The sequence below is a fragment of the Cylas formicarius genome, unplaced genomic scaffold (genome assembly GCF_029955315.1).
Source record: "Cylas formicarius isolate icCylForm1 unplaced genomic scaffold, icCylForm1.1 PGA_scaffold_5__7_contigs__length_24384050, whole genome shotgun sequence".
NCBI classification, from domain to species: Eukaryota; Metazoa; Arthropoda; class Insecta; order Coleoptera; family Brentidae; genus Cylas; species Cylas formicarius.
The window spans coordinates 11,010,405-11,070,328 of NW_026844341.1; the positions used below are offsets into that span (position 1 = coordinate 11,010,405).

The window sequence follows — 59,924 nt, forward strand, 5'->3', positions numbered from 1 at the left end:
TCGGCTCATTCCTGTGATTAATGATTACTTAAGAATTTTCGGACTTCTCAATGGTAATGCGGAGGAGCTCCATCTTGCTGAAACCACGTTCTGCAAAAAATTGAAAGATCTAAATATCTAAAGTGTTTTATTCCACATAACAAATTAAGTGGGCAACGGTTTTGATTTTGCACCTCCCATACCCAGAATCGATTAACTGTTTGTTGAATAATGCATGTTACGACAATTAACTGCACCATTACTGAAAAACAAAAAATATGGATAGGCCTCTATTGCTTCATTTATACCGGTGCAGAGTTTACCCTCTGTTTACAATCACAGTCTAGAAGTTCTTGGTGTAGTTCCATATGGAAGGAAGGAAGGATGATATTTGTGTTTTCTAGTGGTGCGATTAGCAGCAGATTACTGACCTTGGCGATTAATATTTCCAATTCTTTTTTCTCATTTGTTTTTCACATTCAGTAGTACCACTAACATCAAACGGTTGGTATACGTCTATTAGTGTATTTCGTGTAAAATCTTACTGCTTACTACTATTTACGAAAGTTCTGGATTCCTCCTGCATCGGTTGTTGTCGAGTCGAACTTGCTAACTTTTCGCCAGCCATCCTGTTGGCTCCTTCGAAAACAACAAACGACGGAAGAAATCCGGAAGTTTTGTAAATAGCATTACAGTAACCTGTGCAAGTTTCTTTGAAAAATTGATCTCACTGCTTACTACTTCATTTATAAACAACCGATGCAGGAAGAATACCGCAAATTTTGCAAATATTGTTACAGTACTCTGTGGAAGTTTCTTTGAAAAATTGTTCTTACTGTTTACTACTTGATTTATAAACAACCGATGCAGGAAGAATACCTCAAAATTTGTAAATATTGTTACAGTACTCTGTGGAAGTTTCTTTGAAAAACTGATTTCACTGCTTACTACTTGGTTTGTAAACAACCGATGCAGGAAGATTACCGCAAATTTTGTAAATAATGTTACAGTAGCTCGTGAAAGTTTCTTTGAAAAGTTGATCTTACTGTTTACTATTTGATTTATAAACAACCGATGGAGGAAGAATACCGCAAATTTTGTAAATATTGTTACAGTACTCTATGGAAGTTTCTTTGAAAAATTGACCTTACTGTTTACTACTTGATTTATAAACAACCGATACAGGGAGAGTACCGCAAATTTTGTAAATATTGGTACAGTACTCTGTGGAAGTTTCTTTGAAAAACTGATTTCACTGCTTACTACTTGGTTTGTAAACAACCGATGCAGGAAGAATACCGCAAATTTTGTAAATAATGTTACAGTAGCGCGTGAAAGTTTCTTTGAAAAATTGATCTTACTGTTTACTACTTGATTTATAAACAACCGATGGAGGAAGAATCCCGTAAATTTTGTGAATAGTGTTAGAGGAGTCTGTGAAAATTTCTTTAACCAATTCTATACATAGTGGTCTATGATTTATGTGGTATAGGGTAAATAAGTTGTAGATGCTTTTTTAAGATGTTGTCAATGTTGCCATTTATAAAATCTAGAAAAAATTGATTTGGTCAACTTAAGACCTGCTGGTGGTACTTACGGATTCATAAAAGATATTCTTTTGAATGCTGCATATAAAATTAACCTAAATTTACCTATATTTTTGGGGAAATAATAATTAAATACAATTGTAATAATAATCATTAATTAATGTAAATCGAGTGTGTTTAAAACAAGCAACATTTTGCTAATTCGTATTCGGATTATACCTATCTATTATCGACTGTCGACACTTTGTGGTGTTCCCTTACCGCACACCTTGAATTTTGACGTTTGTCAGTTCTTACAGTTATATCAGTGTTTTCGTGTTGTTTTTCCAAGAATGTACACAAAAATTAACGGTTTTAGTAAAAGTATAATATGCAAGACGTTTGGTAAACCATTTAGGTCACTCATTTATTAAACACTCGCTCCGCTTATGCCAAATAAACTCGTCACTCAAATGCCATTAACCACACTTATTGCATAATATACTATTACTTTATCTTTGACTCACCCTCTACAGGAACGTTGTTGACAACTAAAGAAAAACTTTTTCGGTTTTTCTTGACCGGTTGCCTGCATTATTTATGCCTGTAACATACTCCAAGCAGATAATTTTGTGCTTCCCTTGGTGTCCCACATTATCGTCGGTTCAATTATCATCATCCCTGTAATTTTCTTTCGTCTCAGCTATACTTAGGTACGTTTTTTCACTTTTAAGTTAAAGGCGGCAGCATGGTACACCGATCCTGAGATTTATTCAGCCTCCAGAGCCCCATAATGACTGGGTATTCTTCTAAAATTTCTGTTCGATTGCATTAATCTGCGTAAAATGAGTGGTATTTTAATAGAATCTGCAAAAAAAGTAGCCGAGCATGTGACAATAACATTGTTAATATTTTAGTCTTATAATTTTGAGCAGAATGGTTCAAATAATTTTGATATGATCTACAATCCTAAAGAGGTATTTTAAGATAATCTTTTCCATAGACTTGTCAATCATCATTAGAGAAGCCTACAAATCCAAATAACAAAAAAAAACAAGCTAGTAAGTGTTAATTGATTGTTTTATCCCATTTAAAAGTTTCCAGCGTAATACTTAAACCGTGGGTATTTGGTGTATTTGTTCGGATACTATCGGGATAATCTAGAATAACCGAAGAAAACCGGGCATGACATACTACAATACTGATATTTGCCGGAAATTTAAAAAATAGGCAAGAAAAAAAATGAAACTTCTAAGATTCAAAACGGCAAAGTCTCTTGGTACTTAAACATTGCTGAATATATTAATATAAATCCTTCGCTAGTAAAAAAGTAAATTCGGAAAATATACAGTGTGTTAAAAGTTTAGTGCACTTAAAATATTTGCAGTGTACAGGGTTGGATAAAAAATACAAAAACTTCACATGGGTAAAAAAAATTCAGCAAAATATCGGTGAAAACTCAGTAGCGGTTAACATTCTTTGGTTGCTTATAGATTTCTATGAATTCTCGGATTTTTGTTTAGTAGAAGAATTAATTACATGCAAGAATTTTACTTTTACATATTTTTTGAGCCTATTTGGTATTTTTCGTGCTGTTTCTCCAATATATTCTTTGTATTCTTCCTGACATCTCAAACGATATTTAGCACTTAAAAATTTAATAAAATTTATTTTTAACTAGTCAAAACACTGCTAATTATAATATCTATATATATATATATATATATATATATATATATATATATATATATATATATATATATATATATATATATATATATATATATATATATATATATATATATATATATATATATCGTTGCAATGATTCTAAAATTGGTGTTTAGCTAAAAACTTAAAAATCTTACGTAATTTCACAAATAAGATGGAATTAGAGCTAACATTTTGAATAATTTGTGATCGTATTAAAAATCAGTGGAAATAATAGTAATAATATTAATAATATTTTGCGAACACAAACTTTTTTTTTACCTTAGTAGGGCCTACTACTTTTAAGTCATAATTGTTAATTCTAAAAGACTTTTAACATTTTGCTCAATTTTTTGGGGTAAGGATAATTTTACTGCCATTTCTGTATTTTTTGTGCTACCCTGTTTGCTGACTGCTCTAATTTTTGGAAATATTAGCATTGTAGACGTGCAGTTAGTATATTGGGCCTAAATGGTAAAACAAATTTTAATAATATACAATAATTTAATCATTGCAATATGTTTAGTTTGGGTTAGTTCTTTTTTTTTTTACTTTAAAATACTCAATTACACACTGAAGGTAATATCACTGTAGACTCCAAAAATTTCGTTCGATTAATAACTTTTTATCGTTTAGAAATATCTATGCACTCAGTATGGTTCACAGCAACCTTCAAGCACGTGTAAAAAGTTTTGCAAAACCATTTGTATTACAATCAAAATTATATTTGTAATGTCATTGTTAAAAACGACGATAAAATCAAAAATATCGATTAAACACTTAAATGCAGCAATTATTCTGCGATATATTCTAAAAGGATCTGAGAATCCAAAAATATCCAAATACTCGATATTTAATTGTCTGGCAAAACGTTTACGATGTCATAATTAACTTATATAATCAGTCGGGCCGTCATCCGCATAGCAACATTAGCTGGATAATATTTTGACTTGTCGATTAGTCTTTATGTATTCTGATAATATTTAAATAAATACGAATGTCAGATTTTGCGTTCGCGTGTCACTGTGCACGTGTCTTCGAAATGGAAGACGACGTTTTGCACTTGGCTATAGCTATGATAGTGGTAGTCCATATGCTCTAATATTGTCAGTATGATTTTCCACATTCTGATCTTTTTTTTTTAAACTTTTTTCTGCACTTATCCCTGATACTAATTGTTCTCTACATTTTCTGACAGACCCTAAGTTAAAATTCAAGTTCAACGGACGATCCTAGAAATTTGAACAAAAAAATTAAACCCCGGGTTTGACAAATTATTTGAAAGGTGAGACAAATTCAAATAGTTTTGTTTAATTCTCATTAGTAAGGAGCGAAGAATATGAAAAATTTGCAAAAATATGCAAAAAAAAAATTATTGCATTTTATTGCCAAATAAAGACTCTATCCCCCTACCAACAAACAATACAATATTGTCTTAGAGAAAAACCAAAAAGACAGCGAACAAACCCAGTTCAATGAGGACTTATGTAAGTCATTCCATTGGGGCCAATATACTATTTAAAAAACTGGGCAACGCCAATTTAAGATCATTTTTGAAAAAATATTGTAAATATAATTGTGTTATTTAAATTTAAAAGTGGGTGAATATTATTTTTGGTGATGGTGGTGTTGGTGATGAAACAACCGACTTATGTGGAAGGTATACTGCAAATGCATTGTTTGGAGCCTTAGGGGAAACCAATGAATCCAAGTACATGTTACTTGTTAGGCTCATGGTATCATTAGGGTGGCTGAATGTATAACAGATCATTGGTAAATGATTTAACTGATCAAGTAAAAAAAATATTTCTTAAAGCAGTTTTACGTGTTTATAAGGAAAATTGTACACCACCACAATCAGTAATATCTGGGGACCTTGGTCAGTCGCTGCTATATTTTATGCCGAGAATTTTGACCTAGTTTAAAAAGTCATATTCTTGTGCCGCTCTAATGGCAACCAAAACTCTTTTTTATAACCGAACGGTGAATTCTATTTACAAAAACAATTTATTATTTTGTACCTATAGCACTCACCAAATTGAAGGCTATCTCTGTTCCAAAAGGCAAACGTTTTTACAGCTAATTTCACTAATTTCGAAGGAAAACTGGATGTGTATAAATTATTCTTATATCTTTATTTTAAAACTAAAATACTGTCCGATAACTTCTGTAGATATTGAGCTAACTTTTTCCATTTTTAAACACATGTTTACAGATAAAAGACACAGTTTTGTTTTGGGAAATTTTGAAATCATTTAGTTATGATTGGTTTTTATAAGTGCAAAGAGTAGTTTGTAAATTTTATGTTGTGCAAGATGATATTATCTGAATGGTATGGCTACATTATTAATTGCATTATACATTTCTTTTATAATTGCAAATAATATTTTGGCAGTGTAGGCTTTTCATATTTTATGAATGAACAACATTTATTGCGCATATTAGTATATCTTTGCAAGGATAAGTGGAGGTGGGGATTGTTCGAAAATTTCAGAAAATAAATGTCTCTAACTGGAAAAAGCCAAAGTTGGAGTTAAAAAAGGATTTTGCCAGTCGCACATTTGTTGCGAATTCTAACCTTGCTCGCGTTTTCTGAAAAAAAAAGAAACTATATCACCTCTTTTGCATATTTAGATGGTTAAATAAGAATTCGACAGCCCCCTGAAAACCGCATCTTAATATCTTTATCCAAACCTAAATTATGCACAACAGAACTTGACAATAAAAAAATGTTTCTGAAACTGGCTGCTATTAATATCTAATTATTCCCAATAATCTAATATAAGTTCTTTGTCTTTAATATTATTGCTTAACAACACCATCGAAGGGAACCAAATTGACATAATTAACCCTTTTTAAATTTTCGCCACTTATTTTTTCACTAAATTACAAATAATTAATTAGTTTTAGATAGTTAAATTAATTGAACACGGGCTAGGAAATCAGACCTTAACTAGTGGACAATTTTGCACGTATTGTAAAAAAAGTAATTAAGAAAAATAACACAAATTTTGTTTCGATAATTTTTTGTTATAACATATTAATAGCAACACGTAAAGTGGAAATCCTTTATACACTTTTTTTAATGTTAAGTTCTTTGATTCATATTAAAAGTTAGGATATTTAAAATTTGTTTACTCGCCTTACCTTCTGGATATAAAATGTCCACTTGATGAGTTAAGATGTCATGGTTTGTTATTCATGTTTGTGCCAACTGCTTTATATTTTACATTATTGGTAATTGTCAAATTAATTAAAGAATTTATGGTAAGTATTTTTTGTATTTAGTAGTTTTAGTAGACGGTTTCTTTCCCAAGACAGTTTAGGTCTTACTACCATCTAAAATTCTTGTAATGAAGGATTTAAAAAAAATTTTTTTTGGGTAATTATAGCTTTAAGATTAAAATCATTTTTTCCAAATCCAGTTAACTTATCACAAAAATTTTGGCACTAGGAAACGCGGGAGGTAGGGGGCTAAAACTCTTATTTTAAGCATTTTTTTGATTATGTCCAGGGTGTCTCTGTTATGGGCAAAAATGTAAGAGCCCCCGAAAATGGCTGTTTTCATGGGTAAATTAGCCGTAAATCAAAAATTCTATGGCAAATTTCGTTTCGAGCCACAATTGTAGTATTTACAGTATCATACAGGGTTCGCGAGATACATTTAAACTATTGAAGTTGAAGATTTTTTTTTAATTTTCGAAATTTTTTGTTGGGCTATTTTACAATTTAGATTAAAATTATCCCTATCCCAGAAATTCTGAAACTATGATTTTAAGCATTTTTTTGATTATGTCCAAGATGTTTCTGTTATGGGCAAAAAACTAAAAAACCCTATTTTTCGGGGATACATTATGACCCGGAAATAAATGTTCTGACGGTTTTCGTCTAACATTCAGGGTACGCGATTCGATATTCTAGAAAATATGCTGTTTGCCACAATCACACTAAACGCATTGACGTCAGTTGCTTCCACGGCGCTGCATAGTATTGGTGAAATGCATCAACCGGAAGACGTGGGAGATTCAGGGCCATAACTTTTACTTCGGGCATTTTTTCGATTATGGCTCGGCTAAAAATCTAAAATTGCCGCTTTCATGAGTAAACGTAAATCAAAAATGAAGGATTTTGATTTATCATAGAGTGCGCCAGGTATTTGAAAAAATCGAACTTGAAATTGTTATTACTGGTAAAAAATTTTTGTATTTAGCAAAGTTGAATATGAATTTAAAGTTTTTATTAGTTATTCGCAGAACACTCGTTCTGCGAAAGTTTCATAGTGGTCCGCAGGAGCACGACAGAAAAACAAGAAGCTTTTCAAAGACAAGGACTTTAAAATACAGAGCCGCTAGGTAAAGAGTCAATTTAACTGTAACCTAATATTGAAAACATTAATAAAACTTTACGTCTGCGGAACGCAGAGAGACAAATTGAAAAATTAAATGCAAATTTCGGCAGAAAAGGATGAGCAGGCGGAATTGAAATTTCTCGCGTCCATGAATTATTAATGACGGGCAGCATGAATTGTTATAATTTAAACAAATCCAAAGCAGTTTCGGTTTTCTTTTTTTCGCCCGGGTCAAGTTCTAGGTAAAAACTGTCCCACTTGGGCAATGTATTTTAATCAGACGATTTATATGATCGATTCAGATCGGTTAAAACGCATCATGCTTCCCCGAAAATAGAAGACCGCTGCATAACTGTGCGTGTTTAATTGCTATGTTGCACATCTTCGTAGCATTTCATCAAGGCAATTATTAGCAACAAACTTGTCCTCTAGGACCTCCCTCTTGTGAAATATTCAATGCAATTCAATTCCTTTCATAATAATAATAATAATAATAAAGATTTTTACTGAATTAAGTAAATAAACATTTTAGAGTAGCAGAAGTAGTTCACTCCAAGATTGCGCGAACATTGAGTGTTGTTACTCTAAGCCTAGTAGCCGAGATGAAATATATAGAAAAATAAAAACAAGCCAAAAAAAATTCATTGGGAAAATTATTAAATACTTTTGTCATGCAATAAGAAATTCCGTAAGTCAAGAATTTTATAGCTTTTTTAATCTTATAATGGGCTTCCAAGCAGCGCCCATAGACCACACAATATACTATTTACAAATCACCTAGACTCCTTCTACATCGGTTGTTGATGAATCGAACGTGCTGACGTATCGCCAATCATCCTGTTGACTTCTTCAGAACTTAACTGCAACTGTCAATATGGCATTCCAGATAACACTAATGAATCGCAAACTAAAGATCTAATCTACAAAATGTATATCTATGTAGAGAGGTTAATTTTGAATTCAATTCAATTCAAAATGTCTTTATTGATACTGTAGGGATACATTATACAATAAAAAAGACTTAGCGGCGGGATCCAGCATAGCTGCTCATCTGACCATCCCTAAGAAAATAATACAGGAATTATGATTTCGCAATCATACGTGATTTAAAAAAAAGAAACTCGTTTGATTATTTATATACTTAAAGAAGTAATTCTCTCGTCATTAACAAAACCTTAACAATTTATAAACGAGTTAGCAGATGGACAGGTTTTAACAGTAGCAGGGACGTCATTATAAACTTTAACAGCGTTATAAGTGAAAGATCTATGAAACGTGTGGATGTTGGACCTTTTTAAAAATTTCTTAAATAAATAAGAGGGATCTGCAGTGCTTTTAATTTACTGTACATGGCAAGGTGCAAGTAATACCTTTCAGAGAGATTCAACCACTTAGACTGCTTTATATAGCCAGTCATGGTCCTGAGGTTATAGTAATAACGTAAACAACAATTCTGAAATATTTGCATAAATCCTTTATTTTTTAAAGTAAGACACGACCAATAAACAACGTCACCATACCCCAAGTTCGATAGTATTAGACTATCACACAGTTTTAGTCGAATGTTCTTAAACATATACAACATTTTCATTTTAAAAAATGTTTTTTTTTATTTATGTTTCAACGTGGTGTTTATATGCTAAATTGAAATCCATCAAAATTCCCAAGTTTTTACAGACGTCCGCAGGTAGTAACCTAACATTATTTAAAACTATATTAAAATTATAGTTATCGTAGACACTCTCTCTATTAGGGCCAAAAAGAAGTAGCTTAGTCTTACCATTTAAGAAGTCTTCCAAATAACTCTTAAAGATGTGCAGAACTAAATGGCTAAGTTTAAAATACTCAAGCTTTTTGAGAAGTACACTGTGATCTAACATATCGAATGGATTGCTGAAGTCCAAAAGTAAGAAACACATATTTTTGCCAATGTCCTTTTGCATCAGCAAGTCATCCGTGCGACAAACACGAGAGAGCCGTAATCTTCGTATGGCCCAAACGAAAACCCGATTGAGTGAGGGGTAAAATACGGTTTATTAGCAAGTACTCATTTATTTGTTCATACAATGACGCTTTCTAATACTTTGGACAACAAAGACAATATGCTAATTGTCCGAAAGTCAGAGAGTATTTGGTCTCACAACGTGAGACTTTTTCCATAAGGAGGGAAATTCTGACAAGAAAAATGTGGATAGAACGAATGAAACAAGTTTAATATCACATCCATTTGCATTAGTTTTTATCTGACTAACCACCTTCTCCACGTAAAGTTAGACAATAATTAAAATGTGTAAACCTAAACTCTAAATCACGATTTTGTATTCAGATCCTAATACTGACCAACTGAAACAAACAGCAAACGTTGACTTGCCAAGATTTTATGGCTGGTTTCCTTCAAATTAACTAAAAATCAATGTCAACAAGACAAGCATTATGATTTTTGTTTTTTTTGAATTAGTCATAAAAAACGAGACTATCAATAAAGTCTATCAAGCAACATATCCAGATTTGGTTGTTGACGACAAGATCAGATAGAATGAACACATAGAATAAATCATTAAAAAAATGTTACTCATAATAGACGCAATCATGAAGTGTGGAAACTATCTGACTAATAAAATAAATACCCCATCCATTTCTTGCCCGTTTTTACTTATCTGATTCCAATTTGGAGTGTTTGCTCGAACAGGGCCTTCAGGAAAATTATGGTTCTTCTCAAAATTCTATTTAACTATGACTATTTTACACCAACGGGCACACTATACGCAGAGGTAAAGATTCCAAGGGTGACAGTTTTGTTACAAAAAGAACAGTGTAACTAGTATATAAAATAATCCATAAGCTTCCTAAAAGTAACACTAGCCTTATTCATGGGGCCTGTTTAGTAGAACAATTAAAACACGGTTTTTCCAGAACAGAAAATAATAGTATATGGCGCAACAAGTGCGGTAAACGGCATTTGGCTCACGAGTTTATTTGACACGAGCGGAGCGAGTGTTTAATAAACGAGTGAGTCAAAAAGTTTATCGAACGTGTTGCATACTATACTTTTTCTACGACAGTTAGTTTTTGGGTATATTTCCGCAAAACATGAATACATTCACTGACATGACTGTCAGAATTGTCAAACGTCAAAATTGAAAGCGTGGTAAATATCTCCGAAAACATCCGATTGCTCCCAAACTCGTGCGGTAAAATCCCGGAAATGTCCGAAATGTCTCGGATTCGTGGGAAACGAAACTGACGTGGTAAAGCGACGCTTTGCGCACCCTAGATCGGTGCGTAATTAGGTATTTTACAGACGGGAGTAGAAAGAAAAAACAATTACTTACTTAAATAATTTTTTCTACTCCAGTCTGTAAAATGCCTAATTATACACCTATCTGGCGTGCGGAAAGCGTCATTTTACCACGTGAATTTCTTCACTTTTCACTTCTCTTCGGATATTACCGCATGGGTTTGGAAGCAATCGCATATTTTCGGAGATTTTACCGCACGGCTTGACTTTTGACGTTTGTCAATGTATTCTTGTTATTTTGCAAAAATGTACCCAAAAATTATCAATTATATAAAAAGTATAATATGCAATACGTCTGGTAAAGTTTTTAAGTCACTCATTGATTAAACACTCGCTCCGCTCGTGCCCAATAAACTAGTGCCGTTTACCACACTTAATATATAATACTATACCACACATAATATACTAATACTACCCGGGTACCAATGCTTTGTCATTGGTTAGGGGTTGCTTTATCCGGCGTAGAAATATTTATTTATCTTTTGTTATTATTATTCATAAGGCAATAATTATAATTTGTTTTTGTCCTCATATTGATGTACTGAAAAAAGCATTTAAAAAAAGTGTTTGGTTTGCCTTCTTTATTTAATACATTATTGCGAAACTAACTACTAATGCGAGATGAAACCGGGTGGACAACTTACGGTAAGTTCGGATAATTTGCAATTATAGTTTTGAAAAATCCCGTATTTCACCTCAATTAAGGTCACCACTAATTTGCATTCAATAGCGGCATTACTATAGTAAATTCATTAAAACAATAAATATAATAATAAATATATGTGATTAATTATCAACAAAATTGTAATAAATGTTATTATTTACAATACAATTTCAGATGAACCATAGTCGTTGAAGTCTAGGGAAATAATAAAGGGCTGTACAGTGCTTTTACTAATTTCAGAAACAATAGCAACTACCTGCCACTCATTGAATAAGGCTAAGACCACTAAAACTTATAGTTCGATAATGATTTATAACTCCACACGCATTTATCTTATCATCTTGATTTCGCCTTTTCGATTTTACAACACTAGAAGGAAAAAAAAACTAAAAAAATACTTACGGATTATTTACTATAAGAAACTACAAATTTTGTGGAGTGTTTAGAAAGAGTTTCAACGTGCAACGAAAGCATGGGATAAGGATGGGGTAACGTCAAATATTATTTTTGAGTAAAACTATTTCAAAAAAAGTGTTACACTTGCTTTTTGGATATATTGTATATGTACGGATCTTCGAAAAAATGTATATCATACAAAGCGACCAAATCGAACATGGGCAAATGAAAACATTATAAAGAACTTGAGAAATTGATTCCTACTATTGATTCATTGCAAAAGGTAGCAAGTGGTTAACGCTAAGAGTTCATGTAGCCTGCGATTGCTGGATTAAAACGAAAAGACGAATGCAAGATATAAGAAGTATCATCTCACAACTGTTTAGTTTCATGTTGCAGTATGACAATCGGTACGCCAAACTTAAGCCATCTGAAATCCAAAACAGAGGATTGCAATTTTATATGCAGGTGTAGAAGATTGTATTTTTCCAGACTTTTTGCTCAAACAACACAGCCAAACTTACTTTTAATGTAATATCAAATTTTTGGTCTTAACCACCATATTAACAGTACAGAGAAGGAAAGGAAAAAACTTAGTTATATTTAAAAAAATGAATAAAACATAAAAATAACATATTATTATTTTTATCTTAATTTCCATTAAAAATTTAGGTTTCACAAAAAAAGAACACAACATCTTTTTTTATTGAAATAATTTATTGGTATTTATCAATATGGGCACGAACATAAATTTTGTTTTTATCTAATCAAACTCTTCATCTTTCACGTGGTTATTTGATCCTTGTTTACATCTCTCTGATTACCTACCGCTTTAATTAATTTAAATTAGATAGAAGAGGTCCATTATCACACAGTGGAGCGTGTGGATAAACCAAAAGGAAACCGAAAAATAAAAATTCCTTAGATCCAGTCAACACCAAATATACATTTGCCAATCATATTATAAATGAGAAACACTCCTTTGGACCGGATAATGATGTTAAATATGTGCAATAATTAAGAAAAAGAGACAAGCACACCAGTATTAAATTGTAATATTTCCTGTGTAAAGGATCAGATTAACTTCGACCGTCTCAACTTTTTTAATTGACTTTCTATTGTATTTTTGAACATATCACCCATTGCCTTTTCACATTTTTTATTTTTAATATCTGGTTACTAACATTTTCATACATTTAGTAGCCACATTTTAGATTAATCTTACTGTTAAAATATTTTACAATTTATACTTTACCTAAATTCAATTTTAATAATTCTAACATCACCGCGGCACACAATTTTTCGTTAAATATCTAAGGATCCTTCAAGACGGGGCCAGTGATAGTTGTTCCCTAATGTAATGTTCTTCCAACTTATTAACTGTTAGTTCTGCTTCAGCGTTGAGTTTAAGTTTAATATTGAAACCATTTTGCATTTTTCTGCTTGCAGTCCAAGTTTAGTGACGGAAGTTGCCTCGATTGTTTGGTGGTTTAATTTAAATTTGTTTAATATTTATTGCATTAAAATTATCTTATTTAAACTCACCGTAATGCAGCGCCTACAAGTGTTAGGAACGAAGAGAAATACTTATTATTCCAATACACACCTTACTACTTAAATAATTCAGTAATTAATTAAATTAGTAAGTCAGGTAAATAACAGTTGATTAGTTTTGGTGATTTGAAGAAACGTAATTATTAATCTAAGTATAATTTATGATACCAATTATTTGAAAGCGGCAAAGCATGTCACGTTGAAATGTTAGCAGCGGGGAAATTCAATTTTAAATATCATTTGGAATTCTGAATAATAAATTTTTGACATTTGTTTGGTTAGTTTTGGTTAGTTAATTCAAATGTTTTCCAAGCGTTTAGCTTTTTTATTCATATTTTCGGCTAGGATAAAGATATTGGATCACAATCGCATCACTCAGAGCGCGGCAGATATTCTTTTTTAAGGACTCCAACTTTATTAAATTGCGTTGAAACTTTTTGGCGAAATGGACACTTATGTAAAGAAATGCGGAGATAGAGCAGATAGCATTAATCAAAAAAGATTTGAACTTGCATCAGCTTTAAAATAATACGCTCACTTTAACTATGGTTAATTTTACAAAGTGTTTTTGAAATTTCAGAAGCTCGAAAATAATTTCCAGCATTTTTTTAAATATCTGCAAAACCACTTTAGATATTTTAATGAAATTTTGCACACACATACTATGTATCAAGAGGCATTATTTAGTGCCCTACACTTTTTTTAAAAATATATCAGTGGCGGGAGTACGGAATTTCACCTCTCTGTTTGAACAGACATTGTTGGTACGCCACTGATTTCTCTAGAAATAAAAATTATTCTTAAAATCTCCAATCTTTTCTAAAGAGTTTTTATTTCTTAATTTTTTCCAATCCGATTTACGGTTTTCGCTTAAAAAAATCATAACCTCTTCTCTGCATGGTCAGAGAAATTAGTTTTTATTTTTAAGTGAAAACTGTGCGACGGACTAAAAAAAAATAAGGGATTGAATCTGGTCATAAATGAATGCAAATGTCATTTTTTTAAAGAAAATGAGTGACTTTCTATGAACAAATAATATTTTGGTTAATTAAGTCGCCACTGCAATGGTTTAATTGAGAACTTTTTTTGTAAAAAATAAAATATCTATCTCAAATAAAATACATAAATATTAATGGCTTTCAGAAGAAAAATATTACAAAACTGTTCTTTTTACTTTTACAGATGTACTGAAATAACGTAACATCCTAACAAGATATTATAAGTATTATAATAAAACAGATTACTTAAGTAAGAAATAATAGTGTTAGTAATTCTCTGCATGCTGTCATATTAACGATATTGTTATGACCATGCAGAGAAGCGAAAACCGTGCATCGGTATGAAAAAAGTGAAGAAATTAAATTCCTTTAGAAATTTTTGCAGATTGTAAAAACAATTTTTATTTTAAGAGAAATCAGTGGCGTACCATCAATTATTTTTTTATGTATTCTAAAAAAATTGTGGTACCCCAAATATTGCCCCTTCATTAAATTATGAATTCTTTTTAAAATGGACCCAAAAATCGCGCCCTTAATTATTGACATTCAATTAGAAAACATCTAGTATACGTGGGTAAGCTATTAACATTTTCTTCAAACTTAGATAAAAATTAATTAGTAACTGGAAATTTAATAAATATAAATAATGGTTTGAAAAGGACATTTTTACTAAAATCATTATTTTTTGAATATTAAATTTACAATGTATGCCTAATTTTCTAGAATAATTCGATTCATTGTAAATTTTTCCCTGCTTGAATTTCAAAGACATCTATTTTTGGCCAGAATTCCGTCACTTTTTTCGGTCCTAATCTACGTATTTTTTCAAAATAACTAGAAAAACTCTAAATTTTAGAGAGTAATGAACTATACAAAAATTTCAAAAGTTAGAACAAAAGTAAAAAATGATGATTGTCGGCTTCAGGTTAGTTTAGGTTAAATATAATGTAAATAATAACAAAAGAAAACGGTGAAGTACACGGAAAAAAAATCTTAATTCATGAAATAATATTTGATCGAAATTTCTTGCTTAGTTCAATAGTTTTAGATTCATTACAAAACAAAATGTCTGACCAAAACTCAAAAAAGACATTGGATATTTAATTCAATCTCAATCGCAATCTCAATCAATATTTTACAATAAGTTAATATTTTATTAACTGGCTACTTTCCTTATGTCAAATTAAATAAATTCTAGTTTCATTTTATAATATAATGTCTTCGATTTCTAAATTTCAATTATTTTAAAATATAACATAATTACTTGTATATATATCTTGCTGAGCGAATTGTTTAAAGTGGAGATAAATTTCGTTATATTATGAAAACAAAGATATACTCAGTAAAGCAAATTCTCATAGGAAAAAGCCCTATTCATAACAATCAAAAAATCATAATGTCTATACCAAAATTGAAAGTGAACCTCCAAAAATACAACAACAATACTTAAATTAAGAATATCAGATCTCTAATTTGAAAAATAATCAGTGTTACGTATTTCAGCAGACCAATGGGACGCCGCCTAAGGTTAATTTTGCAAAAAGGGATTGCGTATTTCAAACTCGACTGAACTTTTTATTAGATACTAGGTAGGTATTCGACAGAGCCTTTTGGAATATTTTCGGTGAAATATACAAATATTTTTGAATACGATGGAGAAACTGCTTACCTCCTGAATAATTTCTATATCAATAATCGAAAATTTTGTCGGTAAGAATATATATACAGTAAATCGTTTAATGTTTTTTCCGATATTTTAAAACACGTATGTACATTTATATTACTATTACAATAGCCCAAAAATCACTTGGTACCTACCTACAAATTCAAGTCGACACTATTGCCAAGTCCTTCAGGTATTATTGAAGCTAAGAGTTCGGTTAATTAGTCATGTTTGTAGCATTTTTCCCCAGATTAAAATAGTTGTATCGAAAAAACAATAATTGAAAATCGCGTTTCCGATTTATTAAAATAAAATCTTTTTAAATGCTGGCTGGAGATTAAGTAATGCAACTAATTTATCTTATTTGGTTCTTTTGTTTAATTTCATTGCAAACTAGAAGAAACTAGAATTGGTTCACAGCTCTTTTACTTTTGGTTTTAAACAAAGATTTATAATTATTTATGTTGAAAAAAGGGGTGCAAATCGATTGGTAAATAAATATACTTGAGTAATGAATTAATGAGTTCGCTCATGCTGTGTAGGAATACTGTCTAGCTCAGACATTTTGATTATGTCTTCAAATTTAGCACGCGTATTTGAGCTAATAAAATGTATTGTTCTAACTATGGATGTGACATACAATAACTAAAATACGCATCTTTTTCTAGCTAAAAAAAGTGAAATATAATCTTGAACTGATTACAATTCCCTTTTCCTCTAGCTTTATTTATAAAAAAATATTGTTTTAGGGTCAAGTAAGTTTTTAATATTTAATATAACAACATATAAGAAAAAATGGAAAGCATCTGGTAACCTATTGATATTTCAAGTATCTACGGTTTTTTAGTCTTACTTTGCTCATCGAATTTCACAGTAATAAAGATTATTAACAAATTTTGTTTGTTAAAAAATCGTCATCATCGCTACTGTCTTCACTTTTATTAATTGTTTGGAACTGAAAATCCATTTTCGTCAAAAAAGTGCGCAACGACTCTTTGGCACAATGTTAAAGTCTGTCAGTATTTTAAAGCATGTTTTCTAGGGTTTTAGATTTGCGTGTTGCGCTTTAAAAACTCTTTAAATCTTCTCTCACTTTCCTCTTGACTATCCCATTTGCAACAATTTTTCTTAGAGTTGATTTCGGAATTTTGGTCATGCCGCTTGTTTGTATTGCTGCTGCTACTTCCTCTTCTGAATTTACCCTTTGAACTATCCAGTGAAAACAGCCTCGCAGTCAAATATTTCCGTGATATAGACGAACATATTGCAATTTAGATTAAACTGTTAAGACTGATACACATCACCTGATGTTAAAATAAACGATTCTACTTATTCGAAAATACCCCGCAGCATCAATGCCTAATCAAATTTAAAACGGTCCACTTACGTTTCAAATAAAAATTTCAAGTTTCAACAAATATGGGTTTTACCACGGTCCTGCGAAGGTATGTGTAAAATAATTAAAATGTCAAAGCAATAAATGCACTATATTTTTGGTCGTATTATATCTTACGATTGATTTAGGAATGAAGCCTCGTGTACTACTAATCCGGTGTATGACGACTGGACAGTCATTTAATTTAACCGATTTTGAAAATCACTTTGTGACAAGAGGACGCTATATAAACAATAAATATTTTATTTCTTTATCATAAAATATTTTTCTCGGTTTCCTCAACAAATATTTATGTTTATGTTTCCTTTTTATTTTTTTAATCCCCGTATATTCCTTTAACAGAACGCAGAACGCCCCATCAATTCTGAAAAGAGCTTCATTAAATTAACGTTTGTATTAAGAAAGATTTATTAAAAATTTTAATGTTTTCATCTGAAAATGTGATAACTTAAGTCGACTGTTGTCATTTCTAGAATGTAAATTCTGTATCTGATATTTAGAAGTCGCATGACGCTAAAATAATATACGCTAAGGGAAAAGAAAAAAAGCAAATCTATATTTAAGAATTAAATTTAAGGATATAGAATACTTATATTAACACTTTGGGTATATATAAATAGATTATTTATTATTGTTTTTCCGTGTACAAAGCTGACTTATTTTCGCAAAACTGACAGCTTCCAAAAACGACCTTGCCTCACTATTGTACATCTCGACGAGCCGCTGAAGATTCGGATTCATCACTTTCACTCTCTAACTCATGAACCCTGAAGAATATAAATATCCGCCATGAAGATGATATCGACCATAGACCTGGTGCACATCGCCGTGGGTCTTTGGGTTTTTCGTCAGTGCCGAGTGCGTATCACGAGAATGCGTCAATTTAACGTTGCGGTAAGTGGACGACACTAGTGTACATTTTTAGTGTATTTTGAAAATGTGATTTGAGTGTACGGGAAAATCTTTACTGGTATTTAGAAATGTGTTTTTGCAAATTACTCCAATTCGTTTTTTTTAATGAAATACTCAAAATTTAATAGAAATTAAGTTTTACTTTTCAAATTTTAATAAGGAACTTGTTTTGTAATTTATAAATTGCATTTCATTGTTGTCAAGAGTAATGTTTAAATTGCGATTCTGAAGCACATGGTATGAAAGAAAGTCTGTATATTAATTACTCACTTGATATTTTGTTCATTTTTTCGAAATCCCAATAATAAAACATAATTCGTTAAATTTATATTATAATATAATAAGCGAAATCAAATCTACTTTGGAATAAGGAAAGTGCTTGGGAATTATTATTTAAAAAATAGCTACAAAATATTTTTTTATTTAAGTTTTTTTTTCTAAAACTTAAATATTGGAAAGCCCGAAGTTTCATTTTTCTTTTTCTTTGCAAATTTTGTAAATTCTCCTTGGAGTCATTAAATGTTTTGCTTTCTTCTTAAAATGTTTAAAAATTTAATTCTCACCAAGTAATGATAATTTCTCTCTCTCACAGTCGCTAAAATGTTCATAGTTAATGGTCAGACACTCTAGACACCTTACTTGCACCTCATATTGGTCGTTTAATTTTATTTTATACGTTCCCATCATCAAGATATTATGACTTAGTCTTGCAACGTTGCAGTTTCGTATGATTTTCTTCAATAGTTACGCTTGACGTTTCTCATAAAAAAGGACTTTTTGCACCTCAATGTTTTAAGGAAGCAAATAACAAGAAATATTGTATCATTGCGAAGCATAGGTGAGGTTGCCGGTACAAATTTAAATGTAAACATAAAACGATTAATTTTCGTTTTACTGTTGTCTTTAAACGCGTTTATTTTACTATGCTCATTTCATCAGCCACATCTGATATGGTTATATGTCACCATTCCATTTGAATTACAAGTAATTTTTTGTATGTGTTTCGTTTTCAATTTATTAAAATGATTGATGCTGCTGCGCTGCAGGTTCTAGGTTTAAATCCTTTTTTAGATAATGAACAACTCTAGAAAAAGGAAAACATACTGATTATTAATGGTAATATACAGTAGCATGAAATGGGCTTTAAGTTCAAAACAAATTTCACAGTGCCAAATGGCCATAATGGCACTGACACTGATTTAAAATTCTAGCCAATCAAAACTGTACTTATATAGAAGACGAAGACAGCATATACAGTGTATATAAAGATGGTGGTCACAGTGGTTATATCTCTCAAAGACTGGTGATAGTATATGTTTAAAAAGAAGGTGGAATATTATTATAACATAAATTAAAAATAAATTAAATAACAATATTGTTGAGACTTTAAACGATAGCAATATGGGTATGCAAACTCTTATTCTGTTTCTTTCATCTTAACAATAGTACCTATGAAACATTGTCAGCTGGTTATTGAACGCAAGAAGTAGAATACGTAACATAACCTACCGTAGATAACCTACATTATTTACTACGGATGGAAAAATGTGATGACACTATATTCCGGGATATCATCCGTTCGCTTGTTGAACGCCGACTGGAATCCTGCAGACGTTTCGCCAAAATCTCACGTGGCATCTTCAATGCTCGCTCGCTCGCGCGAAAACACTTCGAACACTGTTCCAGTCGGAGTTCAACAAAGGAACGGATGATATCCCGGAATATAGTGTCATCATATATATATATATATATATATATATATATATATATATATATATATATATATATATATATATATATATATATATATATATATATATATATATATACATCATTCTGTGAAAATTTGAACTTTTAGTTCTTTTTTATTAATAACGATGATTGCTAATTAGAAACAGAATAGGTATGATTATATGAAAATGAATTCAAAAAAGAAGTGGTTTTTAATCTCGGAGGAGACAAGCGACCCTTAAATTTTACATTCAAAGTATGATATATATCACATAAGAAGTAAATAAATAATTACACAATGAAATATAGAAGAGAAGAGGAAAAAATACTAGCAGAAAAATAACATAATAAAAGGAAATATGCAGCATGGTCGAGGCTTAGCCTCCTCGTCTAGGTAGTGAGGTACTATTCTTACACTTAAACAAAATTTCGTTAAATACGTCAATAGTCTTGAAAATAAAATAGACTCTTATAAGGTTTTCCGGTAACTGCTATATTAAAACTATTTAGCAAAATCATGTCAGGCCATTTGACATTAAGTGCCATAAACACACTCTTTTTTAAATACATAAAAACAAAGTAACGACAGGGCGTGCGAGAAATGTAAAAAATGTTGGGTTCAAAACATCATTAAAATCTTTCTATCGACTACGCAGCTCGTACAGGTCTCGGGCCTCGCCGTTGGTAAAAGTAGTAAAAGTTTTTCCACCGTCGACACGATTTGAACTTGGCGTCTATGAATTACAGGCCGAGTAATCGCAAATCTCGCTTGTTAAGTTATTGTTGTTGTTGTACCGCTTAATTATGGTGCGCGCTTGTCGTCCATCTAACAAAACGCGTCTCATTCGATCGGAAGATACGTTCTCTGGGGAAAGTAACACTATGGCTTTCGATTTCGATGGCGACCGACACGAAATTCCCGCTTGGAAATGTATTTTTTAGCGCTTGCTCCAACGATTTTCCAAAATGGGAATAGCAAACTCAAGAAAAAAGAAAGAACCTTGTCTTCCTTCATACCAATTCAATATTGAAGCCTTCTTTTAAAAATCATTTTGTAGAATAAAAATAGCACCCCGTCCAGAGCCGAAAATCTATGAAGGAGGTCAACAACTCTTTAAAACTGCTTTAACGTTTTTATTTAAATTAAGGCTTAATTTATCATAAAGATACGCTCTTGACACATTGTAATTTATTTTGAATAGCGTCGGTTTATTGCTATGAATTTACAGTCTCGGTAGTTCGTGAGGTACAGTTGAAGTCGCAAAGCAAAGTTTATAATTGCCAATGAGGCCTAAAAACCACACAGGTTTTGGCGATTTCTTATCTTTTTTTTTTATTTCATCAGTTTAAAACCATACAAGAGAAGAAGAATCAACTTTATTATTTTAGTACTCTTAGTGGGCCACTGGCTAGTGGCGGGCAAGTGGCTAGAAGATGAGAAGTTTCCTCCCTTTAATTACAACCCGTATGTACTGTCATCGCCCACCCGCATAATATGGGGATGCCTTTATAGTTGGCAATGTCCTATTAGGATTTCTAGCCATTTTTGTTAGTACTCAGTACTGGTAAACTCTATTAATGCACACTATCTGCTAGGAGCTCCTCGATCTGTGAATCTTTTGGACACAGCAGACTAGACCGTGAACCACAAAAATATTTTCTACTCTACATGTCCAGAAAAATTATACTAATCCATCTATAAACTCCTTTTGTCACTCCTTTCATCAAGCCGTTTATCAAACTTTTTGCATAATCTCAACCATGATTTTTTCGGTTTGAGTTGACAGTGCGTGGGAATAAAATAGAATATAAGGAAAATTTATCTGGATATAAAAAAAGTTGTATGCTTACTGCCGCTATGTAAAAATAAATATAGGTTTTAACCAAGGAGACTATCCCTCAGTGTCAAAAATATCAAAAATAGTCCCAACTACCGTCCTGTGGTGCTACAAAATCATATTAAAAATATTTTCGAAAATTGCTTTAATACCAAGCTTACGAAACACCTTCAAAAATATAACCTAATATAACCAAGGAGCGTTGGTCGCCAAAGCTTTTTAACGTGCATGCGGATAGTTTTCCGAGATCTTTAAGAGCCGTAGGACTCATTCGCTGGCTATGGAAGCAGCACCATTCTATTAAAAACTGATAAAAAAAATAAAAAAAAAACGTTTGTGCAAGAAAACTGGATTATTAATTTGCCAAAAACTCACTTTGGCCAACCATGTTGATTACCTAGCAAGAAAATTCTGGAAAAACATTTATCTTACTGAAAAAAGTTATCAGATCAAGGGCCGGTTTAGGCAGCTCAGACTTGTAGAAAATATTTTGAAAAATACAAGTATATAATGTTTAAAAAAATCATAACAAAAATATCGTTGAGGGATAAGTATAGCATTAGGAATAAAATAATGTACCACCTACCGTAGACCAGATTACATGTTATTGTGTGAAAAGAAATATTTTTTGCTAAATAAACAGTAATAATATGATATAATGTTTGATTAGATTTGATTTCCAATATATGCATTTCTTAATTTGTTTTTTAACTTTAGATGTATAAAAGTGTGTTCTTATGTAGCATTATATAGTATGTTTTCTTTGGTGGCGATCCTATAAAGGCGTTGCGTATTTTGTATACGTTATTAATAAACGCTGGCTAACAAAACTTAAAAATAAATAAAAATCCGCTGCGGATTCTTTTTGACTAAAGGTAAATATACACAAAATCGTAGCAAATTTTAATAAAATTGGTTAAAGGATCTTGGAGATATTCATGAGAAAACGATATATTTTCTCATACTCTGAAAGCCCGTTGATACTAGACTTGCATACTGAGGCAAATGACTTCGAAACGTGTTTTTATTACGGCAGGAATTAAGAAATAAATCAAATTATAATGCTAGGTCCGTCCCAAACCATAAAACAAGCGTAGTTCACCTCCAAATCACGCTTTCCGAGCTTATCAAAACGGGGTCTGCCTTCGATAATGTCAGTGTCATGTTGTTATTGTTTATCTAAACGCAATAAATTGCGTTACAATCCGAAACCTATTTTTCCAATTTAAGCAAATATATAATTGCCGATTACGAATCGGAAAAAAAAGTTGCGTAAACTTAAGCGTTCTTCGTCTTGTGCAAGTTAATTAACCGGTCGAGGTCCGCACGGTGGAAATAAATTTTTTATTGACAATTTTACTTGCTAATTACCCGGTGGAGTCTTGGCACGCATTTTTTTCCACGCACCAGCCGATAGCCTCCCAAGAGCTGGTACGTCATCGTCGTAAATTTATTTAAGGTTATATCGGATAGTTTTCCAAAATATCTCGCTGGTAGATTTATTAAAGATGTTTACTCTCAAGATTTTTTAAATATAGCAAAATAATCCCGCGTCTTGCTGCTAACTTTTGTCCTAGTTTGAAAGGGCAGAAATTGGACAAGCGGAAAATTGTTTTCGCCAGGGAAACCGTCAGTGGAATAGAATATACAGGGTATTTCTAAAAACATGCGACAACACGTTTCTAAAGAACCAAAAAAAAATGGAAAAAATGTTCATATTAACGTACCCCTGCCACTGACCGTCATTTTCATCAATATTTTTTTAGTTTACTGTATATCAAAGGATCCAAAAAAGAAATGTGCGTTATATCAATCAAACAAACAACTCAAGGGTTAAAAAAGTTGTATTTCTAGAGGCTTATTCACAATAATCCACAAAAATTGCAAAGAAGTCAGCGGCGTACAATCCTTTGACACCCTTGGAGCCGGCCCTGGACTTAAAACTTTTAATCAAGAAAAAACATCGTTCTTATCGTAAAATAGATTTGTTGTAAAAATTAACACCACTTCCAGACTCTTTTCTTTATATATGACAAATCGCAATGTCTATTAGATTCATTTGAAGAACGAATTAAAGAGTTTACTTAAAACATGAATGTGGCAAATTCTCGCTTAATTTTAACAACATATCCGTTAAATTTTTGAATTTTAGTAAAGAACCAAAAGTTGTTCGGGTTCTGCTATACCTTGCCCTTTTTGCAATAAAAATTCATTTAGGCAATTTTTAGTGGAGAAGAAAAACGAAAAATCCGTATATGTATGAAATAATTATTATTGTTATTATTATTGCTATTTTAAGACTAGAAATAAAAAAAGTAATAATAAACGCATATAATATTATATAGGATGTTTCAAAAAACGTTCCGGTTATTTCTGGGTTGAATTGAATATTAGAAAATAAAGATATTCTAGATAATAAACAAGTGTACTTCAGTTAATTCCAATCTTAAAAAGGTTTTCCAAAAAATTGTTGTTGTTTCTGTGACGGTTTAAGTTGCCTAAGGAAATCTGAAAAACAAATATAAGTCTAAAATGATTTTCAACATTATTACTCAATTGCTGTTACTGTCATTATTGCCCGAAGTAGAGCGTTTTTTTCACTGCAACAAGGGTACCTTTTTCATAGTAAGATGTTAAAAAAAGATCATCATTAAATGTATCCCCATTAAAAAAAGGGGGCCAAAATAATTTTAATTTATTAAACCCTATTCAGAAATAATAAAAAGAAACCGATTTTTTGTAACATCTTATAGAGAAGCCATTTTGGATACACATGCGGAACATTTTTTGAAACACCCAGTATTACTCACGTAAATTACCTTTAGAAAAAAAGGTGGATATTAAAGATTTTCATTAAAAAATAAGCTTATCCATAAAGAAAAACTATTTTTTTTTCTCTCTATTTCCCAATGTTTATTTGCTTATTGAAATATGATAAATTTTACATATGTGGCGTGAAATTGCAATGAAATATCACAGAATATGGTTTTTAAAAGACATTTTTCCACTTCTAATACCTAAAATAGCATTTTTTTTTATTTAAAAATCTTCCCGTTCCTTTTTTTAAGTCTCGGAATTGCGTCACATTAATGCGTGCTTGCAATTTCCGCAAATTCCATCGAAAATTCCAGAAATGCCCAAAATTCTTTGAAATTTCTTTAAATACCCTAGAATATCGTAAAATGCCTTGAAATTCCTTGCCAACCTATGATTACAATGGCATTTATCAAACTTTTCGCTTAATTGATATTGAGCTTATTGTTTAATAAGTCAATTACTAAAAGCAGACAATTCCAATCATTTAAATTTGCAAAACAATAATAAGATTTGCTTAAAAAGTTTAGACCTTTCGTTTTCATCTCCACTTTTCTTCGAATTTCGAACATTCTCGAAAACGAAGCAATATAAGCCACTTTTCTTTCTAAAAGAAAAATAATTTCTCAACAACGGTTTATCAGCAAAAATCTAGTACACATCAACCCCTGCAGTCGAGCAACTCATTGGAGCCTTTCGTGCTAAATCGACAATTGAGTAGTGCACTCGGTGCCAGAATCCAATTCCTATACATTATAATTTATAATATAATTTATAATTGTTATTAAATACATTATTTTTCTATTATAAAAAATGTATTTTTAATTAAAATTTAAATTTAAAAAAACTGATGGTATGTTAACGTTTGTCACTTCTAAAGATTATGTCACACGTCCATTTGATAAACCTCTTTAGTCACCCGATTTAGTTATCTGATTATTAAGCATTTGCTGTGCTTGTGACCACTAAAACTTATGACTAAAATGACGTTTAACAAACTTGTTGCAGTGTATACTATTACGTAAATCCACATAAGCTCAGCAAAATACTCTTTAGAATCTCCTCGTAAATAAAATCGCAATTGTTTCGCTATTATTTGCTTAATTGGTCGTCAGTAAATAACACGTGTATGTTTTCCTTTTCAGACAATAGCACTAGCACTGTGCTGCCTTTCCACATGTCTGGCGGGCAAACTAGCCAAGCGTGATGGTACGTACCAAACCGTTTTTAATTTATCCCCGTCATTATATCGCGCACCTCTGAATAAATAATTGCTGTTATTGTTTTGTTTTCTGTTTCGCCGTGATTTCGGAACGGAACAAATAATAGTTGCGTAAATTTGGAGAAAACTATTTTTTTACTCTGCATTGTTAGGCAAAGTAAGCTGTTTGTTTGTCGTTGCCATTTTATTTATACATATGTTTCGAAACCAAATATAATATTGAAAAATAAATTTTTTTTTTTATTATTATAAACGGTAGGTACCTGCACCTAAATGAAATTTAGAGCATAAATATTCGTTGATAGACTGTAAAGAAATCTGCTGGTGACATAATTTCATATATTTTGCAATAATTTGTCATAAAAAAGTCACTCATCTTTACAGTTAAAATGAATTAATGAGTAAATGAATTAATATTTTGGCAAGTAATGCTCAGTAATGCGTGAGAACGAACTCTATCTCTACATTGTACACTATTCTGAATTTTGCAAACGGTACTTTTATGATCTAAAAAGCATTTTTGTCTGTTAATGTTAATTAACTAAACTAACGTTAATTTCTAATATACCTCCTTAGAAATAGGCGGCAGGCTTTTTGAAACACACTCTATAAAAAACAATAAATTATACTTATTAATAACCGCAAAATTTTTCAAGTCAACAAAAAGCTTCTTAAGGTACAGGGTGTAAAGTTATAAAATAATTATGAATATTTCCAGAAACCAAAAAATTATCAGATTCAATATAAGTAAATTTAATGATAATCTTACTTGCCTTTTAACTTAACAATTAGCGTAGATATTGGAAACCCTCCCTAGTTTTTTAAAGAAAAACTATTTTTTTTAGATAACGATGAATTTGCTATATGGCCAGCAGGAAATCTCTTATGATTATATACATGGTAGTTCATTAATACATGGTGCCAACAAACATATTAAAGTAAACTTTACTAAAAAACTTGCCCGCGATAGCCCTATAGATTCTAATGGCTCTAAGAGAAATGTTTTAAGATTATCTTTCCATTTTTTTAGTTTGAATTTGATATAGTTTAGCTTTATTATTATTTTAACATCTTGTATTTAAAAAACTTTATTATTGACAAATGTTTATATATACTTACTTTCTTGACGAAATGTTAAAGCTTTGTTATAGTAAACTGAAACACCCTTAACATATATTAATCGATGGATCACTGAGCCGAAGAGGCGAAATAAAAAAAATGACCATTGTTTTTCTCAAATTTTATTAATATTTTGTTACTTACTAGAAAACAAGTAGGGCATTCAATTTTAATTTTAATTAAACAAAAATATAATAAAATAATTTAGATTCTAACATTGAAAGTCTATTGTCTGAAAATTCTGACGCAGAATTGCAAAGTTTAGGATTTCTCCAACTTGTCCCTTCTCGTAAATAAATATGATAAAATAAGTAACTGAATGCCCTTCGATTGTATATGCAAATTTACAAATTGCTTTCGTAAGTGTGAAGTTTGCTAAAAGCAAATAAATTTTCTCGTTAAGTATGTAATCATTTTAGATTCTAGCGTTACTTCACATCAGCTATATTCATACTACAACTACTTGCAAACACTGAAAAATAAAAACAAAAAGCAAAACTAAAAACTTGTTGGTAGCACCTATAAGCAACAGCTACCTCCCGCCATCATCCGGAGGTGGATTCGGTGGTGGTAATGGCGGTGGCTTTGGCGGCGGTTTCGGAGGAGGTAGCCCTTCTTCGAGTTACGGTGCTCCACCTGCGCCATCGTCAAGCTACGGAGCCCCGTCGCAACCTTCTTCTAGCTACGGAGCACCGTCTTCTGGAGGATTCGGATCGTCCGGTGGCTTCGGAGGTGGATTTGGAGGAGGTTCTCCTTCATCCAGCTACGGAGCACCCGCAGCACCCTCATCGAGTTATGGAGCACCAGCCGCACCTTCTTCCAGCTATGGCGCTCCATCGTTCGGTAACGGTGGTGGTTTCGGAGGCGGATTTGGAGGTGGATCGCCTTCCTCTTCTTACGGAGCACCCTCAAGAGGAGGCAGAGGTCGAGGAAACGGAGGAAACGGAGGAAACGGAGGCTTGAGCCAATATTTGCCACCGTCCACTAGTTACGGAACTCCGGTAGGACCTTCGCGGCCTTCTTCTTCATACGGAGCACCATCTAAACCTAGTAGACCGTCGTCTTCTTACGGTGCACCTTCAAGACCTAGCTCAAGCTACGGGGCTCCATCGGGAGGCTTCGGGGGTGGAAGCGCACCTTCTTCCAGTTACGGAGCGCCCTCCTCACCTTCGTCTAGTTATGGAGCTCCGTCGGTGCCTTCTTCAAGCTATGGTGCACCCTCATCAGGCGGCTTCGGTGGTGGTTCACCTTCCTCAAGCTATGGCGCACCTTCTAACGGTGGATTCGGTGGCGGTGCTCCATCTTCCAGCTACGGTGCACCTTCAAATGGAGGTGGTAATGGAGGATACAGCTCGGGAGGTGGCAATGGAGGCTACAGTTCCGGAGGTGGCAATGGAGGGTACAGTTCTGGAGGTGGGAACGGAGGGTACAGTTCAGGAGGTGGTAATGGAGGATACAGTTCTGGTGGTGGCAATGGAGGATACAGTTCGGGAGGTGGAAATGGAGGATACAGCTCTGGAGGTAACGGAGGAGGTGGTCAAGGTTACGCCAGTAACGGTGGCTACTCGTATTAAAGAGGGTCGGTTAAGAAAGTACCACTAAAGGAGCATCCTTGTAAATATTTTTTTATTTATTGAATAGAAATTCACAGTGGTTGTCTTACAAAAACCGTGGCATTTTTGTACTTTCGAATAAAATTTGTATTATAAAAAATATTCGTTGTTACTTCTAACCCCTCCCAGACGTTTCTTTCAACGCTGGTTCATTAACAGACCCTAACAGAATTTCGAACCTTAAATGTCTTTAATTACACAAAGTTTCGGTCAGTTGAATTGGAAATCAGTGAATTGTTTCTTTTTCCGATATATATATTTTTTATTTTAGATGGGGTGTTGTTTTTAAATTAATCAATTTTAATTAATACAGCACCAGGCCTATTTTAAATTTTAAAATAAGGCAACAATTATGTGAGTCACGTGTTCTCTCATGTTTCGACTACTGTCATGTGATCTATGGTTATAATCTTGATTTATCGACTTTGCTAAGAGAGCCACATATTCCTAGAAGTACCATCCATCCTGTAAACGTAAGGTACAGAAAGAAACTAAGGATGTCACATCATCAGAGTGCCTTATTTTAGACATCCTTTACGTTCTACACGATTCGTTTCCACAATTTTGTCGCACGAGTTCACTAACTTAAATTTAAATGCATTTAAAAAAATGTACATGCATCATCTGACTTGAATGAAGAAGCTCTGAAGAAGCCAACAGGATGATTGGCTAAACTTCAGCAAGTTCGAGTCAGCAAAAACCGAAGCAGGAGGAATCCAGAAGTTTTGTAAAAAGTATTACAGTAGCCTGTTGAAGTTCTTTGAAAAATTAAGGATTTTAATAGAATTAAAACTGAACGGATTACATACCATATCCAGAAAAATACCCTTCAGAAACATGTGGACCAAATTTCGTTAATTTTGCTCCAAAAATAAGGTTAGTTTTAAAATATTGACCAGCATTGTTTGGTCCGTTGTTATTTGTAGCAGATTTCAATCCGAATCCTAATCCATGCCAATGACATGGTCGAGATGTTCACTGGTCAATGTTATAAAGACGACTTTGCTGATATCCGTTTATTGAAGCATACTTTTTACTCCCTACTCCCTAAAGTTTCCGCTCCTTTAATCACGGGTTTTTGATTTTGATTCAGATTCACTCCGTCATGTGTAAACTGTGTAACACTTTTATAAACCACTTCCGAGACTCATTTATAAATGAATATTAAAGTTGCTCTTTCTCCACCACCAGTGGGTTCTTGTTATTTAACAGTTTCTTTATTCAATATTTAAAGGCAGTTTTTTGTTTTTTGATGTTTTTTGATCAATCGTATAATTCGCTAGATATTCGACCATTTCCTTTTGGATACCTTGTATATTTGTAAATAGTATCGATTTCTATGGTCCTCAAACATAATTTTTATGTGGTGACATCTGCATGTGAGAGGATCAGATAAACTTAGCTGGGAATTTATGAGCGTTATGCAAATGTCCTTTTAAATATTCTCATTTTCATCCACTTTAGACACCTAATAGAACTCGTAATCACAGTTTATTTTATTTCAACAATTTTTTTAGCCCTTTATGCAAAGCATTATAGAGTTTGAACCTACATAAATGAATGAAAAGCAGTAAAAACACTAAATTTGGCATTTTAGGGCTATGGGCATCGCACTGTGCATATTTGAACAAACATTGAACTGAATTTGGGAACGCTGCTGTTGGATTTCTTAGTTCCCTATACGAGAACTTCGTAAGTCTTGTTCAGGTAGGATTAATACCTGAGTCCGAAAGAACTTACCTATCCAAACGGTAAAAAACACATTCCAGGAGATACGGGATTGATGGGACAAATTGAAAGAATATTGTTAAGGATTCATCGTATAATTTTCACAACAATAAGTCATCTAAAATTCTAGATTTTTTACATTGAGATACATTATATTACAGCAAAATTCTAAAAGATCTCGCAACAGTCTATAATGTCTTTTCTCAAACATACGTAACATACGAAATATACTCTTCATTTTTTATTTCTATACACTAACGTTTTATTTTACATCGGCATTATCCGGATATGATTGGTTACAAGTAGGATGGCGGTATTGATATGTATGAGTACGGTATCTCGGTTATTACCAAAGATAGAGTCTTGTGCTTTTTGCGAAGTTAAACCATTTTTTTGTTCCACGAAAATTGTCACTTTTAGTTTCAAAGTATTTGCAAGTGCCCGTAGTGCCCGAAAACTTATCAGGTAAAGTAGAACACAGAGAAGTGGTTATTAATTATTACTACTATAATTTGATGACGTATTAAGGAATTAACCAGAGTGAAGGTATAATTTTAAAAGTACCATCATCGAGCAAATTAGTTACAGCACTCTCCAAAATTGTATATATATAACATTCGGCTTTTACATTTCCTTAAAATATATAAAACTTTAGCTGTGTTCCAAATATGAATTTAGGAAGGATTTAGACCGAACTTACATACTTTTTAAAAACTCTGATTAGGTAGCAACCTATTGACTAAATGTCCTCACTGCGGTTTGTTTGTATAACAAAACAAGCGATTCAGCTTCGCCAAAACCTAAAGACCCTATATTTCCTAATATCCGGAATTGCAACAGTGATTTCCTAACAATACCGTTTGCATTTGGAAATAAAATTATCACTAGTATACGAAGCCACTGGACTAAACCGACTTAAAAGCTCTCTAAATTCAACGATATAATTTACCTCAAAGGATACTATTAATTGCTCTTTATACGTTTGCGCGTCACGCCAAATATCAAAAATAAAACACCCGTTTCTACGTTTACAAACACCAACAAATAATGCGAGAAACGATCTTAGTCAGATTTAACATTGATATGTAAACTGATATGTTACGATAATTTATAGTCTTTTTCTCTGATATGTATGGAATTGTGCCCCCGTCGTCATCCACGTTTAATCGTCATTATAAAGAAATAACATTTAAATAGACGTACGAAACTCTACTCCAAAGTTTCTCACTTCGGGAAAGAGGAAACATTTAATTATTGACATCGAGAAACATTCAATTGTTTAACCATAATAATTCAACTTTTCCGAATTTTTCTCACCCATTTTCCGTAAACCGCAACCTCAACATTAAGAGAAATTTTCCAAAACCGCTTTCAATAAACTCTTATTTTAGTAACAAACTTCCTAATATCTTATCAGAATCAAATAATCTAACTGAAATATTTACATATAACGAATGTACACCTTATATACAAGATGTCCAATTTGGAGCGGGATACACTGGTATACTATACCGGATATTTCAAGTTTGACTCTCGCCATTATATATTAGACCATGGCTGGCCCTATTTCCGTAAGTATTAAACATAACTTCAACACTTCAACATTGGTGAGGGCCGAATTTGAAACCCAAGTATAGCGGGACGCACTCTGGGCGGGGTAAGAAGAGCGTAATCTACTAGAAATGCTCCCCAATTGCAAAATTACCAAATTACGGAAGTACAGAAATAAGACATATGGATTGATTCAAATTTAAAATAAGATCGACAATTTCGAAACATTTGCTCAGCATTGGGCCCTTATGTTTAAGAATAAGTTTAAATATTTATATTTAATCGTACAGTTTATGTTCTATATAACCTTCCCAATGCTTTTAAAAAAACTCAATGAAATGTTCTGAAAACCGCATTAAATTAGTTTTATAGAAAATATTGATTAACATTTTTATTATTGTAATCCCCATCGAGCTGCATAATTAACAAAAAAAAAGATACGCCTATAAAGTAAATACATTTTTTAAAACAAATATTGAATATTATTATGGAACCTATAAAAATTAATTTTGAATGCCAAAAAGCACCCTGCGAAATTACATATATTACATGTTGTCACAAATCAATGAATTCGTTTATACTATACACATGTATATCAGATGGGGAAGTCATTGATAGTAGAGTATAAAATTTAAAATTTTATTTTCCTGTGTTCTTTAGACTATTCGTTGTTATTGCAGTTCGTTGAGATGAAAATAAAAGATGTTGTTTCAAGATGCGTTTCACATAAGTTTTGGCAGATAGGTAACTAAATCGGTAAAAGCCAGCAATTAGTGAAGTGAAGTCAAACGGTGACGAACAGCGAGAAAATTGCACTTGCAAAATATTTTAGATTTGATGTCCTATTTTGCTCACTTACCAAACTTGTATTGTCTACATTAGAGGAGTTGAAGGTATAGTGCTTGGAGATATAGCAACATTGAAACAAGCAAGGAGTAGCTTCCGCAGTTTGGCACTGTTGTTTACTTGTAAATTTCTTTCAGTTTATAAGACGAGGGTAGTAGCATGCCATACAAATTTGTATTGAAGAGAACAGCTATGACTATAAGCAATTCTTTGTTGGCTTTTCCACATTTCATGCATTCATTTCCTTAGAATGCTTTATGGATTCTTTCTGTGAAATCAACAGCATTTAATTGCCCATTTGGAAAATCCACAGCAGAGGTTAATATATTTCGACCATGACTGTAAGAATTTTTTCCAATGGCTGCATTTTTTTACCACTCTACTTAAAATTTTTGAAATGCTCATAAACCGGACATAACTCTATCTGGTTTATTCCAACCTCCCATGAGTGGAACATTCAGATATAACTTCGTCTCGGTAACTGGAAACTAAGGTCGTTAATCCTAAGTAGCTGATTATCCTTCTGAGTAGACCGTTCTTTTCAGTTTTTTTATTGGATGCAGTTTAACGAAATGGTTATAATAATTGATATCTTTTAACAGTTCAATATTTTAGTAATAAATTTCTATCACATTTTTGGGACTTATCATTTTATCTGCAAAAGGCTTATGTTAGCAGAAAATGGCATAATTTGTTTTTTAATCAAAATCACAAATAATACAAATAAAAAATTTCTTAATGTGATGTCACTATAACATGAGTATTGAGTTTGAATTGTTGTCATTTAACCACCAGAGAGATTCATTCTGTTATCTTAATCGCAGCCGTAGTTGTTTTAAGAAACAGATGCCGAAAGATGTAGATTCATAGCAGTTGCTATCTAGGCATTGAAAGGAATTGCATTAATTTACTCACTCTGTACGTCACCTAGTTTGACTTGGTACTATGGGGGTATCATTATCAATAGCCCAAACCCAAAATTTGCTTATATGAGACGCACCACCGACAAAATTACACACACCCTTAGCGATCCGTGCACTACTAACCCCCCTGAATATGCAACTGCCGTTATCTACAATTTGGTTTGATAGCTATCTGTCGGGTTAATATTAGAAGCCCTATTTCCGCCGCCACTGCTCGAAGATACTGAGCTTCTGAGTCGATCCACTTCCGAAGCGGGTATGTCATCGTCAGCTTCAAGCGCCGGATTAATCCTACCATTCCTCTCGTCTTTGCCCACGAGGGTGGCCGCCCCGTAAAGCTTGCCCATCGCCCCAGACGCCATCACGGACATTTGTTCCCCCTCCTCGGCGGGTTCGCCCACCCTTTGCACGTCTTCCGGTATATTTACAACGCAACGGAATATGTCGTAACCAGGAGCCAGCTTGCCAGTTTCGAACACGTGTTTCGATCCCCAGGAGACCAACACCAACGTGATCAACGACATCAGCATCGCCATAGTTCTGAACGGGAACTTTTGAGTGTCGGTTTCGACGTCGTACCCCGGAAAATGAATAAGGGCGGGCAAAAACATTAGCGGTTCGCCTCCCGCTATCCTAACCAGGAACGCTATGATGTAGGCAGCCAAACTGCCGTAGGTATTGCAATGATTTTTGAAATGGACCACCATTAGCAGTTGGGGGAAGAGGATCACGTATACTAAATCGGAACACATGGACCTAAATAGGAGAAAAAGCGTGAACTGTGTGGTTTGGTTTTTCAATGATATTGTAGTGTGTATGCTAAATAGGAAGAGATACAGAAAAATGAGATGTGAGCCCCCATTCTCTTCTTTAGTGATTGAGTTAGCCATAGTAAGCGGTAAATGTGAAAATATGGTGTCTACTGAACTCCAAGCAACCTCGCATAATATGTACAAATGGTACTAATACCAGAATACTGAATAATTTGGTGTCGCCTTCTACACTGGCTGAAACTATGAACTGCTCAGCCGAGGAGTTACTTTAGATAAAACGTTCAACTATAACCCTCTTTTAGAGAAGATGGTATAAAGCGATGGACATGCCAGAGGGTTTGTGACAAAAACCTGGGGATATAATGGCCATTAAAGATGTTCAAGTACGCCTCTGTGGTCTGCTAGTGCAGGAATATCAACGATTAGCCCAGCGCCTACAATGGCTACGGAAACCCTACTGGAGCTACACAATCTTCATATATATCTGTGACTTTTAAGAATGACTCTGAAGAAACCGTTGGACTTTCTGGGGATGCCATTAAACATGATGTCTAAGATAGTAATGACAGACTACACCTATGAAGTGAACCTGGCAAGTAGGGATGAGTGGCCTCAGTATAAGACTGACTTTCAGAACGGGACATTATTGCTAAATTGATGACTCCAATATGCATATTTAATAACTCAAAATAATTCAATCTATATTTAAAGATGCTACGCCATGGGAAGATGATGGTGATAGAGTGAGATAGATGATAAGTAGTTAATAACGGCTATGACACCTGCATGGGTGATTCGTAGTGTACCAGTCCTCGTGAAACAAACTCAATAAGTTTATTTATTATACAAATGCTATATAGTAGGAGGCAGGACATCGTTGGTACACTGGCGGACCCAAAACGGAGGTGGGTTTACATTTATGGGCGGTAGATTAACTGAAGCAATGATCTTGGCACAGACCCGAACATACTCTAAGCTGAAATATAGGTGATTGAAATCTATGCAGGGATGCTGGAAAGGAAGTAACTGGTGTGGAAAACAATTAATATATTTTCGGACAGTCAGGCAGCAAGGAATTCAAATCCTGGATAGTAGAGGAAACTCGCGCACAGATCAAATCTGAAAATTCTTTTGGTGTCTCGGTTGTGCTGTGAAGATTAAGAAGCCACAAAAGACATAGCTATGTGCAGATGCGCGGAGGTTTGAAGAATCATGTACTTAAAACTGGGGACCGAATTATAGAATAACGGACTTTGTACAAAGACTGAATGTGATGGTTGAGTGAATACTTATTTGGAAGTCACAGGGTAATTCTCCAAAAAGTTGTTTTTGTGCTACCATTTTTCTATGCAGACAAAAAAATCATGAAATACAATGGTTTTAAGTAGAATTCAAAGTCGTATTTTGAAATAATATGGTGTTTGAATTTTCGATTTATCAAAATCAACCTTGGACGATTTATATCTGGGAATCTTAAAACATGCAATCCACACACTCCATGCGGCTTTTCGAAAACAATTAAAATATCACCTCTTTTTCTTTTGCTATATTTTTAAAGTGTCGAAAATCAATACTGCTAATCAAAACTATGAATGTTGAGCGTGTTTGAGCGGTTATGTCGAGAGCATTAAAAACAAAGTTAATCGGTAACGATGGCAACGAGAATGGGAAATATTTAAAGATAATTTAAAAAGAATTGAGAAAGGGGATGAAATTGACATACTCCTATTGTTGCTGATCCGAATGTAGCCAACGGCAAAATTGACAAAGATAAGCATAAGGTTTTAAAAAAAAAAAAGTTTAATTGCAAACTGAATTCTTGAAAATGGAAAGTGTCGTTTAGACTTTTATAATTGATATTTATATTTTTACAAGATAAAATATGGACCGGAAGAGGCTCTTATATCTTGCGAAGAAATTTTTAATTGCAACAATCAATATTACTTTACGATAAAACATAAATCCTCATCAGAGGGTTTGGGTTTATACGAAACTTCAAAGTTAAAAGTAGTATAAAACTTTTGGAAGAATGTGTAACGGCCGAATTGAATGACAGTTTTATTTTTCGAAAAGTATGATGTAAAATGCATGATATTAAAAACGAGTTAATATTATTAAGTAAGCCGCTGGATTGCATCTAGAATTTGTAACCTTTTTGTACCTGATGTTTATTTAATTTCCATAAATGATGAAGTAATAAGAGACAACAGAAATCGCTAAATTTTGAGAACGAACTTAACTCTTTAAATCTAATCTATGGAGTAGATTCGATCTAAAAATGAAAATGGAAGCCATCTCTTTGGTTTTTCTGTATCTCTTCCCATTTAGCAATATTCGTAGAATTCATAATATTAGTAAAAAAAACACCCTGCTAATTGAAGATATTTGTAGGGTATCTGATCTCATCTTATATTATGTAATTGTAAATGCGTTAGTTTGGAAGGGTAGCAAATTTAAAGAGGAATTTTCTATTGACCTATTGAAGGGTCCTGCAGTGGTTATTTAATAAATAGATAAGGCAAGGGAATTAAAGAACTTTGGAATATTTTGCAGAGGTACTATGAGAATTGCATAAATCCCCCATTTCCAAGGTCTTGGTCTAGCAATTCCCAAATTTTGCAATACACAATGGTGTTTTCTTTTCCTAAACCGGAGTAAAAATTAAATAAATCCAAAATCTCTTTAAATTTTTCTCATCTTTCCCCTTATACGTTTGGTATGCAGTGTGACCTACAAGAACTGACCCGACTGTAAATCCCAATTTACTTTCCAATTTTATTTTTTTTCCTTCTTGCTCCTGCCTAAAGTCATGACAAACTGTAACTATTTAACAACAGAAAAAGAGAGAGAAGAGTGAAGTACTATTGGGGTTATTTTAAAAAATAACAGATTCTCATTCAGGAGTACTTAAAACGCAACTATACCAATTTATTTTATACCAAACTTCGACAGGCTACTGTAACACTTTTTACAAAGCTTCTGGATTCCTCCTGCGTCAGTTTTTGCTGAGTCGAAATTGCTGACGTTTCGCCAATCATCCTGTTGGCTTTTTCAGAGCTTGACTGACTTCAGATGATTGGCAAAACGTCAGCAATTTCGATTCAGCAAAAACCGACGCAGGAGGAATCCAGAAGCTTTGTAAAAAGTTCTATTATGTTCTTATTCGGGACTACCTAAAACCTAAGTATACTTCTTTCTATGAAGCTCGAATACAGTGTGTTCCAAATATCTCTAGCGCCTCGCTTATTAACCACTGCTCCACTTTTGTCTTATAGATCTTACTTAAAGGCACTGAAATGTTTTCTTTCATATACCATGGACTAAACGGGATGTAAACGATATTTCAAATACCTGCTATTGAAAAATGCTAGAAAACGGTATAGTTAGGTTATAAGTACTCCTCAATACGAACTTGTTGGTAATTTGTTATAAAAATCACTAATAGTACCTTTTTTTTCCTCTCTCCCTGTTGCTAAATAACCCCATCGACCAAGAATAACTCAAAATCGAACAATAAACAAAGGTTTTACAAGGATTCTTAAGTGGGACACGGTGTATACGTATTAGTTTTTTGCTTTTCAAAATATATGATACTGCACATGACCCTTCGGTGTGCAGAACACCAATAATTAATTTGAAATGATGTTCATTTTCATTTTCGTCACGCCCGGAGCAACTGGTATTCTAAACGAATCACCATCTGTCAGCAAAGAAAGAAAGCAAAGCAAAACTATTGTTACAATAAGATCCTCTGGTTTGATGAAACATAAGAATTGAAACTTACCATAACCCGTAGATAGACGGTATAGTAAGCGCCATGACCGTCGCTAAAAACCCCACTATCAAAATCGACACTCTCATCACCCAAACGATTTCCATTTCCGAAGCTTTCTGCCTAAATATCAACTTGTAGACGTTCCGGGCGAACATGGAACTGGCAGATAATATGCTGGAGTCAGCCGAGGACATCACGGCGGCCGACACAGCACCCAGACCGAAGAACGACACGAACTGGGGCGTCAGATACTGCAACACCATAGGCAGTATCATTCCGGTTTCATCCGATGACAACGGGAACGGTCCTTTGTAGCCGGTTTCGTTCCAAGCTGAAACAGAGTTACAAGTTTAGTAAGTAGTTCCTGGTCCACAGCGCGGTATAGACTCACCTGTTCCTTTAGCTATAGCACCGATGAGAACTGGCGGTATCGCCATCAGCACGCAACCAAAAGCAGCTACGTAGCTGAGAACCTGAGCTCTGTCCGCGGATTTACTGGACAACACCCTTTGAAAGTACACCTGCCACGGTATACCTCCAAAGATCAGCAGGAGACCGTAATCGATATAGGAAAACAGATCGACAGTCTCCACTTTCCCGATCCAGTCGACGTCCATGGAGGACAGCGATTGGACGTGCTCGTTGGTCCAGGCAAACGGTATGCACATCCATAGGCCAATGAAAATGCAGAACAGCTGGATGACGTCCGTATAAGCTACGGCGTATAGACCCCCGAATAGCGTGTAGAACACGGCTATGCAAGCGCTGAAGATCACGCTGGTACGATGATCCATATCGATAATGACGCTGAGTGTCGCCCCCAGAGCTGCCAATATTCCAGCCGCCCAGAACACCTCGCCACAAAGTGCGGGGAGGAAAAGCAAGCCACCCATTCTTTCGCCGAAACTGTCTTGCAAAGGGTCTAGCATGGTGATGTATCCTTGCTGGCGCATCTTGTTCGCGAAGAAAATGCCGCCGAAGACCAGACTCAAGGAGTAGCCGAAAGGTGCCTGGCACCAAATCAAACCCGACGTGTAGACCGCCTCGGCGGTACCATTGATGTAGCCGCCTCCCACCCACGTAGCTGAAATGAGAGAACGGCTACAATCTGAATGACAAAAATTAAGAGAGCTATTTTTGGGTACATTTTAAAAACAAAAGTTCAAATGAACATGTGTCCCAAACGTCTTAACTGTTGAGATACAGGGTAGTAATGTTTTTGAAAATAAAATATATTTTTTTAATGCCAATTTAGATATTTCAATGAAATTTAGCGCTTAGTGGCTTCTTCAGGGGTTTACTGAAACTGGCTCGCATTTTACTCTGTATCTGCTTTTATAATGTTTAAAGGGGGCGGAGCTGAATGTGGGCCATAAACACCGTCTTGGATGACTGATTCCTATATGGGTGACAGGTAAAGAGCTGAGTCGCGGTTAACGTTGTTAGGTTGTTTATAGATTTCTATAGACTCTCGGATTTTTCGTTTCTAGAAGAATTGATTACATGCTAGAATTTTAGTTTTAACGAATACCATTTTTTATGTCCGGTTTTGTGATTGTGTTCGGCAACTGCTGATGAGTTTATTCGCCTTAGTCTTAAGACTCTTTCATGTTCTGTGATCCTAGTTGATGTTTTTCGTCCGGTCTCTCCAAAACATTCTTTGCAGTTTGTGCATGGCATGCTGCAAATTTCTGGTATCTCAAACGAAATTTGGTCTTTGGCAGATCGAAAATGTTGAGAGATTTTTGGACAAGTAGTAAATCTGATTTTGACGTTATACAACAACACAATGCCAAGTGTAGGATTGCTTTCGGTTTCATTGCTATTGGAATGTTGTGGTGAAGGGTATTTTGTGATGGAACGCTTAATATCTTTAATGTGGAATTTATTAGAGAGAAGAGTAGAGGTCAGGTGATTTAATTTTGGGTTCAATGACTCGGGCTGAGATAGTTATACGGCTCTGTAAACAAGAGAGTTGATAACTGATGTTTTTGGGCCGGATGGTGATGTGAAAATCCATTAAGGTTTCGGTCTGTGTGCGTAGGTTATCTGTAAACACAATAACCCAATGTTCGACCTGATTGTCTATTGATAAGAAGATCTAAGAATGGGAGGTTGTTATTAGTTTCTTTTTCAGTGGTAAAACGTGTGTTAGGCTGAATAGAGTATAAAAAAATCTACTAGGGACTCCTGATCATGAGGCAAAACAACAAAATAACACAACCTCCCAATAGCAATGAAGCCCAAAGGAATCTCACACTTGCCATTGTTGTCCTTCCGTAAGGAACATCATTGACCACATATCAAACGTTTTAAAGAAGTATAACGTCAAAACAAGATTTACCACTTGCCGGAAAATCTCTCAACATCTTCGGTCCGTCAAAGACAAAATTCGATTTGAGATGCCAGGAGTTTACAGCATTCCATGCATATACGACAAAGAATACATTGGAGAGACAGAACGAAAAATGTCAACTAAGGTCAAAGAACATGAAAGAGCCTTTTGGACTAAGACAAATAAACTCATCGGCAGTTGCGAACACAATCACTAAACCGGACATAAAACTTTCTTAAATAAAACTAAAATTCTTGCATGTAATCAATTCTTCTACCGACGAAAAATCCGGGAGTTTATAGAAATCTTTAAGCAACCCAACAATCTTAACCGCGACTCGGGTCTTTATCTGTTACCAATATGGGAATCAGTCATTTGAGACGATATTTATGGCCCTCACTTACGTCCGCCCCCTAAAACAATATAAAAACAAGTACAGAGTAAAATGCGAGCCAGATTTAATCAAGCTCTGAAGAAGCCAACAGAATGAAGTATTATAAAAAGTATTACAGTAGCCTGTGGAAGTTCCTTTGACAAATTCAACTGTCTATTTTGACAGACACTGATTTTTCTTAAAATAAAAACCTCTTTTCTGCATGCCCATAACAGTATCGTTAATATGACGGCATGCAGACAAATATCATTATTTTTTCTTACTTAATAATAATAATATAATAATAAATATCTTTTCTTATTAAAATACATTAAAAATTGAAGTACGAATACGAAGTACGTAAACTAGAAAGTGCATTTTAGAAAATCTTTATAATTATTTCTTATCATTGTAGTAAGCTGCATATGTAACAATTATTAATTTTATTATCAACACGGTTGTTTGATAGTAGTTTTACATCAATTTTCAAATTCAGTTTTTGGCGTCTTATTGATTTGGTGTTTAAAATATCCAAGCACTGCTATTTTAAAAAAGAATGGTCGAGTTTACTAATGAGGAGTTAGCAGATACGCATTTTATGTATGCTTTGACTGATGGCAATGTGTCGGAATAGCGCTTTCCTAATAGAGTCATTCCAGATAGGCGAACATTTTCAAATGTACAGAGATTGTTTACTGAAGCAGGTTTTTGAGAACTGAAACTGTACTGTACTGCAATTATTTTGATGTAAATCCTGGACTTAGTACTATAAAAACTGCAAATATTCTGTATACCTCACACATCTTCGACAAAATTGCGCATTATCCCTTATTGGACCGAGAAATATTTACAGATGAAGCTAACTTTTGCAGAAATGCAATAAGAAATTTTCACAATAGTCATATTTAGGCCTATGAAAACCTCGATGCAGTTGTAGAATTTAAACATCAAGCTTTTTCGGTAAATTTTTACTTCAGAATGTTGGAAATTACCCTATTGGATTATTTTTCCTGCCAGAAAGGCTAAATCGCTCACATTCCCGGCGGTTTTTAGAAAAACATTACGCTATATATAAATATATTAATTAGTCACACCAATATTTGGTACATAATGATAACAAAAACTTTATACTAATTATTAATTAGTAGCCACTTCCAAACTCGAAAAAAACCACAGACGGTTTAGGGTGCAAATTAACATTTGTTTTGAGAAAATCACAAAAATGTTGTAAATTTAATACTTTTGCATTGTGAAGTCACACTTAACACGGGAAAAGCATATTTGGCCTGTAAATGAGTCAGAATTTTACTTTTTTTATTTTAGCATATTTTGATAAAAATACAAAAAAGTTTCTTTTTAAAAAATCAGTTTATTAATGTCGTGATGTCGATTGACTTATTTTTTGTTTGAAATGCAACACAAATACGTGAAATTTGTAAAATATTTGTAAAATTATGTTTGAGTTTTCAGCAGTTCCTATCAATTAAACCGACACATAATAAACAAATTCAAATTTTAAAACAGAATTATTTAATAACCATTTCTAACCAATTTTTCCATTTTTAATAATTAAAAGTAATGTTAACTTAACATTTCTTTCTCTATGAAGAAAAATACTCAATTAAAACAATACACATAATTCAGTAATAGAAAAACTTTGACTGCTCTATTTAAACTAAGCAAATTAGCCCATACCTCTGGAATAGCTTAAAGTGCTGATTTCTAGGGAATATAACCCTAAATTTTTAAATATATGTTACATTCCGGTGATTATCAGAGGTTGAATGAGGCAAACAGAATGCTACCTTGTTGCATTCCCGAGATACGGGGTGAAATAATATTTCTGTTTGACAGTAAAAAAAGTATAAATAATATAAATAGATAGTTATTTTTACACAAAATCGAGTGCGGTAAATAACATTTTTTTTAGACAAAACCTTTGGAGATATAGTCCAAACTTGGTATCTTATATCGGTCCCACATAATTCGTATCTTTTTTCTCTTTAAGATAATGTAGCACACTATGCACGTCTGGTTTAAAACAACCCTTAAAAGCTGAACCCGCCATTTTTTTTTTCATAATTGGCAACAATGTTTATTTCTTATACCATGCTCATACTTTACCTGTCATTGTAAATATTCCAACGAACAAGCCGATGTTTCTTCCCGCGAGCATGACCTCCTCTTCGGAATCATTGCCGGCTTCTTTTTTCCTGGCCGCCCAAATGCCGACGCCCAAAATCAAGATGTAAAATAGGATGATCGATATTACGCCGGCTATGTTGATCATTTTGGTGTGTTGTTACCACCTCGTGACTGAAACAAAGGAGGAAAGTTCACGTAAGGAATAATGGTATTTAATTTTACTAATGAGTGATTGTTAATTTGGTGCGTAGCTCGTAAAGTACTTTACGTATATTCACGATGAAGAAATTAAAATTAAAAGCAACGATATTTATTGAATGCTTACCGGCATTCACGACTAATATAAAAAACTCAAACTTCGTCTTGGAGCAAACAAGAAATTGCCAAACAGGGTGGACAACTTAAGCTTATATCGCCAAGTTCAGATAAATTGCAGTAACAGTTTTCTGTGTTTCCGTTTTTAAGACCTGCACACGTCCAGTCGCTCCTGAACTAGTGTCACACGACGTTACATTACAGATAGCTTATTAATTAATAAACATAATATTATTCATGATTATTATTATAGAAATAATAATAATAATATCGGTAAACAAAAAAAATTGTTTGGGTTTCTGTTCTCATGCGTAAATTCCGATTTTAGATTTTGAAAAACATTGAAATTGGGTGGATAAGTATACTTCATTTTATAAGCCAAAGATGGCAGCACTTTAATTGACCCGAAAATAAACTGTGCTATTATTAGTAAGTAGCATCAAAGTAAGTAGTAACTGGTCTATGTCAGCTGTATTTGTGTATTATTCAGTTAGAAAATGGCACGAAGACAGTGTAAATATGATGTTAATTCATTTTGATTTATTTCAACCTAAAAATCTGTAATGAGGATTAAAATTAATAATGTCGACCAAATTAAATCACAATAGTCTTAATTGTGTTAGCTTGGTATAGAAGAGAAAACCGACGTATGAAGTTTGCGGGGTTGATTCTTTGGAGGGAAGCTAGCTATCACGTCTATGACTGTTATTTTCCTATCGTTAATCCAAGTAAGGGTCGGTCTGGTGAAAATGCTGAAAAAATTTTGTATCCTGATCTTCCTTCAGCTCCGATACCATATGATAAAAAAGTTTCCTGTGCCATCACGTTCAGATAGCAATGAAGTTCAAGAGTCACAAAATTCAACATAATCCGGCATACCACTAACCAACATTGATGGCAGTGAATTCAAGACAAAATCCCAAAGTTTTGGGCCAACTTTTATCAGTCCAAGTGAATTCAGTGATTTAGTCTGAGACTTGAACCTATCCAAGAGTAAAGCGGAAATTCTAGGTTCACGACTAAAGAAATGGAACGAAAGAAAGCGCTATAAAAGTTTTTTATGTTTAAAGTTTAAAAGCAGTTCTTCTTCACAACGGAAATGAATTGCCTATTCTTCCTCTAGCGCATTCTGTATTGTTGAAAGAAAAGTTAAAATACATAGAATATCAGCGGTCAGTGATCGGTGATTTTAAAATGGTGAGTTTTCTGATAGGAATGCAAGGTGGATATGCAAAATACCCTTGTCGACTTTCCTTATGGGATAGCAGAGCAGATTCAGTGCATTATCAAATTATGCTTCATGAAGCAATTTGTGAAAGCTCTGAATCTGAATTCCAAAGCTTGAAGTTGAAGTTAAAGTTACAGGGGTATTTTCGTTGGAACAGAAATGAAACAAATAATGAAAAAAGATGACTTGAGCAAGCTTCTTAGTGCTTATGAAAAACAAGCCTGGAAGAGTTTAAAGCAGTAGTTAACGGCTTTCTTAAAAATCGTAGAGTTGACAATTATAAACAATTGATTGAAAAGCTGCTTCAAAGCTTTAAAACTATGGGCTGCAGAATATATCATTATCTCATAAACTTCATATGTTACATTCTCATTTAAACGATAACATGGGTGCCTATTTCGAGGAACAAGGAACACGTTTTCACCAAGATGTGATGGACTTTGAATGGCGTGATCAAGGGCAGTACAACGAGAATATGATACGAACATAAACGAACTATGAGAAATATTCATTTTTAGACATTTATTTCTTGTTAACTTAGAAAAATCAACTTTTTCGAAAGTATCTACGCTCGTATAAAATTTTATTTCCCAGTACCGGTAGGACCCATGGGATCGCCATTGGTACAGAAATGATCAGCGTCGAAAAAAAATTTTTTTTTGTCTGTTTGTTCATTCTTCGTTCTCCGTTCTCTTCTTTTGGTTTTTAACCCTTCACGAGATACATAGGCTTGTAAGAAATAATTACATAATTAACACATATATGCAGTTTTTGTCCTGTGACGGAACCTGTTGAAAATGGGGGAGCTGGGGGTCGGGAAGTATTTTAAAAAATTAAAAATTGCGCTTGCAAGGGTCTACAAAAAAGGTCATTTTTCAAAAACCGTTTACAAAACTGAAAAAATTCTTGAACTAGAAGACTCACACGATACGGCTGAATATACTTTTATTCTTGACAATTTTTCAAAAATATACAAGGTGTGCCTCAAATTCGAAAAAAATGAAAAATGGGTCTCCCTATTATTAAAAATTGGCAATAATTTTAAATCTAAGTTTTAGATATCAGTTTCCTTTACATAACGATATAGCCCATATAAACAGCTAAAACTTTTGTATTCCGTGCAAAATTAAAAAACATAATAAGTGCCGCTACCGACTTCAGACTTGGGAGAGAAGTAGAAGTCTGGACCCGCATTTAGACTCTTTAAATTGGGAGCAAGAAAATAACGTGAAGTATTTTTTTTATTTTTGATTTTTTTTGTGGTTATTTTGGCATGCAGAAAACCATCGTTTCCTCCAAAACCATTCATCCGATCGGAAAAATTTTACAACCGTAATACCTGGGTGGATCACTTTTGCTTAACACATTTTTTCGATTATATGCAAGGTGTTTTAGTTATGGACAAAAATCTAAAAGACCCAGAAAATTATTATTTTAGAGAGTAGATTCTTAACTGTAAATCAAAATTCGTATAAAAAATAGCTAATCCGTTCAAACAGTGTTATAGGCCATATCAAGGGCTACAATTTTTGTATTTACAATTTTCGTCTATCACATACGCTGTTCAAGATATTTGAAAAAATCCAAATGAAAATCACCATTTCTCGCCTTCAATCTAGACGCGATGACGTCATTTACTATTACCACGTACTGCGTGGTTTCAGGAAACCAGTAGTTTCTTGAAAACTGTTTACTCTATTGCAAAAACTTGAAACTAAGGAGATCCAGGTCTATAGCCTCAATTTCGAACATTGTTGGAATTATGTACAGGGTATGTCATTTGTGGCCAAGAAATTCTAATAGATCCTAGAAATTTCCGCTTTTGTGAGTGAATTATTGGCGGTAAGTGAAAAACTTTTAAAGATGTGATAATTTGAAATAGACAGTATCGTAAACTGTGTCGAGAGCGAGTTTAAGGTTTCGTCTATAATACAGGGGGCGCGATATATTTGAAAAAAAATAATTTTGAATTGCATTTACAAGTACATATTTTAATATTCACCGAAGTTTGCCTTAACTTTGAAGTTTGACGAGATGTGAAGGACACTTTATATACTTTTTAAAATAAAAAGCTGATTCGCGCTACTTGCGACGAACTTGCCCAGCCTAGCGAATATTTTTCGAAAGCAATCTTGTTATTTTACATTTATTGGCTATTACACTGATATTTAAAAAAAAACGATTTTTACGATAACTTAAAGTAAAAACTATTAAAAAAAGCAAAATCTAGTAATTTTTTTGCAGAAAAGATGAAAAATTGTTCTAGTTTCTAGAAAAACAAACTTTAAGTCACAAAAAAATGTTTTTCCCTGTTTTTAGTGTAAGACAAACGAAAATTTAACATGTAGGGCTCAAAAATCAAAAAATTGAAAAGTTTTCAATAGTTGGGAAATAAAAAATATATATATAAGGAAAAACAAAAAATAAATAAAAAAAACATAACAAAGAAAAAAAAAACATTGAACAAATTCCGCTCTGCGCAATCTCGAGAAGGTACTTTCCATAGAGACATTTAAATAAGTTTAACGTTAAGAATTTTAATTCTTTCAGAACACTATCGTACAGCTTATGGACGTTATAAGAGAACGATCTGTAAAAGAGGGTCAGTTGACGGGCAAATCTTTGAGATATTAATTATTCCAAGATCGAGTACATAAAAACTTATGTAGAAGTAAGAATAATATGAAAATAGATTCATTTTAGTAGATATTATTATTTAAAAAAATCTACTATTTAGAGTACAACTTCATTTGTAAATTTTAGTCCAAGTAGTCAGATGAAGTATGGAGTTGAAGTACAAAGAAATAATAAAAGGCTATAAAAATATATTTGTATATATTCGTAGATAATTTTTATATTTTCAGATCATATTTTGACCTCCAATTTTCTACAAAATATTTTCTTCTCCTATTCTGTTGGAAGATTCTGCTGCACCGTTGATTAAGAATGTCATACACATGATAATATTTTATATGGCAATTAAGTATTGAGGATGTAGGTAATCGAGCAGCTCCCATAACTATCAACTTCAGCTAAGTTTAATTTATTATGTGTTATTACATTTTCGAATTATTAATCAATCATCCCCTTCATATTCTTTTTACACAAAGAGGCAAATAATGTTTCGGGTCACGCGAGGCGGAATGCTTTAAACGCCCTTGATACGTCAGTAGCGTACCTTGGCAGGTTATCGATCGATAGAATCATTTATTTATAAAGCGTTCGATTCAAGACATAATCTCCGTCCTTTTTTGCAATGTTTAAGCGGACCTTATGTAAAATATTGCAATTCTGGTTAATGGTTGTTTAATTTAACACAGCGTATTCATAAGGTTGTTGAAATTTTCATAAAAATCGGTGCATTAGAAAATAAGAAATATATCCCTGTACAAGTTGTCCACAGTATTTCGACAGTTTATAATCTTTATTCCTAAATCTAATTCGAATCGAATGATTTGCTTTGCAGTATAACAGTTTTATCATAATAAATTCAAAGCATAAGCTAGAGCTAAAAATAGCTAAATTACAACATTACAATAAAAATCTATTCGACCTACACATGTAGGTTTAAAAAACCCAAATGTAATTAATTAATTGATCAAATTAGCAATTTGTAATAATTAAATCTAAATTAAAGTTAAAGTATTAAAATAAACTAAAAATAAATTAATCGGTGTAATAGTTTGTCGGAAAGAAGTTCTCGTAATGTATAAAATTTATGCAATAATGATCTGATGTTTTTGCCAAACATAGAACATAGGTTTCCCGATTTAAGATTTTCATAAACAATCACTCCCAAATATTATATAGCAAAGTGTCAATATATATATATATATATATATATATATATATATATATATATATATATATATATATATATATATATATATATATATATATATATATATATATATATATATATATATATATATATATATATATATGATGACACTATATTCCGGGATATCATCCGTTCGCTCGTTGAACTCCGACTGGAATCCTGCATCCGACTGGTATCCTGCAAACCCTGCATCCGACTGGAATCCTGCAGACGTTTCGCCAGAATCTCACTTGGCATCTTCAATGCTCGCGCTCCGAAAACACTTCGAACACTGGAGCGCGAGCCTTGAAGATGCCAAGTGAGATTTTGGCGAAACGTCTGCAGGATTCCAGTCGGATGCAGGGTTTGCAGGATTCCAGTCGGAGTTCAACAAGCGAACGGATGATATCCCGGAATATAGTGTCATCACATTTTTCCATCCCTGAATCGATACGTGAGAATATATATATATATATATATATATATATATATATATATATATATTCTCACGTATTGATTCACGGATGGAAAAATATGATGACACTATATTCCGGGATATCATCCGTTCGCTCGTTGAACTCCGACTGGAATCCTGCATCCGACTGGAATCCTGCAAATCCTGCATCCGACTGGAATCCTGCAGACGTTTCGCCAAAATCTCACTTGGCATCTTCAATGCTCGCGCTCCGAAAACACTTCGAACACTGTGTTCGAAGTGTTTTCGGAGCGCGAGCATTGAAGATGCCAAGTGAGATTTTGGCGAAACGTCTGCAGGATTCCAGTCGGATGCAGGATTTGCAGGATTCCAGTCGGATGCAGGATTCCAGTCGGAGTTCAACGAGCGAACGGATGATATCCCGGAATATAGTGTCATCATATATATATATATATATATATATATATATATATATATATATATATATATATATATATATATATATATATAATTTATAGAAAAACTATATATTTATGAATAGTCTCAGAGACACTGTTCAAATATTTTGCTTACATTCGGTATTACACTAATTGGTCTATAATTATCGGGACCCGATCTACATCCTGCTTAATATATATGATCAATGAAATATCCGCGGTTTTAAACTGAAATAACTAAGAATGTAAAGTGCCATTTTTTTAGATGTGACACTCGAAAATCTGATACAAGTTTACAATTTTAATGAATTCAATTAAAGTGGCAATATCGAAAACCATCGATTTTTTACTAATGCCATTTTATGTTTTTCTTGATGCTTATGATTTTTTCCGTCAGCCTTTTCAGTATTATCGTTGACTTTTGGGACACACTGTACATATGTTTAAGAAAAAAAATACCTTAGAAGAAAATAATATAAATTTCCGTTTATTTTGATTTAAGGGAGTATAATTTTTCATTCGAAGAATAGATTTGTCTTGAAACAAAATAATTCAGGTATAGGTTTGTTTTATCTCGAAAAACACTTCCATTTGCTCTAAAATAGTATATGGTCTTGAAAGAAAACTGTGGAAATTTTCATTATTTCATTTTTGATCAAGAAAATTATTTTGTCTTGGAATAAGAATCAAATGGTTTTGTTTTGAATGAGCAAATATTTTCCTTTTAGAGGAAAAGGTGTCTTAGATTGATACACTCAAGAAAATATTCTCTTGGTGAATAGGAAAGCACAAATTGTTTTACTACAAAGCAATTTGCTTTGATCTAAGAAAAAATTTTACCGTGTAGGGGTGATAGGTTTTAAACTAATAGGGGACATTCTCAGACTCAAATATTATTTCAATTATAAAACATGTAGGATTATGTAAGTGGAAAAATTGTAAGTTTTTTGTTTTTCAACGTATTTATGTGTTTTGTAACCTCGTTTACTGTAACATTGAGTTAAAAACATTCAACAACTTTGTTTTAGCAGCCATTTTTTCTCCTATATTGATAAAATATTCGTCAAAGAGATTTGCCAGGTATGTTTTGTATCTGTATCATGTGAAATAATATTTTTGCCTATTTATGAAACCGTATAATGGTTGCAATATTATAGAACAATAAACAACCAAAACAACTCGTCTACATATTAATTTTATTAGATATAGCACAAAAAATAATAACTAATAAATTAACTGCTGATTTTCTTTCATTTTTCTCTTTTTCTAATTATGTAATCTTTCGCTAGTTTCGGTAAACCCGAAATTTTGTGATGAGTTTGACTTACATTATTATATGCCTCTATTAATCAGAGCGAATCATTTACAGTAATGTCACGATGAAATTTTCAGAAATACTGGACATTCAACAAAACTAGATTTGACCCATTCACATGTTAACATGTTTTTCCAAAGCTGCTTTGCAAACCTAAGTTCCCTAGTTGACAAATAGTATAAAATAGGATACAGGTATGTATTGCCGATGCATTCCCGAACGGAACATGGAAATAATTACATGTAAATTTTTTGGTGCCCAAATGATTATGATGATGACTAACTCAGTGCTGAGTTTGAATAACTTTTAATAAGCCAATCAAATTCCAAAAGGTCAGTACAATAAACACCAGCGAATATTTTCCATGACGCTAATTCCAAAACTTGACGACGTTAAGCTATACAATAACATATCAAATAAAGGTTGGTTTACAATAACGACATAAAGATCAAACTCATACTCGGTTCTTAAGACCTCCTCGTCCCTTAAAGCGTTCTGGGAATGAATTTCATTTAAATGATGGTTTAAGCAACAAGGAATTTGTCCCTCAAGTTTTTTATTAAAAATAATTAATAATTATAATAAAAATATTGGTACAAAACATTGCTACGAAGAATTTTTATTTTTTAAAGTAAATATTGAAACAACCCTCCATTATCAATTAAACAATATGCCAAGGGAACATAAAATTCCTTTCTAACACTGCTTAGTTGATATTGTGAAATCCTGTCACATTCGAAGGAAGTTGCGTTGTGTAACTGGTTAACATTTTCAAAGGATTCGGCTCCTGAGACAAATAATATTCCCGTTAAAAGTATTTCCCAAATACTGCCTAACCATACGAAAATTATGGGCGGGACAACCATCGACCTGGTACCAGATCTCCTAATCTTAGCGAACAACTTCTTCTAGTGCGGGTTCAATTTCATTTTGTGTAAGTCCAAATAGGTTTCTGCCTCGAGGGCATAGTCCATAAAAAATGACCCAACAATCTGATTCCTACTATAACATTTATTTTTTGAGGATATTGGTTTGAGTATGAACAAAACGATATTCATTGTCTTGGCTCCAATACCGACAGTTTTGAACATTTGGTTCGTTGTTGAGTGTTGTGAGTGAACACTTTTCAGTAAAACAAATATTTTTTTAGAAATCCCTATTCCCTATCCCCATTTGAAAACAAAATGCTACTCTTCTTTCTTCATCGCTTTCCGGCCTAATGATAGTGTGTAAAATCATACTTTAGTCAGAGTCCGATTTTTACCTTGGCGGAGGTTTTGGTTGTCGTAGGAACAGAATTTTGACAATCGCAAGGCTACCATTTTTCGTAAAAAAAATATTTGTTGACAGTACAATACCTAAAAGGTTTAAAAAACATTATATAAATAATTTACTGGTCCAAAATGGAAGCCTGAGAACTTACTCAAGAATGAGTTTAAAAAATTGTATGTTTTATTTTCATCACGCTCCTGCGGATTGTAATGAAACTTTCGCTCAAAATTGAAAAGCATTCGAATTCCGATTTTAGGTCGAACCAACCTTTAAAAACATGTTCTATGCTACCTTACATAAAACTTGTCCATTCCTCCTGCGTCGGTTTCTTTGAAAAATGTTCAATGCTTCATGTGATCAAAAAATATAGTCCTAGAAGCAGCTTGTAAACTGTTTTACTATGCTCCTAGTACCATTCGCAAAGAATACTTTGATGGATGTAAAAATGATAATGCTATTATAGTGATAGGTTTGTTAGTTTTTTTTTTGTCAATATTACTATTCGTCGCCTTCGAGACGAGACAACAGCGGCCACTCTCTGTTGCCTCATTCCTAACACTGCGTCTGTATTCCCTGTTTTTTCCTGAGGAGATTTTAATTTAATCAAAATGTGGAGTGTGGATTTAGCGACTATTCTTTTTGCATTAAGTTAAAAATAGATAGTTTCTCCTTTCCCCATATTAATATTGGTAAAATATGGCAGCACCTGTAGTTAATTAGAATAATTCTGAGATGTTTGTTACTCTCTCGACCGAACTAACACATCCAAAATTAGAGTCTGTTTCAAAATGGTGACTTGCAAGGTAGCTAGGTAAAGAATTAGGTCATATTTCAAGTTTACAATCTCAAGTAGCTCATTTTTCAATATATCTTTAATAGTTCTTTTTAAATTGTAGTCTTATTACAATGTCTTTTTTTGTCTTACTTCTCTTTGGTGACCTTTTCCAGTCGCGTTCAGTCTCGTGCACAAGTCAGTATATTACTGACTGTCCAACTCCGGTCACATTCTTGCAACTCCGAATGTTGAGTTTTTGTTGCGATCGTATTGAGAATAATATTTTTTTCATTTCCAAGAACGGACTTTGCCAACTGCCGCAAAGTAACTGTAGATCTTATTTTAAATACCAAGGGTAGGTAGGTCAACTACTTGTGCTTACAAAACTGCTAATGTCCATAAGTTTTGTTTCAATAAAGATTTATAACTCCCATGCATTAAGAAACAGGAATATCGATTTAAGTAAAATGAGTACATAATCGACATTCATTCCAATCAAACGATGTTTGCCTTAGATATGATGATAATGGCTTACCAGCGAGCTATTGATTTGAATTTATAGTAAATATACACAAACATCGACTTTGGAAATATGAGGTGCAACATAATAAGCGATTACCATTGTAAATTAAATCCGATGGAAGTCATATGGGCTTAATTGAAGCGATTTGTCGCCATAGGTTCATTAGGGACGCGACCCCACAGAAAATGTGTCCATCCATCGATTTATCTGTAATATGTGCTTGTTTCTATTGGGCCAACAAATATGTAGAACAGACACTTAAGTAGCAATATATAACGATTAAGGTTGGGCAAGATCGATTGTTTTGCTGAATATTATACTCATCCCTTACCGAATTCCCCCAGGCAGCCACCTAGGTGGAAACGACGAGCGCGGAAGGTTTCGGGCAGCAATCGCCCCACCTCAGGGACGTTTTCTGCGACGGACTGTTCCTGGTCCTAAATTTTAGCGACAACATCGGCTTGGAGTGACATTAACCCGAACTAAATCGTGTGGAACCTTAATTTTCGAATCGCGGGTCACTTTGCAGGGTTGACGGTTCGGAAGGAACTGCCGATCCAGAGTTCCAGATATCGATCCAGACCGCGTGACGTCATATGGGCGACCCGGAAGCCCATTGGTCGGGCGTATATGGCGGGAGGCGGGGTTTCGCCTACGCGTCTTTCGTCAGGGAGGCGCGGGACAACCGTTTTAAGAAAGAGAGGGTTGTATTTGGTGGTTTTTGTTAAACGGTTTCGGCGTGCGTTATATTCGAGCTGTGTGCATCTATCGCGTATCTGCTTCATCCTCGAAATGGTTATATGCGTGGGAAACCTTGGGAGGATCTTTTAGCTCTTTATATGTGATTCGCATCGCCTAATTTCGAGTCTTTGGCTGGAATTGTCGCTTTTTAGGTTGTTGAAGATATATGGTCAGGGCGAAAAAAAAACGTTTTGTACAGTCGTTTTTATTTATTTTATATTTTTTCCTCTACATTATTCACAGTGTAAGATAGTGGAGTTGGAAGTTCAAAATCTATGCTCTGTTTCTTTAAGCGAATCATTATCCACATTGAAATTATGATTTTATATCTTAGAGTTACGTTAGCAATGTCTATTTTGTATTCTGTGCCTTTTGGTTGTGGTCTGTGTTTTGTTTCAACCAGAAACTAAGAGGAATAACAGAAGAACTATAGAACTATGGTGGTGGTACACATGTTTTGTAATAAAGATTCAGTTAGAAGAATTCGTGGTTGTTGAAAAATCAAAAAGCGAGAAAATAGACTAAATTAAAAAAAAAGAGAAGCAAAATAGCTACTGAAAAGAAAGACGAACTGATCTTGCAAGTGTTTGATGGAGGGGTATGACAAATGGAAATTTCGTCTTATCTTGCTGCTGCAAATGAAGGATTGTGACGATGTAATTTAAAGGCAAGAAAGACCTGAAAGAATCACTGAACTGGAATGGAACAGGAAGGTATTTTGGAGGAACTAGGTATTGAATTTAAAACTAAAACTAAAATTTATGAAGACAACACAGGAGCAATAAGTCTTGCAAAACATGGCAAATTTTCAAAGAATTCAAAACACATTGACGTAAGTTATCATTTTATTAACGATTTTTACAAAAAAGGTCTAATTGATGTCAAAGTAAACACTGATGATCAACTCGCGGATATACTTACAAAATCACTTGGAAAAGAAAAATTTCAAAACCTGCGCATTCAATTAAAAATAATATTTGTGTTTGGCAATTAATGAATCTCTTTTTTTTACGATACAAAATCAAGAAGGTATGTTAAATTATGATTTTGTATCTTAGAGTTACGTTAGCAATGTCTATTTTGTATTCTGTGCCTGTTGGTTGTATGTGTTTTGTTTTGACCAGAAACTAAGAGGAACAACAGAAGAACGATAGAACTTTTATCATTTTTAACACAAATAATTATTAAACTGTAAAACTTAGTTGTCGTAGTCGTATTCCATAGGCGTAGATTGTCAAGGGCAAGGAGAAGGACAGGCCATTATCCTACATATGCCTTAATGTTGGAAATTAGAATCATATTTGTTGGCAAAATTCTCTCTTACAAATGCCTAACCTAAACTTAACATTCGAAATTGACAAATATTCGGTCGACTTTTGAACGTGGATAAACGCGGCGCAGCAGGGCACCAAAAAGAAGTACAGAACGAAATGAAACTGTAATAAATGACGATAAAAAATGCCAACAGATTAATAATATGTTTTACCACCTGGCTTGGCCAAAATACTTTCTAAAGAAAAGAGATAATATGTTATTTCACCCATGGGTAAGAAGTAATTGTCGAAAATTTTAAAGGAAATGAATTTTCGTTACGGAAAACGTAAAACAGAAAACCACATTTAATAGACAAAGTTAGAAATCTTCGAAAGGTAAATGAGAATATCTATACCGTTGGCCGTGGCAGGATAAAAGCACCCTCGAGAAAAGGTAAAACATAAATAATTTCTTACATTAATAGGAAAAATGGATTTATGGGTGGTTGCTTACTAGCATTTCAATCAAAACGGATTGCAAACTATCGAGGACATGAACTGACTTGACATGACTCCTTCCAGCATAAAATCCTATTCCTCCTGGGCCTGTTATAGCCTTGGATAATCCCATTTATTGGTTTTAGCAAAAAATCATTTATTCTGGTGCATTAAGAGATATTTGCAAATTACTGTTTCATTTCTTACAGTGGCGCCTACTATTTGTATATCGCACGCAAATATGCCTGTTGAAACAATGTGAACTCTGTCACTATTTTCTAAAAGACATTGGGTCGCAAGTGCGTAAAGATGCTGCCGCATGGAATAACAGCAGTGCGCAAGGTTGGACAACACACCATACCTTTTAATTTTCTAATCACCAAAACATTTAATTTTCCCTCAATAACCGTAATAAACAAAATAGAGAAAAAAAAAAACAACATGAAACGCATGTTTTTGGGGGGAAAACGGTACGCTACTGATATATTTCCAAGTGAATATGGATAGTGTAGTTATGTCTGCAAAGTTACCTCTTGCATTTGGTCAGATGCATCCCTATTCACTCAAATATTTCAACTGATTTTTGAAGATTCAAATCTGCTTATCCTAGAATAAGAAACAGTTTGTAAACATCGTTGTCATCACCCTTTGTTTACTTGACCAAAAATGCTCATTTCATAAAGTTCTTGAACTTAGTTCCTAGGTTGCTTGTAGAGGGCGCTAGCTACTTTTCCTTTCAATGGGATATCTTCATTAATGTAGAGGGTGCGTAGTGAAAATTATTGATAATTGACTATAACTGAAAGACTATGTTTTAGATGTCAGTTTCTTTTACAGGACTATATAGCCCATACAGAAAAGCTAAATCTTTAGTATTTAAAGTTTTCGTCTATTGTTCAGAATGTTCTCGGTATTCCGTGCCATATAAGAAATAAATTAGATGTCTACTTCAAATTTAGAAAAAAAGTAAAAGTTCGTACCCACTCCCAAACAGTAGAAATTGGGTGCACTCAAGAGTCAGCAAGTAATTTTTTAAAAATTTTGATTTTTTTTTATTTATTTTCGCTTCCAGGAAAACATAGTTTCCTCCAAAACGATTCACCCGAACGGCAAATTTTTGGAACCGTAGAACGTGGGTCATCTGGGGCTGTAACTTTTGTTTCATGCATTTTTTCGATTATATACAGGGTGTTTGTTCAAGTTATGGACAAAAATCAAACAGTTTTTATACTTACGGCTTTCGCCTAACGCACACTCTTCTTGAGATATTTGAAAAACTCCATGTGACAGTCTCTATATTTCGCACTCGATCTAGATGCAATGACGTCATTTACTACTACGGCGTACTGCATGGTTTCAGAAGAAAAAATCTCTCGAAAACCATTTACTCTATTGGAAAAATTCTTCGACCATGAAACGTGGGATATCCTGGGACATAAACTCTATTTCCGGAATTTTTTCAATTATGCGCAGTGTGTCGATTATGGGAAAAAAATCAAAAAGACCCTGAAAATGGCCGTTTTCGTGGGTAAATTACTAGCCTATAAAACATGGGATAATTTGGTTTAAACAGTATCGTAAACTATATCGAGAGAGTTTCAGGTGTCGTCCATCATGCAGTGTGAGGGAATCGGATTTTTTTTGGAATACAATGCTTCGCGATACGCGCTACTAACTCATCCCGCCGACTTTTTTGAAAACAATATTGTTTAATATCGATACCGCTTAGTGTCTGATAAAATCAAATTTTCATGATTTAATGCACACGTACTTGGACAGTCGGCATAATTTGACTTAAAATGGCGGCGCAATTATGAACATAGCTTTCAACAACATCATATGTCAATAGTTTCGGAAGTATTTTTTTGCGTGGATTTTATATTAACGTATTTCACAAGTAATTACAATGGACGTTCCGCAGCTAATCAACATGATTTAAATAATACGGGCATTTAATATCCAAAGAAATTTTTAGTTTTTTCCCGTATAGCTGCAATGAAAGTAAGATTGTAGCTTACGGTTTTCTGGCACATTTAAATAAATTGATTGATATTCCGTGTTACTTTTGAGCTGGATTATCCCTGTATAAATCTACCTATACTTGGTTTGATTCGATAAATGATTAATGATTACTATTTCTACCAATTCGAGACCCCGTATCTATTAATGTGTCATTGTAAAATATCCTGCATGTCTGCAAATAATGGATGTATTTAAAATATGAAACGAGCCAAATTGGAAGCACGAAAAGCTCATAAATATGTTATTACCTACGCGTTTTAGTATTGATCGCGTCTAAAATAAGCAAAAGGTCACGATGGAAGGTAAAAATTTGGGGCGCCTGGATATACATGAGGCGACATCTCGCCGCGATACCAGTCGTTGACACTATCATTTTCTAGGATCGATAATCCGAAAGCGGTTGATCCATTATACAACAGATGGGCTTCTCTACAGGGCTAACGAAGAGGCAAAATAGGTTAGGAATTGCCAGATGCTGAGATTCATTGCATGTTTCCTTACAAGCGCCAATCTAAAGAACTCGCATTTTTTTTTTAATTAAAATGGTAAATAAATAAACCTGCCTTTATTTGTCACTCAGCGAAGGGCAGCTGAGCTGTTGACTTAACCGAGCATGTAAAGAAAATGTATGAAATAACTTACAATAAGGCAAATTTCACAACAAATATCATAAATAAATAAGCAAAGGAGCTACCAATAACAATAAATGTGGAGAATAAGTAATACTGTTGAAATAGGTAGAAACAAAAATTAAAATTATTGACAAGGCTAAGCTACATTTAACAAAAGTGCTAAAATATAACTTATTATATTATTTCCAGTAACAGTTTCTTTTAAAATTTTGTTTAAAAGACGTTATGGATGACTTTCGGAGCAGGCTTACCCCGGGATATCGGTTTAGCAAGTTAACAGACGCATAAGTAAATGAATTATGAGACATAGCTTTGTGCATTTTTGGTATATCATAAAGATTGTTAAAACGTGTGCAACGATTATGAGCATCTTATTTAAACAGGTTTTGTCTGTCGCCGATGTTAAGTCAGCGTAATTCTTTTAGATTTTCACTGACATGGTATTTGGTTTTAATTTGAATATGAAATGAATACTTGAGTTTTGCACTTATTGTAGTTTGTTTTTAGTGCCTAAATCCAAACAGGAACCAAACACCAAATTGCCATAGTTTGTGTGACACAAGACAATGATTTTTTTTAAGTTTCTGTTAAGAATATGTTAATTTATTATCAAAAATAGCACCAAGTTTTTGCATTCTGGAACAGCTAGGATTTTAACATTATTGATTGAAATACACTGCTTAATGTATCATGTCATATCTGAACTGAAGAAAACGAAGAACAAAGGTCCCAGAAGAGAACCTTGGGATACACCTCTGTCCAAAACTAATGCCCCCGACCTCCTACTATCTGTCTGTCATGTCGTTTCTAAGTAACTAGGAAGTAATCTGATTTAGGTTTAAATCCATAATAAAATACTTTTGCAAAAAAAGGAAGTGACTAAGGGTTACAAAAACCTTACTATAGTCCAGTAATACTAAAGCTGTCAATTCTCCCTTATCGGCAGCAAGTAGAACATCATCGAGAATTTTCAACAGCCTTGTCGAGAAACTGAACCCCTTACGAAAGTGTATTTGTATCAAAATAATGAATTATTTGTCTACAAGTTAACTTTTCCAAACACTTTGGAAAGCATTGACAATGAGCTAAATGGTCTAAGATTCTTTGGAGCATTAACTTTAGCTAAAGGCTTAGCATAGCAGCAGGAAATACTCTTTTCTCAATGAATTAAAAAGGTGGGTTAACAGGGTCACCATCGTTGGACAGCACAGTTTAAGCACCTCAAGAGATATTCATTTCTTGAAGCATTGGACTTTAATTGAGATAGGGACCAGACTCGTCATCAATACCTACGAATGCCACCAATGCCAATTAGAATTCTTTATTTGAACATGTTGAACTTAAATAATTCCTAAAGGTTTCAAAGCTTGGAGGATGAGAAATTGGTCTCTAAAATGCTTGTCAATTAAGTTTGAATTTCTAAGGTG

General features: G+C 33.5%; 2 protein-coding genes across 2 annotated transcripts; one reads left to right on the forward strand and one right to left on the reverse strand.

The window, feature by feature from the left end:
• Positions 1-18,312: 18,312 nt before the first annotated feature.
• On the forward strand, positions 18,313-28,922 carry LOC132702016 (pro-resilin-like). Its single transcript, XM_060670412.1, has 3 exons — positions 18,313-18,426; positions 25,973-26,036; positions 27,685-28,922. The coding sequence occupies exons 1-3, from the start codon at positions 18,322-18,324 to the stop codon at positions 28,740-28,742; spliced, it is 1,227 nt and encodes a 408-aa protein (XP_060526395.1). The 5' UTR covers positions 18,313-18,321; the 3' UTR covers positions 28,743-28,922.
• Positions 28,923-30,585: 1,663 nt separating this feature from the next.
• LOC132702022 (high-affinity choline transporter 1) lies at positions 30,586-53,889 on the reverse strand. Its single transcript, XM_060670421.1, has 5 exons — positions 53,683-53,889; positions 43,210-43,401; positions 38,769-39,461; positions 38,387-38,708; positions 30,586-34,585 (listed from the first exon to the last, which is right to left on the reverse strand). The coding sequence occupies exons 2-5, from the start codon at positions 43,373-43,375 to the stop codon at positions 33,979-33,981; spliced, it is 1,788 nt and encodes a 595-aa protein (XP_060526404.1). The 5' UTR covers positions 43,376-43,401; positions 53,683-53,889; the 3' UTR covers positions 30,586-33,978.
• Between the last annotated feature and the right edge of the window lie 6,035 nt (positions 53,890-59,924).

What these genes read in the sequence shown, in the direction of transcription:
- LOC132702016 (XM_060670412.1), top strand. Translation starts at nt 18,322, where the DNA reads ATGAAGATGATATCGACCATAGACCTGGTGCACATCGCCGTGGGTCTT. An exon ending in TGCGTCAATTTAACGTTGCG is followed by an intron (nt 18,427 to 25,972) that starts GTAAGTGGACGA and finishes TTTCCTTTTCAG; the next exon opens with ACAATAGCACTAGCACTGTG. An exon ending in CAAACTAGCCAAGCGTGATG is followed by an intron (nt 26,037 to 27,684) that starts GTACGTACCAAA and finishes ACTTGTTGGTAG; the next exon opens with CACCTATAAGCAACAGCTAC.
- LOC132702022 (XM_060670421.1), bottom strand. Translation starts at nt 43,375, where the DNA reads ATGATCAACATAGCCGGCGTAATATCGATCATCCTATTTTACATCTTG. An exon ending in TGGAATATTTACAATGACAG is followed by an intron (nt 39,462 to 43,209) that starts GTAAAGTATGAG and finishes CTCTCATTTCAG; the next exon opens with CTACGTGGGTGGGAGGCGGC. An exon ending in TGCTATAGCTAAAGGAACAG is followed by an intron (nt 38,709 to 38,768) that starts GTGAGTCTATAC and finishes ACTCTGTTTCAG; the next exon opens with CTTGGAACGAAACCGGCTAC.